Below are 72089 nucleotides of genomic sequence, written 5' to 3'. Positions count from 1 at the left end.
TCTCTCTTTTTTCTTTTCCTTTTTCTCTATCTCTTTATCTTTGCCGTTCGCCACGGGTCTTATGATAGTGGATTGGAGTTCTCCAAAATTACTTGTGCTCTGATCGAACTTGTCGGTGGATTTTAGTGGTTTGGAAGTGGCACCTTTTGTGTGAGGTGCGTATGTACTCACCTGTGTTTAAATCATCCTCGTCGATGGCATCTCAGAAGAGGGATACGACTAAGGATTTGTAACAGGCGTGACTGTCTTTTGCATTCTTGTGGTATATACAATTGTGTGTCGTCATTTCAGTAGGTTTGATTTTGACTTTTTCTTTACAGACGCACTTAGAAGTGTAGAGTGGGATTGGGTCCTTGGTAGGCGATGTGTTGTTGAGTTTGTCCGGTGCACCGTACTACAATGTAAGGGAAACCACAAGCTTCGTGATCAGCTGTCTTGTGAGTGTTACTTTTGTTGGGATCTCCTTGGGTCTTTTGATCTTGTTGATGAGAGACTCAAAATCTGCGTAGATGACGTAAAGAACTTTGAGTTGGTTTGGTAATTCTGAAGGTGATTGTGTTCTTGTCTTTGTTACACATCTGTACTAGAATGACGCAAGGTCCAATAACTTTTGGCAGTCTGGTTTGCGTTGTTTGAGGTCTTGTCGCTTGTATCATTGTAGACAGCGTTCGCAGAAGAATGTACGGTGATCGTGTTCGCTTTGATCGTTGGGTATATACGTAGGCGGTTAAGGTTTTTGATTCAAGTGTATTATTGCTTGAGTCCTTTGCAGATGAGAAGGAGGTTGATCTACTTGGATGACTGAGATTTGGATAACCTGAGTGAAACCTTTGTCCCATTCGAAGACGTTCACTGTGAGTCTGGGATTTGCTTGTTTGCTATATCCATCTGTTTGGTGGGGCTTGGTTCTTGAATACCATCACAACACAGTCCATTGTCTGTAGGATATTTGCTAGTTCGTTGGGGGTTGTGTTTGGCTGGGAACAGTGCCGAACGCAAAGCCCAACGTAGACAGTTGTCCTCTTTGTTTTTGGCGTTGATGACAGCCTTCTTGTTTTGTACCTCTTTTGGAAGTAAGATATATGAGCCGCTGCGTATCGGTTGTAGCGTGCGATACGGAGCTGCAATCTTACGATGTCATTCACCACTTTCTTCGTTGGTAAACCGTTCCAGTCTTTCAACAATTTGTTGATATACTCTATCCAACGCTTCTGGGATATCATCAGCCATAAGAATGGGTTTCATTTTGCTCCTGAGTGATGATTTATTGTCTTCATCGCCTCCTTCTGGTGTCTGTCTTAAGAAGAACATCTATAACCAGTTGGGATTTTACATCTTTCAGTGCTATGATTACCTCGACGTTCTTCTGATTAATTTGCGAACGCGCATTTACAAATAAGGCTTGGGATCGTGTTAACCCTCTGGCACATTCATCTGCCAACCTCGTAGGAACTACCTATATATAGCTTAGGGCATTTCGTTCCACAGATTTGGTGTGTTTACGCGTTGAGCAGCAGTAGGTTCACACGTGGAGTGACGTTCACACATAGAGCAGGGTTGTTTTTCACAAGTGGAACTGGATTAGGCTTCACACGTGGAGCAGGAGTAGGTTTCACACTTGGAGCTGGATTGGGCTGTACACGTGCAGTAAGGGTAGGTTTCACAAGTGGAACTGGATTGGGCTTCACGCGTGGAGCAGGGGTAGGTTGAACACGTAGAGCTGAATTAGGTTTCACACGTAGATTAGGGGTAGGTTTCACACGTGGAGTTGGTAAACCAACTTGACTCTCAGATCGTTGTGCCACAGGTGACTCAATGGCGGCGATACTTTCATCATACAGCTCAAGAGTAATCAAGCCCTTAGCTAAAAGATTCTTGAATCGCTTGATTCACGCTTCCATTGGTCTATATTCATTTGTCTACAGAGTGCAATTTCTTAGCACTCTTGATAGAGATGTCACACAAACGTGCTTATATACTGTTTATAATATTTGTTTAACAGGTTACAATTTGTCAGCGGTCTTGACAGAGAATATCACACAAACGTGATTAGAGCGCACACTTCTATCACGAACGACACAATGACGCTATCTAGGCGGTGCACTGCTTATATAGTTGACCCGTGCACGTGGGATTTCCCCCAAATTTCAGCTTTTCCCAGATTTCCCCATTTCCCCCAGTTTTTCCCAGTTTTCCCAGTTTTCCACGAGAATTCTCCGTTTTTCCCTGATTTCATCATATGCCCTCAAATTCCCACAGGTTTCCCCGGGAATTCTCCCAGTTTTCCCAATTTCCCCAAATTTTCCCAGTTATTTCGAGAATTCCCCCAGTTTTCCCATGTGCGCCCTATTAGACGAATGACCTCGATAGATATAGACTGTATCAGTGTGTATATACCATCAAGCACATATGTCAAATAGGTGTTTGCGTTTCGGGCGCCGAGTGGGGTGAGAGCCCTCGACGAGGGACTAGATAGACAAGATATATACATACATCAGATTCAAGAACTGGAGACAGGGGTGGTGGTGCGAAATAGATATGGTAGAACCATCTCCAACGCAGGGATATACTAACCCAGGGATATATTAACGCAGGAACAATAAACGTTAGCGCAGGGAGAAAAGTGCGCCAGAAACGATTAGTCCAAACATAAACAGTATTGACTTCCTAGGAACCTCACAGGGCGTGCGCCAGAACTCTATATACTACTCTTGGTATCAAGCTCAGAGTTTGGGGGCTCAAACTTCTTTTGGCTTAACAAGCCCGTCCTCCTGAAACTATCTGACCCCTCTAGAAGATTGCTATGAGACATTCTGAGTAGCGCACAGAAGCCCAGTTGTTAGCTGGGGAGTGACCAAGAAATTGACAACTCCTGAGGTTTAGGGTTGTCAGTTAAATGTGTGTGTGTGTGTGTGTGTGTGTGTGTGTGTGTGTGTGTGTGTGTGCGCGCGCGTGTGCGTGCGTGCGTGCGTGCATGCGTGCGTGAGAGCGGGGGAGGAAACGGAGCGACCAGCCGGACGTGTGTGTCTTACTTAAATATGTTTTGCCTTTGACAGAGCCAAACAACGGTACCTCAAATTTCTGAGAATCGTGGTGAAGATGTTGCAGGTGCAATCGATCAATTTGAGGTTACCTGTGTGCGTGCGTGCGTGCGTATGTTTTACTAAGATGTTTTTTGCCTTTAGCAGGGAGAAACAGCGGCACCTCAAATTGCTGAGAATCATAGTGAAGGGGATGCTGTAGATGCAATCAAGCAATTTGAGGTTACTGTTTATGCGTAGGTCTGTGTGTGAGTGAATGTCTGTGTCTATGTTTTAGTATAAATATGGCTAGTAACTATGTTAATACGATTAATATTATTGATGTGGTAATATTATTTAGGTTAGTACATCAACTTCATCATCAATATATATGTCATCTTTACCTAGCAACAGTAAGTCATAACGTAGACATACGCAGTGTAGGCTGTACAGTTTACTGCTTTTTAGTATCAGCTGGTAAATGGAAATCTACAGAAGAAATTTTGACAGCTCCAGACACAGCAGCTCAAAAAGCGACACAGGTTTTTTCAGAAAGCATTGACTTCAAAAGACAAGTTGCGCCATTCGAAAACGTTCCAATGTGTAAACCTGAAGAAGCAGTTAGTTTGCCTACGACATTCCACATTCCAGCAGATTTGGATAAACAAGGGACGTCACCAATTAAGGAAATGCACATTTACTTGCCTGCTGCATCACAGAATGGCAATGTTTTCAACTGCGGGGTTCCGCCGAATAGAACTAAAGGCAAGTGTTTAGCGTTGACCAATTAATAGCACTCTTTCAACATCAAAACAGAGAATTCGAGTCACAGCTATAGCACCTATTCGTTATGTCTACATTTTAGATGACGAGATCGCACATGACAAAGTACCTGATGATATTTCACAGTATGCTGAAGAAGTGTAGGTTACTATGATTAATGTATACACTCCTTCTAAACATAATTTAGTCTCTGCCTTCGCGTGTCACTGAGTCTATGCTTGCGTACTTGTTGACTACTTGCACTCTGTCTGTGCGCGTGTATGTGTGTGTATGTTGGTGTGTGGCTGTGTTTGTGTGCGCGTGCGTGTGTGTGTGTGTGTGTGTGTGTGTGTGTGTGTGTGTGTGTGTGTGTGTGTGTGTTTGTGTCTATGTCTGTGCGTGCGTGTGTGTGTGTGTGTGTGTGTGTGTGTGTGTGTGTGTGTGTGTGTGTGTTTGTGTCTATGTCTGTGCGTGCGTGTGTGTGTGTGTGTGTGTGTGTGTGTGTGTGTGTGTGTGTGTTTGTGTCTATGTCTGTGCGTGCGTGTGTGTGTGTGTGTGTGTGTGTGTGTGTGTGTATGCGCGCGCGCGCGCATGTGTGTGCATGTATGTTTGCGTGCATGCGTTTGTGTGAGGGTTTGTGTGTATGTGACTGTGTATTTAGCATGTACATCAATATATATGCATGTATACGTATTCTTGAATTATTGTTTTTGTTGGAGTACTAGAAACTACATTTTAAGTGATTTCCGTTTTAGTCATAATCAGAGCTTGACTTTTACAGTAGATTTTTGTCATTGATGGAGATCAATATTAATTAAATTTTACTAATGTCACACCTTTCTGATGTTTTAGGAAAACGGAAAGCGATAAGTTAGGAGGCTTCTGGCGCGGGTGGGCTGATATTCCTGTTCATATCATTAGTGATGTCAGCCATCTGCTTACAAGCCCTGATTACAAACATCAGCTGGCCAAGTCGCTTTTAGGCCCTGATTTGAATGAAAAACATTCTGAAGAAATGGTCAAGGCAAAAGAGGATGTGTTTTTAACAATCGATTTTTGGATTAGAAATCATGGAGATAACGCAACGTTAGATAGTCTATTTCGATTTATGGATAGTGTTGACTTGCTTGAAGCTTTGAAAGACCGACTGAATCAGCGCTTGAAGTCGCAGACATCTCAGAAAGGTGGATGTTTCATTTGAGCATACTTATTCATATTTTACAGTGATCTTCCTTTGTGTTCCTTTTGCTTAGTGGGCATAGCTCGATTTCAGCCTAGTCAACTGTTTGGTGTTGTTAATGATAACACATCGACTTATTGGATGCCATTAGGTATGGATATTGGATTTACGTATGACCAAGTGATCAGCACGGCAGATAGTTTTACGAATTCCCTCAAACTTAATGCTATTTACCAGAGAAAATGCAGCGAAGTTGGAGAATATAGAGCAGTTGCTCGCTTGATAACAGCTGTGCAGGCAGGGAATAGGATGGGAGCAGTGGAAGATAGTCTACCAGGAGGTATAAAGAGTATAGGAAGTTTCTCTCTGCTTTACTGTATTACTTTGGTTGTGTTGCAGTCACCGCTGCTTTGGCGGAATCATGCTCCTACAATGGTCAGTGATTTTTTAAGCAGTGATGGTTGTTATGTCTGTCTGTACATGCTTAGAAGCAGAGCTGTTGGCCACCGCAGACACAGCACAGACTCCAGGTGACTGTGAGACTGCTATGGAAGAACATATCGAAACTGCAAATGAAACTGTAAATGAACTAGAAGTCATAGCTAACAAAGAGGTTATACCTGAAGATGTTACAAGTGAAGGAAATGCCTTTGTTGCCGCAAACATGCAAAATGACGAGAACCAAAATGATTGTGAAGGTTAGACAATGTTTCGCTACAACGGTTGTGAAGATTTTCTTTAATTTCTTTCATTATGCTTTAGATCTTGAATTATCGGAAGACAACAGAAGTGGTCTGCTTGCCAATAAGACGTCAAGTAAGTGAGCCTATTTCATTTTAACTCGAGGTTTGCGTGCCTTAGAGTTACAGTAGTGTGGTCTGTGGTCAACTAACGAACGAACGGAAAAGACAACTCGAATGAAACGCGTGCATGCTTTCCTTGTTATGTCTTGTTTTAATTGGCGTTTCTAACGCATTATATTGGGTCTAAGTAACTAGATTCAATTTGAGGTGAATGTCAGCTAAGAGAGTTATAACACTTTAGTGCTATTTTTATGCAGAGTTTTAGTGTCAAGCCTGATTTAAATATATGTGACTCTAACCGTGATGTTGAATCTGACGATGACGCTAAAAAAATGAATCCAACTCCAGTGTTAGCGTCGGTAATCGTCAAAGGATGCTGTCTCAGTGGAGCTAGGCAGTCTTTTTGAAGTTTGATGTTTATCTGGGCGCTCTGTTGTAAACCAGGCTTTACTGTCACGATCTGCATGAATGGAAATTAGATAATTAAGCAGACAGGCAGAAGCTGACACAAGTTATAGTTGTAATAATGAGCGCTAGCCTCTTCGATTTCTGTTGCTCCTACACTTGCACTGTACTTTAGACTCACAGATGCAAAGTTGAAGCATGCTTTAACTTTTGCATTAGTTGAAGAATGATTTTTATTTTTCATAAAGTCACTTAGTTCTTGTTGGCAACAGGAATGGTAAGAGAAGCTCATGGTACAATGTAAATTGATTACCGAGTAATAGATTTCAGGAATTAGTCATGTAATGTAGTTCTAGTTATATTGGCGTCATCGTGCTATTTGTGTTGTGTTAATCGTGGTGTTGATTATATTTTAGTGATGTGCATGCACATATTGTGTGTACTTACGTACACATGCAATGTGTCAGGGTCTTTTATACCAAAATGTTCATTTGTTTATGGAGACAAAAGGACACAAACACACTCGTAGGTACCCACGTAAACGTGTACGCGCTACATTGCTTGTATCACATCGTGATATTACAATAAAAGGTGATCAGTAGTGGATAATTTTCTCATGACGACCGAGACATCCAATGCCGAACACAAGACTGAACTCTATTTAGAAATGCACACTTACATACAGGTAATCGTACGCATGCCCATCCCTCATCACACTCCCTTCTAACAATTAGTGTACAACCGTTAGTGTTCTAATTACCCACACAACTTATTAATCATCGTCCAGGTCTTCACTTCTATACTCCACTTCTTGATATCGTTTCTACTGAGGATCAGGGCTCAAATGTCTTGGGCGTTTCCTCATACTCCTTGATGCTCTCACCTCCCTAAGCACCTGAACATTTGATTTCTCCATTGAATCATTTGTCATCATTGCTGTACTTTTATCTAAATCTTGATCTTCTACAGTTGTACTTGATACAACGTCCTCCTGTCCTGGATGCTGCTTTCACGACAGGGCTGCCTTTGGTGCGGCTTCCAATTCATTATAATGTTGTTGATAGATCCTGCAGTTAGCTGTCTGCAGTAGTTGACATCAATAGGTGCATTCCTTTCTGTCAATTACCCGATACCATGAACTTTGGTAGGGAGCCATGTTGACTAATTTCCGCCTCTCTGAAGGTTGCAATTTTCTGCGTACAAACTGGCCAATCTCAAACGGCCTCAATGGTTCTGTCTCTCTCTGTTTCCGCTTTTCCTGATAATATTCAATGCATTTCTTTACTTTTCTGTAAATCCCATTCACAAGCTGTCAACTCTTTTGTACTCGATTCTTTGCTTTGACGGATATTTGTCTTCGTTCCCCGCATCTCATGTGCTAGTTATCCGCACTCTTCCTATCTTTTTACTAGTAGAGAATCTGGTCTTCTTGGCTTTTGGTTATACAGGAGTTAATTGGGTGAGTATCCAGTCGTTCCATTGACCGCTGTATTGTCACTTAGTTGTATAGCTAGCTGTCACTGCCCTAGGCTACGAAATTGAATTGTTTTCTGTTGCACCTCGTACATTGTCTAGCAACTGATTTTGTCTCTACACTTGGCCTTAATTAAGAACGAGGGTGATTGGGAGAACTGAGTCTGTGCGCCACCCCAAGCTGCCTGCACATTTCTTCAAAAACCTCCGCTATAAAGTGTGGACCTTGATTGGACTGCATAGCCAGGGCTACTCCAATTGACACACTCAGCGATCACTACTTGAACTGCTGTTTCTTCCTTACAGGCACAAGGAGACAAAACCTAGTAAATCCATCTTGCATAGCTAACAGATATATTTTAGTTTTATAGACGTCTGCAATAGGCCGAAAAATATGAATCTGTACCTTAGCCAGTAGATGAGCTGGAATATCCGTATTCAACAATGGTGCCCGTTTAGGGTGCTGGGGTCTGTTGTGTAATTGACACTCAATGCAACCCCTCACATAGTCCTGCGCATCTCGCTTCAAACCCTGCCACCAAACACTCTGCCTTGCCCGTTGCCATGTCATCTCTTGACCCATATATCCAGAAACTTGTACATTATATATGACATGGAGAAATCTCCGACGTAAGATTTGGCAGTACTACCAACCATTCCTCGTTTGCACTCAACGGTTTCTTTGATGACGAGTGTTCTTTATAGTTCACATATTGAAGTACACCATCCATGCCTACCCTTAGTCGGCTATGTTTGATTGCATGTTTCAATATGTCATATCTTTTCTCTCTGATCCCTCCTCCAAAAGCCTCCTCACTATCTCTAATTTTTTCTCTTTTTGTTTGTGTCGAATTAATTCCAAATCAAATACTGGACCTGTTTCCTGTCCTAAACACCTCTCATTCGTTTGCGCATGCAGAGTTGCCACCAAGTGACCATCTGCTCCAAGTCGTCACAAATAATCTGCCATTGCCATCGTATCACTCTTCCCAGCTTTGCGTATAGCATTGATCTCATACTGCTGAAAGAATTTAAGCCAATGGTCTCTTCTTTCTTTTCTCATCCGCCGTATTCGAAAACAACCATTGGAGTGATTTATGATCTGTAATATGATCAAAAGGCGTTCCTAAATACACTCTGAATTTCTTAATAGCAAGAACCACTGTAATTTCTTTTCAGGTGTCCCATACCGTCTCTCTGCCTATGTCAATGCATGTTGGTAAGTGCGATGGGCTTCAACTGTGCACCTGGTTGTTCCCGTATTGCTAACATCGCCCCTACTCCTTGATCGCTGGCATCCGTGACCAACTCAGATTTCTTACTAAATTCAGGAATATTTAGTGCCACCGCATTTGCTACACTTTGCTTCAAATTCTCAAATTATCTAATCATTTCCCTTGTGACGTCTTGTCCATATCAGTCTTTGGCCATCTCCGTTATCCCTCGTAACGGTATCTGTACATAAGAAAATTCGCTCAGTCCTGGTCTAAGTTCTCATATAGTTTTTGTTGTTTCAGACTTCTCAATTGCTGTACGCGATCTTCTCTTATCCTGACTTGACCTTCTCTATGACATAGCTTAGACATTTAATCCGTCGTGCTCCAAAAACACATTTGCTGGTTGGCAAAACTAATGTGGCCACCCTGAGTTTTTCCAACATTCTGCTTAATTTACTCATATGTTCACTTCAATCTCGTCCCCACACAATAATATCATCAAGATAACACATAAGAGCTTTTTGAAACTAACAATCTCCTAATATAACTGACATCATACGTTGGAAAGAAGAGGGTGCGCCAGAAAGCACAAAAGGACATCCTCGTTTTTACTGGAATTGCCCCCAAGGAACTATTCAAAGCTATCATTTTTCTGTCTTTCTTCCTGAGTGGTATTTGATGGTATCCAGACTTCCAATCCATCGTCGAAAATATTCGTGCGTACCCCAGTATATCCAACAGATCATCCATATGTGGAATCCGGAGCAACGTAGTAGGTAATGATTGTGCATTAAGGGCACAAAAGTCAAACGCCAAACAAAGTTTGCCGTTCTTCCTTCTTGCTCCATCAACTGGAGCTGCCCATGGGCTGTTCGACGTTTTAATTAATTCTTGCTGAAGGAGATTTTCTATATCTTTGCCCACTTGTTCCATTTCCTTTTCAAAGAAGCTTCGTGGTTTACTCGCTTTTGGTAGAGACCCTGGTTAAGGGTTATCGAATGCTTTACAACAACATTCACTACTGGTAATTTCTTTCCAGTTGTTCACATAACTTCCTTACATTCTTGTAACAAATTCTTCAGTTCTACCTTCTGTTGGTTTGATACGTCAGCTCCAATGTTGTGCCTCTCAATTTCATGCTGACTGTTTCTCTACTTGCTCTGTCCAACACACACATCTGGATACAATGTTGCCATGTACTCGCCCTTTTGCAATGTTTCTGGCATAGTATTTGTATTAGCCACTCGAATCCAAACATTATCTGACAATCTTGGCACTACAATCACATGCACTGGTTTAACCATCGCATCCTGACTCCTCAATGGTTTTACTAAATACTCTTGACCAGGTTGTAACCCTTTGACTGTACACGCGAGAAATACGTCACTCATATCTGGCACTGTAATCATCTCTTGAAGCCTGACATGCACTATTGCCAACGTTCCTCTAAACGTTCAATAGGCATGTAACCAAACTATTTTACTTTCCTATCTCACGTAACTGTAACTTTGAAAGATCCTTGATCTTGGCTTGCAAAAAGTTACAACAAAATTTGTGATTTTCTGGTGGAGCACCAAGATAATTTTTCCCTCTTCTAGTGATGTTAATTGTTTACATTCATGCCAAGAAATTTCTTTTTTGCTTATTCTAAACTTTCAGGTTTGACAATAAGCCGAGATTTACAGCCGTTGGGTAAATAACCAAATTTGGGTCCAAGAGAACTCAGATTATTCCACCACTGCCTGAGTGATGCCAGCTTTCCGCCGGCAGCAGCTTCATCCGCGTACAGTGAAACTTGTACTAAGCGACCACCTGTGGGACCCAGGGGTGTTGGTCGCTTAGGACATTTGGTTGCTTAGTAGAGGAAGCCTCGCGCTTCCACACACCTATAGCCCTGCATGCCAGACCACCACGACACGGAACTTACAAAGTGCTAAACGTCTCGTTTCTTGTTTTGTGCAATGTTCATATTTCGTCCATGTGGTTACAGACTGTTCTAATCAAAGCTAGCTACTGTGACAGGGAAAAGAAACTGGATAGAGTTTGCTGCTGCCTGGTTTCCTAACTCTTCTTCTGCATCACACTTTCCAGCTTTGCAACCGAATCCAGCATTTTCTGATCATTTTTGATGAGTGAAAACTGGAATAGGTCGTCCACGAGCTATACGGCTTGTTTGTAAGTTTGCACTCGAATTTGAGGCGGATCATAGCAAGTCTTCTCTCTGATGTTTGTCATGATGTTGAAGTAGAGCCCAAGTTACAGCCCCTTTCTGGTGAGAGTCTACCACAGCGCAGCAACTCGACGGAAGATGAAGCTCGCTTAGATGTGTCTGCATGTGGAGTTTGGGGAAGTCGCTTCAAAAACTTTTATGACGTAAGAATATTCAATCCTAATGCTCCTTGATACAAGTTTTCTGCAATCTCTTTCTGCTACAAACTCCAAGGACAAGAGAAGAAACGTCGCTATGAAGAAAGATTGAAACGAATAGAGCATGCCTCTTTCACTCCCCTGGTGTTTTCTTGTACTGGAGGTGCCAGCACTTCACTTCAGCGTTTTTGAAAAAAGACTACGGTCTTTACTGTCTCTTAAACAAAACATTGTATACAGTACTTCCATCAACTGGATAAGATGTCGCATTGGCTTTGCCTTATTTCGAGCATCCATCATGTGTCTCAGAGGCTGCAGAACAAAAAGAGCACCAATCAACAAAGACATATTCTTGGCTTCGGCTGAAAGCAGACTACCTTGCAGTAGTTAAATTTTAGAATTAAATATGTGTTTAATGTAATTGTTTTGCGTATGTTGCGAACAGTACTTTTGCTTAATTATTAGTCTTTTATGATAGAGTTTGATTTTCAAATACACCAGTTCTCTCACTACGGAGAGAACTGGTGTATTTGAAACTACGGAGAGAACTGGTGTATTTAAAAATCAAACAAATCAAACTACGGAGAGAACTGGTGTATTTGAAAATCAAACTCTATCATACTGTGAGATCTGGTGTATTTGAAAATCAAACTCTATCATACTGTGAGAACTGGTGTATTTGAAATCAAACTCTGTCATACAAGATAAATATTTAAGCAAAAGTACTGTACGCAACATACGCAAAACAATTACATTCAACACGTGTTTAATTCTAAAATTTAACTACTGCAAGGTAGTCTGCTCTCAGCCGAAGCCAAGAGTATGTCTTTGTTGATTGGTACTCTTCGTGATAGTAGTAGTAGTAGTGGTAGTAGTAGTAGTTTTATTCAGCAAAAGCATCCACCGGTCATATCCATACTACAAAAGCTACTACAATGGTACTCAATACAACACTGTATCAATCCGTTTAATTAAACAAACCTACTTAAGTCAACGTCACAATCTACTTAGTGAGGCAAGCCTCACTGTTGATTAAATCCATGTCAGAACATTTTAGAGGCCTGTGCTTGGCTGATCTACTTCCGCGAACGCACAATACAGAAGATCTTATTAGAGAAAAGCTGATCCGACATCTCAGAAGTTCCATCACTGAACTATATTTTTTCAGTTTTGTTGGCAATTAAACTGGCAAGATGTTTGTTTGTAGTGTCGATGGACGCTTGATGACGTTAGCCAACGCTCGTTGTCTGGTTTATTGTTGGCAGTTTGAATCACCGTTGACGAACAGCACTAAGCCTTGTTTTGATTCTATCTGTTTCCGGTATCTATACCTTCTCCTATTATCTCGCCAGTTCACTTTGCTGCGTAACGGTTTGAGGTTTGAAATTGACTACTGCTCTGATCGAGTCTCTTGACAACCAAGTGACGACCTCTTCGTGATGTCTAAATGCTGCTTGTGCAACAGCAGTGGTCGCTGCAAGAGCTGTCGCTGTGCTAAATTGAGCGAAAGGTGCACCAATTGCAATCCTCTCAACCATAGCCGCTGCATGAATTGGAAGGCTCGAGGGGAAATCAACTGAAACACTCAACAACTGTCACTGCGGTGTCTTACAAGAAAAACCCAAGGAAGGCACTTTCTTTTCAAACCATAATTGATCCAACGGCAACACCTCCAGAAACTTTGAAGAAGCCAATCAATCAACGATCTTGTCAAGACAAACCGTTATCTTACAGTTCGGTTGTCAGCGGTTCCAACTGTCACTTTTCTCCTCCACGTCTCAGTAAGTCGCATTCTGTTCAAACCATAATTGATCCAACGGCAACACGTCTAGAAACTTTGAAGAAACCAATCAAGTCAGGTGTTGACTATCAGTCGCCTACGCTAATGGACTTGCCAATCAATCAACGATCTTGTCAAGACAAATCAGTATCTTACAGTTCGGTTGTCAGCGGTTCCAACTGTCACTTTTCTTCTCCACACTTCAGTGAATCGCTTGACATTTCCAACAACCTAAATCAAGCTCAAGTGAAAGCTAACACCAATTCCAATCCTGTGCAAGAACTGATAAACACATGTTCATCAACTGATCCACACCAGGTGACAAATCCATTAGTAGATAAATATAAATCTTTTCAAGGGGAAATTTAACTTAAGTACTATAGATGAATGATGTACAAGTTGCCTACCTACCAAGTAATGACATTACCCAATTCTACTTGGGGTTCTATAGATGGAGGTCATTTTCGTGCGTGTATTGATCAAGCTTATCAAGAAGTTGTTCATTGGAGAAAGAACATGTTTCAGGTGCCTTGGGGTGCATCTGGGAGACAATTCGTGTCTGAACTGGCCAGACTATTTCAATCTCATGCTGTAGCTACTGCTTTGGAATCTGTTGCAATCACAGCTGCAATGGTAATGCCGCATCTTTTGCTGCAAAGGCCTAACATGAAATCGAAGCCCCGAGATCATGCATCTTGTCTCACATGACGACTGGCATCCTGGCTGGAAGGTGATATCCAAGGTCTACTTAGAGAAGCAAGAACAATTCAATTACATCTGGGAAATCGAGCTCATTCCTGTCGTTCAAACATGAAAACGGATTCATCTCGAAAATTTGCAACTTACATGAAAAGAGGTGATGTCAGGGCTGCATGGAGATTTCTCTCAGACGAGGCTGATTGTGGTGTTCTTTGGATGAATGCATTGATGATGGTTCACACTAGCCAGTAAGAGAAATATTGAAGAAAAAACATCCTGATCCTGCACCTTTGGTACCAGATGCAGTGTTGGATCCAGGTCTCCAAGCTCCTCCTGTTCATGTAATCTTGTTTGATCAGCTTGATGGAGTGGTAATCCTCAACATGGCTTTAAGTGCGAGGGGGCTGCTGGTCTTTCTGGTTTGAATGCTGCAGACTGGAAAAGGCTATGCACAAAATTCCAAGGCGCTTCTAGGAACCTCTGCAATTCCCTGGCTTTGCTAGCACGCAGGATCTTAACAGAATTTTTTGATCCAATTGGTGTTACTGGTTTTGTGAGTTGTCGTCTGATTCCACTGGACAAGAAACTCGGAGTTCGACCAATTGGCATCTGTGAAACAGCAAGAAGGATAATGGGCAAAGCCATCCTTAGTATTGCAAAGTCAGACATACTGAATGCTGCTGGACCACTTCAACTTTGTGCAGGCCAATTATCAGGTGTTGAATGTGCCACACATGCAATGCAAGCTCTCCTTGATGATTCGAATACAGAAGCAATCCTACTTGTAGACGCTTCTAACGCTTTCAATAACTTGAACCATCAAGTGGCTTTAACGAATATGTCTGTTAACTGTCCTGCCATCTTACTGGTGCTCGCCAACACCTACCGTCAACCATCTTTCCTGTTTGTTGGAGGTGAAGTTCTAATATCTAAAGAAGGCACGACTCAAGGTGATCCATAGCTATAGTACAAGCATTTTGTGACAAATTTTGAGTCAACCTTAAACTAATTGCAATACAAACTTTTTCAAGTGTTTTGTATACAGAAAAGTGTCCTCTATAACATACTAAAAGTCTTAAGGAATATCTGCAGGGGGAAGTGTCAAAAAAGTGGTCATCTGCTACCATACTCGTTGCCGATTCTACACCATCTTTTATTGTATATATACCAATGTTTTAGTAGGATTGTAAATTAGTTTAAACTTTCTGTGTTTTTCAACTACTTAATTGTAAAGGCTATAGTATAATAAGTAGATAGAAGATTTATGAGATGTAATAGTCACTATAGTCAATAATTATTATGTATTCAATTATTGTTATTGTCTTCTTCTTCATCATCATCATTATGATCATCAACATCAACACCTTCTTCATATGTCAGCCAGTCTGAGTTTATACAGTCAGATTCTCTGCAGTTGCCACAGGCAGGGGAGCATTTCACATTGTGCTTCTTAATGTACTGCAATCAGTCTGACAATTACACCTTATCATACGTAGGAGCTCATCAGGAGCTGGAGGCAAGTCAGTCTGGACTGGCTTAAGTCCTTCTTCACTCTCTCTCCACCCCCATTCTACTGGCGTAAGTACAACATCAGAATCTTTCCATTGTTGTATCTGAAAGTATACACGGAGACTGTGGTACTTTGCTGCAGCTGAAGTAGGTGGCAGAGTCTGTGGTTGAATATGAGATGTTTTAGTAGCCACCTTCTCGCAGAAACGCGTATAACGCAGCGAATCAAGTCTTTCTGCAGGTTTCCCATTGTACAAACAAACCAATGTTTGCTCTCCTGCAACAACAACATCTTCAGGGAAAGCTGACTGTGCATCGAACACCTTAGCTTGCTCTCGAAAGTGTGTACTTGATTTGAACTTCTTAAGGGAAGTTCCTTTTCCAATGCCATACAGGTGGGAGGTTGTATCACATCCAAGGATGGCATGCAGAAAGAGCATGTGAGTGCATATTTCAGGGCCTAGCTGTTCCTTGACAACCTGGATGTTCCACACGCGCGGTTTCTTTGTGCTCTTCTTTGGCTCTGGTCGGAAAAACACTCTGTGAGAGTGCAAGCTTGAGTACAACAGGATAAGAAGGTCTGTGTCATCACCAACCAGGATAGTGGTTGACATTGTGGCAGACTCCACTGATTCTTGTACAATTAGCAAATCAGCATTCCCTGGAGCATGATGCACTTTGCAGTTGTTCATCTCTAGTTGATCTCCGAGCATTTTGATGAACTGCTGCTTGTTGGTCTTGTTGGCCAAAAACTTAGCCTTCGACATTGTAAGCTGCATATTGCTGGTAAATGCTACAGTTACTCCAGCATGCCCTTTTGTTCACCTTTCATGCGTTGTGTCTTTCGTGGATTTGCCACTGTAACCATCAAACACGACAACTGCTTCTCCATACTTTTTTGAGACATACCTTGTGTACACTGAGCATATCTCTTGGTATGTTGCCCCTCGCGTCCATGGGATGCGGTGAATGAGTGCACCGCCATCCAGCACATACTGGACTTCTCCAGTTGTCTCAGAAATGTCTGGTGCCAATAGATTCCAGATGGCATTTGCCAGCACTGGCTTCTGTGGCTCCCGAAGAAGTAGTCATGAGTCAAAGAGGGCTGGTGGATAACTGCATAGCTCATACCTGAAGACATCTTCAAAATTTTCGGTTGCCTTTGCAGCAATTATCGTGAGTCTCTGGAAAAGTTGTGGGTCAATCTGCACTGCAATGCGCCATCAACCTTGACTGCATTCTTCGTGTCTAGAGTGATGACCTGATCTTTCTTCTTGAAATTATATTCTGCAGCAGTCTTCCCCTCCATGCTAATCAGAATTGCATTTCCAACATCTTTTGCTTTGTCAACATTGACGGTGCTGTGTGCATGTATTCCTGTGGAGATGCTTCTTAGACTGGTATCGGAAGTGAAGGGGTTCATATCTCGAAGATACTTGAGAATTTTGTGGGTATCTTTCCAGTCACGAGCTTGTCTAGCCTTGGTTATATCTTTGTTTTGCTCTCCTGTGTTGTAGCTAACCCCAGTCAGCTCTTGCATGGCACAGTTCACGTCAGCACAAGCTGGCTTAGACAACAACCATGTCAAGCGTTGCTGCTCAGTCATCCCTCGTCCTCTTATGAGACCCCCGCTGGTCTTCAGGCTTCTAGGGAGCACCTGCTCGATGATGAGATCCGAGGACAAGCCAGCCCAATAACGATCACTTCGTCTCACCACATGAAGACCTTCTCGAAAATGTTGATACACATCTGGATGATCATTGTGGAGATTAGACATTCGCTGCAGATATATCCATGCAGACTTTGTGTAGTGGTTGTGCCCACATGCGGCCAAGTAAGGGAGCATTTCTGAAACAGTTTGGAGACGCAATTCCCAGTTACCAGTACGCTCTGCTCGGATATACTTGCGAAGTATATCAACCATATCTATGTACTGCAACCAAAGTGTAGCAGTCCTAGACGACTTCACGGATTCGGTTTCTCTTTGAAGAGCATCACCGATTCTGGTTAGGACACCAGACTGGCAAACTTGATCTGCAGACATTAAACCCTGCATCACCTTCTCATAGAGAACAGCAGCTTCATCCAGGTCTGGATGTCTAGCAGACTTCTCGTGTGCTAAAGTTGTAGCTTCTAAAATCTCTTCTGTTTCCACATTCCCAGTTTCTGGGTCATCTGAACTTCTAGAGAAGCCTTGAACAAGTCTCCAGTGAGGTATTTGTTCTTCACTATAGTGTTTCTACAGTATCCAATGCGATATCTGTGTTTCAGAAGAACTGTAAGTTAGACATAGAGAGAGTTTTGGAGGTCACGTGATTTGAACGCTACCAGAGGTGATACGCTCACTTCCCCTCAAAGAATTCACTAAGACTTTTAGTATGTTATAGAGCACACTTTTCTATGTAGGAAACAGTTGAGAGAGTTTGTATTGCAATTTGTTTAAGGTCAAACCATATAATGCCTGTACTACTATGCCAATGTATGCCCTTGCAACAGTTCCTCTTTTGACAAAGGTTAGCACAAAAGAGACAACACAAGTTTGGTATGCTGACGACGCTGCAGCAGGTGGGAAACTTAACTTCTTAAGACAATGGTGGAATAAACTCAACACATTTGGCTCTTCCTTGGGCTACCTGCCTAATGCAAAGAAGTCATGGCTGATAGTTAAAGAAGAAAACATTGATGCAGCAAGAGCTCACTTTGAAAACACAAATATCAACATCACTACGGAAGGTAGGAAATATCTAGGAGCTGCTCTAGGAACAAAGAAATTCTGTGACACTTTTCTCAAGAACAAAGTTGAAAACTGGACTAAGGAAATTGAACGTCTCTCTGTCATCGCCAAGACACAGCCACATGCAGCTTACTCAGCTTTCACTCATGGAGTAAGCAGTAAATGGACCTATATGGCCAGGACCAACAGCAACTTAGCCCAATTTCTGCAACCACTGACTAGAGCAATCTACTCAGACTTAATTCCTGCATTAACGGGTCAATCCGCATCTGGGTAAACGATGAAAAGAATATTTGCTCTTCCAATTCGACGAGGTGGACTTGGAATCATTGATCCTTTGTCCCTACACAGAGAGTTACAGAGCCTCTTACCAAGCTCATTCTTCAGCAGCAAAATCAAATGACTGAGGAGGTTTCACAACAGCAAAGCGTATTGAAGCCAAACGTCAGAAAAATCTTGTCATCAATGTCACTGATGAGGAAATTTCTGCCAACCTCAATACAAATTTCAAACGTGCTGTTGATTTAGCCAAAGAGAAAGGTGCTTCTGTGTGGCTGACAGCTCTACCTATAGAAGAGCATTGTTTTCTTCTGACAAATCTGAGTTTCACGACACACTATGTCTACGCTATGGCTGGCGACCAGCATTTCTACCTGATTTCTGCCCTTGTGGAGACCATTTCTCAGTTGATCACTCACTCTCATGTCCTACCTGTGGATTTCCAACACTGAGGCATAATGAGACCTGAGACATTGTGGCTAACCTATTGGGTGATGTCTGTCATAATGTCCAGAAAGAACCAATTTACGGAAACTGGCTGGAGAGATACTGCCTCAGAAGAGTAACAGCACTGATGATGAGGCCAGGCTGGACATCTCCGCGTGTGGTTTCTGGGGTGGTAGATTTCAGAAAACATACTTTGATGTCAGAATCTTTAATCCTCATGCTCAGTCATATACATCATCAGCAATATCATCTCTGTACAGGAAACAAGAAAAGAAACGTAAATACGAGGCTCGAATCAGAAGAGTCGAACAAGCTTCTTTCACACCACTGATATTCTCTTGCACAGGAGGAGCAAGCAATTTAACATCAACAATCCTGAAACGACTGTCATCTCTCGTCTCAGAAAGCAGGAAATGGCCTACAGTACAACACTGTGCTGGGTCAGATGTCGTCTAAGCTTCGCATTACTTCGATCTGCAGTTATGTGTATCAGAGGTGCAGATCCAAAGCAAAGCGCCCAATTACTAACAACAGTATTCTCTTGGCTTCTGCTGAGAGTGGTTTGTCTTACTGTTAATTAAATATATCATGTCTCTGGGCATGCAGAATGTCGCTACCTAGTTGTTGTGTTTGCCTTACAGTCGTAGTAGTAAACTTTGTGGACACATTAGCTTATGTATATTTTATTCATAGTATATGTACGTAGTACTTTTATTCGAATACGCTATGTCTCTCAGTAGTAGTGGTAGTGGTGGTAGTGGTGGTAGTATATTTCAACGTCAGCAGACATACGTACAATGTAGGAAGACCACATAAGTAAAAGTCTGAAAGACTGACTTACGAGAGTGTCATAGTAGTGCCTTGCAGTTATATTTTAGAATTAAATATGTCTTTAATGTAATTGTTTTTCGTATGTTGCGTACGGTACCTTGCTTATTTATTTATCTTGTGTGATAGAGTTTGATTTTCAAATACACCATTCCTCACTACTAGTAGTGGTAGTAGTAGTAGTAGTCTGCACATAAACTCACTCACGTCATTTATCCACGACTCACCTGCCATTTCTTTTTGGTTCAACCACGCTTCCGGCTCGCCCGGCAGCTGTAACCGCAGCATCATGGCTTGATACTGAACGTACGTCTTCCATCGTCTTATGCCTTTAGCACGATTTACTGTCTCGATTAGCTTCAAATGGCTTTTGAAAACTAACCAGTTTGCTGGCGTCACGTCTTCTCCAAATATCCGCGCTATTTTCACCTCTCTCCCTCTACCGGCATCTCTAACAGGGTCGCCGCTATACTTGCGCCGTATCTCTGTCTTTTTTCCGCAACATGTACTCACACGAAAGGAAACACAACCAATTCCGAGCACATTGCAAGACTGAACTATAGTTATTTACAAGTGCACACTTATGTATAGGTACTTCTACGCATGCGCATCCCTCATCACGTACTAGTTGGTCTAAAACAGCTTTCCTACTGCTTCACTGATCATGAAATTCATATAAGTGGTTGTGTAGCTGTAAAGGCTAAACATGCATGCTTGTACAGTGATAGGTGGTGTTAGAAAAAGCTGAAAATAGTATTTTTAATTAAGTCGCTTTTTACAGGCTTGGAAGCAGAGAGAGTGACAACTGGACATGTAGAACAGTCATCAGAGACTATTACGGGAGGACAGATCAAAGCTGGAATTGAAACTGTCAATGAACTAGAAGTCATGGTTGAAGAAGAGACAGTAATTGAAAAAGCTACAACTGAAGGAGAGGCCGTTAATGTCTCAAATATGCAAGACGACAAGCACAAAAGTAAGTGTACAGTTTTAGGTGATTTCTAGTTTTCACTATATGTAATTGGGAGAGTTTGTGTAAGCTCGATTTTTATGAATTTACACGCACTCAAAAAAACTCGCGTTCATCTACTTGACAGCGCTGCATGTGGTCATATGGTTAGGTATATCATAACAAATTGGAATGAATGGAGGATGATCTCACAAGACGTAATCAGCATAACAAGAAGCTTTACCTCTGTGCTGAATTACATTTGGTTGTGTGTGTGGGTGTTCAGTAAAAACCATGACTTCCTTGATCAGGTTCTTACAGTGCTAAGTGATGTTTGTAAACATCTTAAAAGGGAATTCTCAGTAATTAGGTTTAGATGCAGATCTTGTAACAACTGAAAATATAGAAAAGTGATTAGATTAATTAAGGAGAAGCTAAACGGTGTCTAGAAATTGAAACCTCAAATATGATCATAATAGCATAGAGCTTATACTGAAAGGGAATCTGACGATGAAAGAGATGCCTTTCTTACAGCAAATCTACAAATTGAAAAGAAACAAGGTGACTGTCAAAGTTTAGGTGACTGACGATTGGTTATCCGTATTGATTGAGATTCTCGTAATATTTTTTGCTTTCATTACCTCGACTATATCTGAAGACAACAACAGCAGGTTGATGGAAAGGGAGACGTCAAGTACGTAAGCGCATGCATCTAGACCTAGTTTGTAGATATCTCCAGGCACGCATGCGCTAGGGATGCAGTACTTTGGACAGACCAATCAACCAACCAACAGACGAACGGAAGAACGGACAAACGGACTGACAACTGGCATGTTCTCATTGTGATCGTTGATGTTAATTAGCGTGCCAGTTAAGTGTCTGATGTCATGTATGTGCATGCTATCAAGAGATGTCGAAAACCTGCACTCCAGGCAACGTTGCCAGCTCTTCTCACTGGCTTTTTATATTCAAGATGGATAGCGGCTAAGGGTTTAGTACTTTTAATAGCGATTTTTCATTGTTTAAGTAGAGTTTGTTCTATGGTCTGGATTTCCATAATTAGTTAATTAAGCAGACAAACGGAATATGTTACACGTAATTTGTGTAGAAATGAGTGGTAAAATTTATTTTATTTTAGATGGCTTAGAAGACTTGCATATTACTCTATACGCACACTCAGATGCAAAGTACACATATACACCTAGTTTATATTGATTGATTGTTTGTTCTGGTTTTGTTCGGTATTGAATTACGTTTGGCTGTGTTACAGTGAAGGTCATGTTGTCAGAATCATGCTCTAACACTGGTAATTAACGTTTGTAGACAGCTAAAGATTACATTGTCAAATGTATGCATAATTGTTTCCAGTCTTAGGAGCAGAACTTCTGGCAACCGAACAAGTGAAACAGACCGCAGTTGAAGGAGCGGCTGAAGTGAGCGTAGAAATTAAAGCTGCTGGTGAAATTATGAACGGACTACATGAAGAGGTTAGAATTGAAGAAAACTCTACAACTGAAGAAGAGGACTTTGTTGCAGCAAATATACAAAACAACAAGAAGATTGACTGTACGTTTTAAGTGGTTTACGGTTGCAATTGTACAATTATGGAAAGTCTGTAAATTCTCTGCTCTATGTTTTAGCTCTTGAATCATTTGAAAGCAACAGCAGCGATACGAGAGAAACAGAGACTTCAAGTAATTGAGCACATTTAGTTGTAATTATTGCGTATAGAGTTTATGTTACCTGCTTGATTTTCATGAACAGGCATAACAGTTAAACAGATAAACAGACAGACAAGGTTTAGATGCTAAACGGTTTTATATAAATTGCTCGCCCAGTTGCACTTTTTTTACAAACACATCGTAAGATTGGACATATCGTATTGTGAAGTGGTTTGGTGAGGATTGGTGCTCCGTAGTAACAGGAATTGAGGTAGAAACCGTGCAGTGGTTGACTGTAAATTGATTACTGCCTAGTAGATTTCAAGACTTACTTATTCTCGACTATGTGCGGGTAGTTAGTTTTCAACTGTTCTGCGCGTTTTCTGTAGGCAGTGTTGGTGAGGGTACTATATTGAAGTGGATGCGTATTTTGTAGAGTATTAATTAATGTGCCAGGTTTTATATACCGAAAAAGGTTTTGCAGTAGTACCTCAGTGTTCTTCTGTAGATAGAAGCAACTGCAAACACACGCACGCGCGCGCTACCTTGCAATACAATAATATCAGTGGAGGATTATCTACCAGGTGGTATTGTTGCTCTTGGCCGACAACAGCCATTGGTATATCGACGTTTTGAATACCTTGTTGAAACAATACCATGCCTCTTATCACAGATCTATACGACTAACGCCAGCAAAAGCCAGAAAAACCGAACCCCTCGTTTGGAATTCTTTATATGGAAAAGTCGTATCCGTAAAACATGCAAATTTCACATTCGGTGATCTTTTTCGAATTGCTAAAAAGAAGACGACCTTTGAAAAGGGATACACACTCAATTGGACCGAAGAAGTATTCGAGATCGTTGAAATACAGAACACCAACCCGGTAACGTATGAGATCAAAGACTGGAACGAAGAGGTCATAGAGGGTTCCTTCTACGAGCCGCTGTTACAAAAGAAGTCCCAAAACGTGTTTTACATCCAGAAGGTGATACGAAAAAGGGGCAACGAGCGATGGTCAAATGGAAAAGATATCCCAATGCGTTCAACTGTTGGGTGTCTGTAAACGACTTGTTCACCCTTGGATAAGATCTTCGATAGAGTTGTATAGTTGCTCGTAGCGGTTGGTGCACATCGTTGGACTTGCTCTTTGAGCCCCCATTCGCGTAGATATCTGGGATAGAAGACAATCAAATTTGATGAGTTTTCTTTAGTGGAGCCTATACCCTAGTGTCTTCTTCTATCGAATTCTCATCGCGGCCGTCCTCTTCTCATCCTCGGCAAGTTCGAAGTGTTCCAACTGTTTCTTGAGATTGTATTTGATATTTTATTTGGGGAGTTCTACGTAGAGAGCGTTTGACCCAACTCTCGGGCGTTCTACGTCGTAGATGCTCTATCCAACGCATTCCTATTCCCATTCGTACTTTTTTTGGGATTTTGCACCACACTCACTCTTTAGGTATAGGATCGATCCATTCCAATTTTATCGGTGGTGGGGAGCGCGATACCAAGACTCGTCGTGGTAGTGGACGGTGGTTCTACAATGAGGACACTAGATAACCTCTCGAGGTTCGCAGCAAGTGCCAATTCCGTACCAATCGTCTACTTTGCACGCACACGACATTCTATATTTATAAGTTTTATTTCTGTAATAGGAGCAACATATTTATATAGCCGTTTGAATAGCTCTAGAGCAACTTGAAATCTCTTGCATTTGTACGACGAAAGTGATATCAGTTCGGCGGTGTCGCTCTATAGTGCATTGACCGTTTTGAATCCACCCGCTAAGGGCCTCGTGTACCTGTTACAACTACACGACCAGGAGCATATTGGGTGTACGGCACTCGAATACGCATTGCGCGTTCTGACATCGAAGATGGTGCAATACCTCTTAGAACTATGCGAGCATGATAAAATCGATGATGAGGCTCTCGACTCGACATTTCGTTTCTGAGACCTCTACACAGTGATATGAATGTGGCATCCAAGCAAGAAGAGGAGATCAAAGAGGATCCGTACGACGAACTTTGGTGTATGCCGGGGAAGACATCTTTCATCGACGACTCTAGCAAGAGAGTTAGAAGTGTTTGTGATAGATCTGCTCGATCTGAATAGATAACGGCCCAGATGTAGCACAATTGCACAATGTCTTCGGGATGTCCCTCCTCGGAACATGTTACCATATATATAAGGTAATCATTAGCGAGAATTTCTATTGGTGGTTTACTAAGAAATTGACTGCCCAAAAATGTTGTCAAATTTTATTTTAGCGGTCGAGCATTGTTGTATGATAACTGATATGTCTTACCATAAAAGGTAGATTCACGGCCTTCTGCTGTGGCAATGCCATAGCCAGGTCGACTTTGTGGACGCCCCAATCACGACACAGGCGAACTATGGATTCGCGACTATCACTCGCGGCCCATATTTATCCTTGTCGACGTTACTTGCTCCCATTCGTGACATAGTCGCACTGCATTTTTACGACCGCCGTGTGCTGCCCAGGGCATGGGTAGGTCAGAATCAGTAACACTCCAATTACGACACAGGCTCATGACCTTTTCATGACCGCCACTTATGGCCCATGATATAACCGAGTTGAGATCGGAGACTTCCAATTCTCGACATAAACGGACGACTTTCTCGTGACAGCATTTTACAGCCCATGCCATGACTTCTTCGAGATCGACTTTGTCATAGATGTAACACAATCACACGACGTGCGCATGATCGCCGCATATGAAGTCATGTTTTATGGTCTCTTGAACAAGGGTTGTGCCGAGTTGTCGAGCTAGATGTACCAATTGGCATGTATGGCCGCAAGTGGCAGCCGTAGTTATGACTTTATTAGGAGAAACTGTATACTATCCTGTAATGAAATCACTTCTATTGCAATGCATTCGAACACCCAACCAATATAGACTGCTGCACTTTTAGTGTACGCACAGGAAATTTGGCAAAAGCTGAAACGTGACAACGCACCGCTTGAGCAGCAGCAACAATTCGTAGAGATATCGCCATTGTATATACTGTAGATCACATTTGTCTAATAGTGCGCACCTCTTAGAGCCTCTGTAGATTTTGAAATGTCCTAATGATATCGTTTGCGTTTCTCTTGCGCATTTCTCAGCTTCTGGTGCAATTGATATCGCTGAGTCTCTTTGCAAGACGTATGCGACAATGCTCGAACACATGTTGCATCAGCCTTTAATAATGTCGGGACGAATCTCCTCGGTCTAGAGTTTGAAGACCTCCGAGTCACATTACTACTCCAAAGTTGCCAAAATTTGTTGAAACACTCGATCATTTGCTTTTTGTATGTATGACATTGAAGCGGGCCAGGAGCTATATTGCCAATGACATCTTTGTAGATCGCGACAGGTCTTTTCACCATCTCGATATATCTGTCGGTGATATGGATGTTCTCGGCCTCTATTTGTATATTTTGTCTGTGGTGAGGTGTGCTCGTTTACAAAGACTGACATACGGGCATCTAACTACACGAGATGTCCCATAGGCAAAACCTGTCTTTGACCTCTCTGGCCATTCGCTGGGCGATCGTCTTACCGATATCGATGTTTTTACCGTAGATCGACAACCAGCAGTGCCATATAGCAACATCAGCAGGGCTGAAATGTCTCAGTGGACCGACAATGTTCTTCTGACTCAATTCCATATCTTTGATGGTCAAAACTTGAAGCCCGTTATCCAATTTGGGTACATACCTATGATAGAATAGCAGTGGATACCCTAGGATGCTCGCGGGGATACAACATCAAATCATTTTATGTTTAGTCGCGTAAACAACCACCCGGTTAATGCCTCGGACGAGAGGTAGCGAGTCACCAAATACCTGCATAGTTATCGCAGCAAATTCAGCCACAGCTGGCATATTGCGCACAATTCAGTGGCTATATACTGGAGATGCTATTTGTCTACTAGGGCGCCACTTTGAACATAAGGGCACCCATAGGTCGGTGCAACAGAATGTGTTGCTCGAGATCTAGTAGTGTATTGGCGTCAGAAAGAAACCACCTGACGCTCCCCCATATTTTCGCAGACTTGAGGAGACTGAGTAGCCCCGAAAGAAGTGCGAAGACCCGAAGAGGATTCAAAAATATGGGGGAGAGGCAGGTGGTAACATTTTGACGCCAGACACTCTACTCGTAAGTTTTCATTGAGCTCTGGACAATGTATCAGCCAATACAATTCGGCCCTTCCGGTGTTTGATATCTAGATGGTATCGTCGCAAGCGCATTAACATTATTTGTAGCCTTTAGGGGCCAGGTGTATTACCATTGGTTTGTGATTGGTATGGACCATTACTTTCGTGCGGTTTTCTCAATTTGAGCGTATTCTCCTTCAGTTTTGGACAGCGCTCTGCAAAATTGTTGTATTATTTGTCATTGTAGGTATAGTATCTGTCGTTGTAGGTGTACTATCTGTTGTAGGTGCACTCTCCTTTGCGATCCATAGCTCCATACCATTGTAGTATTGATAGATACTACGAGCTAGAGTATAGTCTCCCACTTTCATGTCTTTTCTACTTCAACACATATAGGTATCTACATATATGTATATGCTGGTGTGCTGGTGTTTCTGCTAGTATGCCTCTGCTTGGTAGAGCGATGAGACAGATTCAAGATATTTGCCATACACACTGTACCAAACTCGCTTTTGGATATGCATTCTTTGTCTTCTAGTGTTCGAACAATGGCCACTAGCTCTTTGTCTTTTCTGTAAAGCAAATATCGCTAGTATTGCTAACACATATTCGCCCCAATCTACCAATGGTTTTGTCTACAGGCTCGCAGTATCTACCATCACCGGCAATCTTGATCGACAAAGTCTTGCAGCATTGTGCTACCCTCCCAATTCTTTGCCTATACAACAGTGCATCGACTCTGTTTCTAGCTTGTAGAGACGCAGTGGGATTTCCACTTGTAGATTTTTTACCAAGCTTTTGTATATGCTATCCAACCCTTTGTAGAGCATTGTCGAGACTAGCTATATCTAGACCTATTAGACTATGCGGGGGTAGATAGCCTTAGTTTTCTATAGCCGATATATCGACTCCTGTGTCTAGCATGTCTTGCAGACTAGGGATTGGTTCTGGACGTGCCGCCGGTATCTCCTCGTCGGCCACCATTTGTTTAGAGGACTTAGGGATAGGTATTGGACGTCTACTGTACACAGGCATCTCGTCGTCAGACACAGTTTGTGTATTTTCTGTAGAGGACCTAGGATAGGTATGGGACGTCCCCCAACATCCCATCGTCGCCCGCTACTTGTGTATTTGCTACTATCGCGTCTCCAGAATACGTTTTCAAGTTACACTTTCCGAAATAGAAGTAGGCTATATACACGACTACATATTTTGTAGCTTGCAGGCCTGCCCTGTCTCTGCTTGTAGGGCGAACAGACTTTTTTCTATATTTTGTGGTCTGCCTATTGTGTGTTGGTGTGTCTCTGCCAGTCTGCCTCTGCTAGTGTGCCTCTGCTTGTAGGGCAGACACTTCTCTATATTTTGTTGTTTGTCCGATCCAAATAAATTCTATCAAATTTAATCTACCCTTGTATATAGTCATGTGTAAATGAAATTCCTCGATAGCAAGATATGTGTTTTTGTTGACCAACTTAGTTCTCACCGCCAGCGCTCGGAGGAATGGTCTCGACTGCGACGACATACTGTGCGAGGATCCGAAATGGCTGCTCTACTGGGTTAGAATTTCTGTGGCTCTTTTCGACAATTGCTTTGAGGCAAGAGCGGTGTCAAACCGAGACCTCCCGTGGGCATCGCTTGTTGGTGAAGAACGGTCTTCGAACTCGTGTCGGAGCGATTGGTCGAAATAGATTGTGCAACCGTGTGTATGGGTAGGAAGATCTGTGTTCGAGCGGGGAATGTTGGCTATAGCCCCGACGGGTACTGTGTCGTATCGTCGACGAAATGTGGCAAAGGTAGACGCATTTATACGACACAGGAGGACCCACCATCCTAGACTTTCCGAGATATTGTCATGCTCGAATACAAGGCTTTATATCGAAGACACCCCAAGGGGTGTATCCCTCGATACTGCAAAACACCAAACCTAGATAAGATTATCTCTCCCCCATTGCGAACTTGGGTCTGTATGTGGAAGTCGTCTATCGTCTGTGCACTCTGGACTAACTCGGCCCGACACCGTACTACAGTACGACCTACCACGGAGATGCGAACCACGGTTGGGCCTCCCCAGTAGCCTGGAGTCTATGGTGGTGGTAGGAGATTTTCCAGACTTGGCACCTGTGGAGTTTGGAGATGTCGCAGACAATGTGTTCTACACCACCATGGAATGTACCGTCCGTGGTTTTTGCAACGTCAAGTATCTGGAGCCTTGGTTTGGCCACGGTATAGGAAACGCGACGCCTCTCAGGGAGGCTCTCGCCGCCATAGATTGTGGCAAATCCATGGCGGGATACATTACTTGGAAGACTATGGAACTACATTATTTACCTACCAAACGCAAACAACGTTTTCTCCAAGAGTGCAAACCGAAGATCGAAAACCAATGGGAGACGGTTGGTGCGATTCAAGAAGCTGCTAATCCACGTCTGGAATGGTACATGTTTGTCCACAAGGATGGGTACACTTGCGGAGATGTGTATGGACATATCCCGTAAACGCGTTGGTAGTATGCACATCCAAAAACATTTTTGGTCGGGTAGCTGTCTGTATACCTGTTTGAATTCTTTTATGGTTTCTGTTTGTATACCGTTCTGTATCTACCTCGTTTTTTTGCGTCTATGTAGGACTGTTTTAGCGTCTTTTGACTACATCCACTGTAGTGTTTTGTATTTCTGCTTGTGTTTCTGTGTTCGTCTAATTTTATTTTCCGTATATCTGTCTTGTCGACCACATCCCCCTCTTTTGTATCTATGTCGGCTTGTCGATGTTGGTCTGTCTCCGCAACAGTGCGACATCCTCTGTGGGTATTTGTCTGTGTGGATGGGGTCTAGGAGATTTGTGGTCGCCTACGGTGCTGTGTGGAGCAAGTACACGTGGTGGTATTTTCCAGCAACGTAGCATCGTATCTCTAGCTCTATAGAGCTCTGAATTGGGGTGGATCTTCTTATATCTTGTTTTCTACGCATCTGTTGGATTTGTAGAGACCCCCTCAAATTTTGAAAACATACTTCCAACAACCAAATTGTTTGCATCTATGGTAGGCTTCGATACGAAACTTAGTGTTGGTGGGGAGTGCATCGAGGTCGGAAGAATACCCGATTCTAGAATCTGGCAGAAGTCACATCTGTTTTCTGCGGTCGCTCTCCATGTTTCTTTCGTCGTCCACCTCCTCCTCGGTTTTCTCGTCGTCTGTAGAGGCATACGCTTAGTCGTCTGTAGGTTCGAGTGCAACGCGCATAGCTTTGTGTCGGGTTTTGGTTGCCCCTATATGTAGGATGCACAATACCATGGGCTGCTCGAGCAAGGATAAATCGCTCTGTATTTGTTCTTCGACGAACTCTGAAGGAATACAGACATCTTTCAATCTCGAGAGCAAAGTTTTAGGTGCCGCGATATATGTATTAGCCATATACTTCTACATGGAACTCGCTGTTGGGAGGTAGGGTCTCTAGCTTGCCACAGTCCTTGATATTGGGTGCTTGGAGGATTCGCATTCTCTGTCCGACTGCAGCTTCTACGATGTCTAGTTGGAAGGTGTTTCCTCTATGGTGTTCTCTGTAGGAACTTCTATGGGTAGAGGTTCGAGTCGGACGCGCATGGTTTTGTGTCGGGATTTTGTCGCTCCAATGTGTAGGGTGCACAACACCATGGGCTGCTCAAGCAAGGATGGATCGCTCTGTAGCTGTTGTTCGACAAACTTGTTGGAAGAATACAGGCATACTTCGATCTCGAGGGCAAACGTTTGGCACCACGATATGTGTATTAGCCATAGGCTTCTACGCAAAACTTGCTGTTGAGGTAGGGTCTCCAGCTTGCCACAGTTCTTGCTCTTGGGGGGGGGGGTGGAATCATTTGCATGTTTTGTTCGACTGGAGCTTTTGCAATGTATTTGGGAGGTGGGTTCCTCTGTTGGTGCCTCTGTCCCATTCTTTGGTGAGGAAATAACCGTGGCTGTATTTCTTCTCTAGAAGAACTAGAAATAGGTATTGCACATCCCACTGGCGTATTTGCTACTCTAGAGGACCTAGGTATTTTACGCTCCCAACATTCCATCTTCGGCCCCTACTTGAGTATTTGCTACCGCTTTTCCAGAAATTTTCAATTTGCACTCTTCGAAATAGAAGTAGGCTATATGCAAGGTTACATAGTTGTAGTCTGTAGGACTGCCGTGTCTCTTGTTTGTATAGCGAACACACTTTTTCAATATTTTGTTGTCTGTCTATGCCCGTGTGTTGGTGTGTCTCTGCTAGTGTGTCCCTGCTATTATGGCTCTACCGAGATGCAAACGCGCGTGCGCGAGATTTGCCGGTATTTGGCGCGCAGAAAATATAGAAAACTCCCCCAAATATACTCGCTGCCGGTATTTGCGGAAAAAAGCCGTCTTGTATTGCAGAGATTCAAAAAAACACCCTACCAGCCTTTTTTAGACGCAATGCAAAGGCGCGTGTACGAAAAGTGGTCCGAATGTGCATTGAAAACGGTATTGTAAACCCCCAAAATATATTCGCTGCCGGTATTTGCCGAAGGAAGAATTGCCGTTTTGTATTGCAGAGATCCAGCAAAAGACCTCCACCACCCTTCTGTAGACATGATGAAAACGGTCTTGTACGAGCCGAAAAGATAGGAAACTTGCCGAAATAAAGAAAAGTCGCCGAAAATAAAAAAGTCGCCGAAATATATGCTCGCCCAAGCAAGAGAGGGGAGGTTTTCTGGAGCTCTGCAATATAAACGGCTGTTTATCAACTACGTTTATTTGCATGCAATCCCAAGCGAAAGAGAGGGGCGTTTTATAGATCTCCGCAATACAAATAGCTATTTTTCAAAACTGTATTTGAGAACTCCTACCTCCATTATTCGTGTCCACCCCAGTCTATGAAAAAGTACTCATTTATGCTCTGGAGTCGAGAGAAGCAGTTGCGTCTAAGTTTCTTGGTTAAATACTGCCATAACGCGCCATCATTGTGACTTGAACCTGCCACCCTGCAAGGTCCACGATGTTTCTTTTATTTTTCAAATGCATTGTCTAACCAATTGACCTACAGCACCACAAACTCACACGCGCATGCACACACACACACGCGCGTGCACACGCACGCACACACAATGACGCACACACACACACACACACACACACACACACACACACACACACACACACACACACACACACACACACACACACACACACACACACAATGACGCGCACACACACACACACACACACACACACACACACACACACACACACACACACACACACACACACACACACACACACACACACACACACACACACACACACACACAAACAAACACACACACACACACACAAACAAACAAACACACACACACACACACACTACATCGCTACAGCTCAATGAAATGGTGTTAGTAATCTTAATGCAGCACAAGAAGTTAGTTTCTTACTATTTACAGAATGGCATTTGTTTATATGTGGCATCGAATGTAAAGCTTTGGCTTTACTGAAATCAACTGAAAAACATTCTGATGTGGGTTTGACAGGCTTAGAAACAGATCCGGTGACAGCTGGACATTCAGGACAGACCGCTGCTAGATCAGAAGCCTCAGTGGGAGGAGAAATCGACGCTGCAAGTAAAACCGTAAATGAACCAGAAGTCACTGCTCAAGAAGAGGCCATAACTGAAGAAGCTACTACCAAAGGAGACGCTCTTGTTGTATCGAGTATATGGAAGGACAGAAACCATGGTGACTGCAACATTTTCAATGATCTAATAAAATTGTAATTGCAACCATAATAGTTATGAATATTTTGTGTTGAACTTTAGCACACGAATCTTCTGAAGACAGCAACAGTATGATAGACAAAGAAACGTCAAGTGAGTAAGCGTATCTACTTGTAGTTCTATTTTCGGTACAGTTTATTGTTTTGACTTGCACAAATATGCCATACGTGATATATTTGGTAATGATTGCTAAACGTTTTGATTTGTATTGCATACATGGTACTTACACTTTCAACATACATACAAATGTAAAGTTGAAGTAAAGTAAAATACAAATATTATGTGAAGTTAGTTCGTTCTTGTTGGTTGTACGTAGTAATTAACAACAGTGGGCAGAAAAGTTAGTCAGGCTTTTGTACTGAAATTTTAGATTAGTGGAGAAGTTTTAGAATTGTAAGGTAACGGCTATTTTTGTATTGATATTAACTGGAATGAAAGCCAGATACAGGTTTGGAGCTATTGAGAGCTTATGACAAATGTAAGATTTTATTGCACTCCATGCAACTTTCGATTTGGTGGAAGTTGTCACACTTATTCTTCAAATTAGTAGTAATGATGCTGAATGAAAATCCTTCAAAAAGAATCCTAGAACGGAAAAGTGATGACATGGAAAATGAACTGAAGTGTCAAGTCAGGCAAAAGAGGGCGCTTGCAGAAGACAACAAGAAATAGAATAAGTCAGTATGTAGAAATAAGCAATGATTGTCAAAGACGTACATTCAATCTGCAGGAAAAATGAAAAGCTTTGAATTTGCTGGGACAAAATTTGAAGAAATGGCAGTCCTTCTCTCACCTAATCAAATTTATATTACAAGCGATTTGTCTATGTATGGAAGGTTTTCCTGCTGTTCTAAATTTAAGCACTATTCACATGTAAAATTCTTGCCGGTACAGATAACATCGAAAGAAAATCCAATTAGTTAAGACTAGACTTGGCAATTGAGGATATCAATTGATAGTCCCAAAGTAGCCATTTTTGATGACAGTAGCTATTAAATAGAATGATGTTAATGACATGCTTGCTACTAAAGCCAGAAAACTAAAATTGTGGAGGTTACGTAGTCTATCTTATCACACTCGTAGATGACCAAGCAGTGACATGATATTGGCCGTGTTTACACTAGGGTTAGAAAACCCGGGTGTGCCAGTAATCTTAATGCAGCACAAGAAGCTAGTTTGTTACTGTTTACAGAATGGCATTTGTTGATATGTGGCATCGAATGTAAATCTTTGGCTGAATCATGACATTACAGTTGCAAGTGATGTTTGTTAACAACTGAAAAACATTCTGATGTGGGTTTGACAGGCTTAGAAACAGATCCTGTGACAGCTGGACATTCAGGACAGACCGCTGCTAGATCAGAAGCCTCAATGGGAGGAGAAATCGACGCTGCAAGTAAAATTGTAAATGAACCAGAACTCACTGCTCAAGAAGAGGCCATAACTGAAGAAGCTACTACCGTAGGAGACGCTCTTGTTGTATCAACTATGCGGAACGACAGAAACCATGGTGACTTTCAGTGATCTAATAAAATTATAATTGCAACCATAATAGTTATGACTATTTTGTGTCGAATTTTAGCACACGAATCTTCTGAAGACAGCAACAGTATGATAGACGAAGAAACGTCAAGTGAGTAGGCGTATCTACTTGTAGTTCTATGTTCGGTATAGTTTATTGTTTCGACTTGCACAAATATGCCATACGTGATATATTTGGTAGTGATTGCTAAACGTTTTGATTTGTATTGCATACATGGTACTTACACTTCCAACATACATACAAATGTAAAGTTGAAGTAAAGCAAAATACAAATATTATGTGAATTTAGTTCGTTCTTGTTGGTTGTACGTAGTAATTAACAACAGTGGACAGAAAAGTCAGTCAGGCTTTTGTACTAGAATTTAGATTAGTGAAGAATTTTTAAAATTGTAAGGTAGCGGCTATTTTTGTATTGATATTAACCGGAAAAGATGCTAGATACAGGTCAGCGGCGTCGCTTAATAGGGGTTAGAAGGGGCTAAAGCCCCACCACTTTTCGGGGGCGTTTTCAAAAAATTTTGGTATCAAAGACCGGAGCCAAAATCTCGGCAGCGAGTCAGCCCCACCACTTTTTGCGCCCATGTGACGCGGCTGTACAGGTTCAGAGCTACTGAGAGCTTACGACAAAAGTAAGATTCTATTGCACACCTTGCAACTTTCGATTTGATGGAAGTTGCCCCACTTATTCTTCAAATTAGTAGTAATGATGGTGAATGAAAATCCTTCAGAAAGAGTCCTAGCACGGAAACGTGATGACATGGAAAATGAACTGAAGTGTCAAGTCAGGCAATAGAGGACGCCAGCAGAAGAAAACAAGAAATAGAATAGGTTAATATGTAGAAATAAGCAATGATTGTCAAAGACGTACATTCAATCTGCAGGAAACTTGAAAAGTTTTGAATTTGTTGGGACAAAATTTGAAGAAATGGCAGTACAGTTAAACTTCTCTCACCTAATTGAAGTTATATTGTCAATATGTATGGAAGGTTTTCCTGCTGTTCTAAATTTAAGTACTATTTACATGTAAAAGCCTTGCCTGACCGATAACGTCGAAAGATATTTTAGCAAATTCCAATTAGTTAAGACTAGACTTGGCAATTGAGGATATCAATTGATAGTCCCAAAGTAGCCATTTTTGATGACAGTAGCTATTAAATAGAATGATGTTAATGACATGCTTGCTACTAAAGCCAGAAAACTAAAATTGTAGAGGTTACGTAGTCTATCTTATCACACTCATAGATGACCAAGCAGTGACATGATATTGGCCGTGTTCACACTAGGGTTAGAAAACCCGGGTTTGCCAGTAATCTTAATGCAGCACAAGAAGCTAGTTTGTTACTGTTTACAGAATGGCATTTGTTTATATGTGGCATCGAATGTAAAGCTTTGGCTGAATCATGACATTACAGTTGCAAGTGATGTTTGTTAACAACTGAAAAACATTCTGGTGTGGGTTTGACAGGCTTAGAAACAGATCCGGTGACAGCTGGACATTCAGGACAGACCGCTGCTAGATCAGAAGCCTCAATGGGAGGAGAAATCGACGCTGCAAGTAAAATTGTAAATGAACCAGAACTCACTGCTCAAGAAGAGGCCATAACTGAAGAAGCTACTACCGTAGGAGACGCTCTTGTTGTATCAACTATGCGGAACGACAGAAACCATGGTGACTTTCAGTGATCTAATAAAATTATAATTGCAACCATAATAGTTATGAATATTTTGTGTCGAATTTTAGCACACGAATCTTCTGAAGACAGCAACAGTATGATAGACGAAGAAACGTCAAGTGAGTAGGCGTATCTACTTGTAGTTCTATTTTCGATATATTTTATTGTTTCGACTTGCACAAATATGCCATACGTGATATATTTGGCAATGATTGCTAAACGTTTTGATTTGTATTGCATACATGGTACTTACACTTCCAACATACATACAAATGTAAAGTTGAAGTAAAGTAAAATACAAATATTATGTGTAGTTAGTTCGTTCTTGTTGGTTGTACGTAGTAATTAACAACAGTGGACAGAAAAGTCAGTTAGGCTTTTGTACTAGAATTTAGATTAGTGAAGAATTTTTAAAATTGTAAGGTAGCGGCTATTTTTGTATTGATATTAACCGGAAAAGATGCCAGATACAGGTCAGCGGCGTCGCTTAATAGGGGTTAGAAGGGGCTAAAGCCCCACCACTTTTCGGGGGCGTTTCAAATTTTTTAATATCAAAGACCGGAGCCAAAGTCTCAGCAGCGAGTTAGCCCCACCCCTTTTTGCGCCCACGCGCCGCCGCTGTATAGGTTTGGAGCCACGGAGAACTTACCACAAAAGTATGATTTTATTGCACACCTTGCAACTTTCGATTTGATGGAAGTTGTCACACTTATTCTTCAAATTAGTAGTAATGATGGTGAATGAAAATTCTTCAGAAAGAATCCTAGCACGGAAACGTGATGACATGGAAAATGAACTGCAGTGTCAAGTCAGGCAAAAGAGGACGCCGGCAGAGGAAAACAAGAAATAGAATAAGTCAGTATGTAGAAATAAGCAGTAATTGTCAAAGACATACATTCAATTTGCAGAAAACTTAAGATTTTGAATTTGCTGGGACAAAATGTGAAGAAATGGCAGTACAGTTAAACTTCTCTTACATAATCTAAGTTTGATTCCTTACCTTTGTCGGATCTTCATAGTCTTATATATCACCAGGTAACTTCGCCGTCAGATACCTTCACCGTACGTACTTCGCCAGACTTGCCGGAGGGAAAGTCTGGCCCCGGCGCAAAGATCGGAGCCCAGGTATGCGCATGCGTGAACCGTACCGTGCTGCAGGAGACGGTCATCAGACCGGGACTCCGACCCCCGGCCTTTCACGTTGGAATACCAACGGAGATATGGGTGGGAGGGCGAGGGACAACAAATTCTTCTGAAGCGTTGACGCTTGCAATTGCTACAATGACCGCAACACGCCTGCAGTGCCAAGTATATAGTACTTCGCGCGGATAACTCCGCCCTTAGCTACAACCCGCGCTACGGTACCGCTAGCGCGCACGACTCCGGGGTGGAATCAACTCTGTCTAACGTTGTTAAACAACATTTGATTCCTTACCTTCGTCGGATCTTCATAGTCTTATATATCACCAGGTAACTTCGCCGTCAGATACCTTCACCGGACGAACTTCGCCAGACTTGCCGGAGGGAAAGTCTGGACTCGGTGCGAGGATCGGAGCCCAGGTATGCGCATGCGTGAACCGTACCGTGCTGCAGGAGACGGTCATCAGACCAGGACTCCGACCCATGCGGGGATTTTCTTAAAATGACCAGCCCAAGCACGGTACACTGTACCAACTATCATCTCCTACCTGACGATGTGTGGCATTTCCAAGCACCGTACGTAAGAGGCTGATGCGGGCGAAACAGCTGCCGTTTATGTTGCGTTTATTCTAAAGTTGAGTTAACCATTTACTAGGTTAGTAGTGCACACACCGACCGTTAATTACGTGAGTGACTGCGAAAATTCTACTAAACTGCTGCCAGGGATTCTTATGTACGACTCAAACGCTGTACTCTTCCACCTTCCAAGGGCTTTGATTGCGGAATCGTCCAACTCTCTTGCCTTCGCTGTCGTCGCTGCGCCAATGCGGAAGCTGTGGCCTGTAAAGCCTGTGCAGTCACGTCCGGCTTCTGTGAGCGCTTGTTGAACTTCTCGGACCAGCCTATTGCGCGAGAGTGACGTGCCATCGTCGTAGAGAAATAAAGGGCCTTGCGCATTGCCTCGGAGCGCCATGTAGCTCAGCAGAGCAGCCACTGGGCAATTTTCTTGTTTCGATCGACCCAAAAAGATGTTTACACCTTGACGGAACAGGTCTGTTTTCGATTGCTTTGGTGAATGCGCACCACAGACGGAATGACATGTGAGTCGATGCTGACGTCTTGTGGAACCAGGTGAAAGAGGCGTCGGAGTTTACGGTAAACTCTCCCGCTCGCATAAAGCCAAAGAAAGCCGTGCAGACTGCAGCCCATATCATTGCGGCGTCGTAAAATGGTGATCTTTTTGCCCACACATCTTTCAAAATTCCATTCTGCCGGTGTAATGGGCACGCGCTTGTCGACCTTCAGACGCGGTCCCTGCTGACATCGAATTCCTTTCAAGACATAAGCTAGTGGTGGGAGAGTAGCGGTGAATGGGTCGCCCAAACCTGACTGGATCTGTAGGTGGCGCACTGCTGACAGGTAGCTTTTGATAGTTTTGTGATAGAGACCTTCTTCGGCTAGGTGTGAGACAAACAAACATAGGCGGTGCTCGGATGTGGAAAGAGGGATGTAGAAAAAAACGATTGCAGAATTTTAGATACCACGCTTGACCGGACGCGTATGCTTTCCTGGTAGAATCAGCTAAGCCTGACGCAAAGAAACGGCAAGCCGACGTCTCCAAGTATGGGGAGACAACAGCAGCTCCAGAAACTGTAGTGGAAGGGCCGCTGGCTGCTCGTTGAGCTGCAACGACAGACATTGATTCTTAGGCATACTGTCTCGTGACAGGGCGTCAGCCGCTACGGTAGAGACACCCGGTATGTGCGTCGAGACCCAGGTAAAAGAGTAAAAGGCTGCTAGAAAGTGCAACACCCTTAGCAATTGCATGACGATCTTATCTCGGCTAGACGATTTAGCAAGAGCCGACACCACAATCTGATTGTCACATCGAAACAGCACTATTTTGCAGCACCAATCATTTCCCCATGTAGCGCTTGCTAGTAGAATTGGTAGCAGTTCTTTGGGTGCGATGCTGATTTTCTCCCATTCACGTGACCATTTCCATTGAAGCCAGTTGCACCGCCTAATGGCTCCGCATCCCCACGATCCTGATGCGTCCGAGGTAAGCTGGATCACTGGTGGCCGTGATACCAAAGTGTTGATAATGCTTTTTCCGTTCCAGCTTTCAAGAAATGCGTCCCACCACCGAAGATTTGCCCGCGCCTCGCTGTTAATACGCCCCCAGTAATGCAATTGCTTAACGGTACCTGCAAGGTCGATTAGCCGACGCAGAAACGCTCGACCTGCTTTCACCACTGAAGTTGCGTGGTGCAGCGTACCAATCAAAGAGAGCAGCTGGCGCTTCGTGCAAGCGCGGCGCGTTAGCCATTCCGCAATTGTGGATTTTACTTTCTGCAGCTTAACGGCTGGTAAGCTGATGATCCCATCCTGCGAGTCGAGCTGCAAACCCAAACATGTCAAGCACGTTGTGGGCCCCTCGAGCTTGTTTGTAGCTACTGGCACGCCTAGCTCGTTGCATATGCAGGGTTCTCATCGCATTCCGATGCTTGCGGACGTCCGAAAAATAGGAAATCGTCCAAATAATGTATGCCGGCTGTTATGCCTCGGCAAGCCACATTAGCGCGTCTGCTGCAGCAGAAAATATCTTGGGAGCCGAGCGCAAGCCAAAAGGTAAAGCTCGGTCGAGGTACACCTTGTCTTTTTACGGTATTCCCAAGAGATGACGATCGTCTGGGTGAACGGGGATATGTCGATATGCGCTCTGTATGTCAAACTTTGCCATCATAGCCCCTGTTCCCAGCTCTCCTATTTTCCGTGCCATCACGTCTATACTAACGTATGAAAGGGAGCACAAGTTAGGTGCAATGCCATCGTTGACGCTCGCTGCGCGAGAGGATGACAAATCTACGATAAGGCGCCATCGACCTGGTGGTGAGCTTTTGGTATTACCTCCATAGGACTGATGTGAGCCTCCGCTGCTCTACGCTCGTCAGGACACGAGATACGTGCTGCCGCGCACTCTTCTTGCAAGTAACTGTCGATAACCGCGGCGTTTGCTTTTGCCGTTTTCATGTTCCTGCGGGATCGTCTTGCTTTTGCTTTGCTGTAATCGTAACCAATCTGGAATCCCCGAGACAAACCACTTACGATTTAGCTAGCGAAAACTGTATCCGGGTGGCTCGCCAGCGCTTGACGCCACGCGTCTACCATTAACGGGGACGTCCGAACCGTGTCCAGATGACGAGATGGCACCGTCGGGCGGCAGCTGTCCAAGGCTAGCAGGTCTTCGGTGTAACGGTAGCGCGATCCTTGTACATTGCCCCACTCTTGGGTATTTCGCAATCGACGATAAGTGTCGAAAGAGGAGCCTGCCAAACAATGCGCTAGTCAGACCGAAGAACGCTTATTGTACGAGTTACACACTTATAGTTGCCAAGGGCCCATGAGGCTTACGTATAAGGGGCTATTACACGCTCCAACTCAAAAACAGAACACACACACCACAACAATATCCTGCAAGTAAGCAATCCAATCAGCAATTACAAGCGCAAATACTAAGCGCAACAATATATTGTTGGCTTATTGCCTTCCGCTGTCCTGTCCTCTGCTGGACGCTGTTGGCTTTCCAGAGGCTGTCGGTGTAGCTGTGCGTTGCTCTGGGCACTCGCGCATCCTGTGGTTGCTTTGACAGCGCAAGCAAATATGCCGAAACGTGCAGTCGGGATAGCCGGCACAACTACTAAAATTATAATTACGGCAAATTGGCTTTGGACCATCCCATTGCCTGTCACGTCGGTATCTTGATCTGTCTCCCGACAGCGTTCTCGAGGCTGGTCCGGCTTCACGCAGAATTTGCTGTGGAGCGTCGTTTGGTTCTAACACGCAAGAACCGGGAGCATGATCTGCTTCTAGGCAGTGAAAGCACCTCGCCGTTGGCGCTTGGTCCATTGCCAAGATTGTCGCAGCAAAGAGAGGCGCGTGCAACTGGCTCCAAGAAAGACTGCAGTTGGAAGCCGACAACTGCCGAAAGCGCACGTCGTATAACAGCCAGCCTGTCCCGCTGTGGCACGACGCTTCGTGCGCTACAAGCCGCAAGTACGCCATCACTTCCTGCGCCCGGGCAGTGTGCTTCCGCAGAAGAATCCCAGCGTATGTAGCAAAACACTGCACCCACGTGGGCAGTGTCGTGATCTGACGCAGGCGACGACGATTGGCTTGTTCCACTGTAGCTTGCATGCGCCGCAGTAGGTCCAAGTTATCTGGAAGAAGCTCCGCAAAGTCCACGTACTCCTGTGCCTGGATTAGTCGAACCAGACGAGCGGGTATTGGCGTGGTTCTTTCTCCCACAATGCAAGCTTCCGCGCTAGAGCTGAGCGCTGTTACTGTCGGCGCCACCGCATCGACGCTGACAGACGTGGATAGGCTTGGCCCTAACGATGGCACAGTCGATGGCTGCATTAAAGAAACACTGTGAATTGCGGATGCTGCTGGTAGCGCTCCGAGCGTCTGTTCTGCAACAGCGCACGACGAAACATTTTATATGACTACGTTCAGCACTACAGCATGGACGAGTATAAACAAGCGAAGCATGCTTTAACTACTTTTTTTGGCATACCAGACTACGTGATTACGACCCAACGGAGCCGTAGCCGATTTACCAACTATAGACCTATGCTAATTACTCACCGACCACAGTGGATGTAGCGGACTTGCCCGCCGGACGTAGTTATTTACCACCATTCTTCCGCTGTAGTCACTTGATCCGCCGTGCAGCTATAGTCGAAGCTAATTGCCGTTTTGCGGAACTACCCAGCTCCAGCTGTTAGACAGACATTGACTAAGTTACGTCCGCGCCGCTAGAGCCGACTCGGACCGACTGTTGCCGACCCTAGCTGAATAAGCGACGCCGCGTTATTAACTAAGTTAAGTCTTGCGGCGCTGCTAGAGCCGACCTGCTCGCCTTTTCTGAATGCCGACACGTGCATCTGACTGCAATATAGTATAACCTCGAGTTTATAGCCTTGACTGTCTGTCTCTGGTTATAAGCGTCGAACCGCCTCCGGCGCATTGCTGCTCGCTGCGTGGCTATACCTAAACCGGTGCATATGTAACTGCAAGCACATGCATGCTGTCACGATAACTTATTCTTATGTCCTGCGCTGCTACGCTGCCCGGCGTTGGTGCCTATAGTAGGCTGCAGTTTATGTATTATTCCCCTAGCTCCGAACGTATCTGAGGCAGCTTGAGATTGAGAGGCGAGTTTCTCTTGATCTTCTTTCAGAGCAGCCCGAGCAGCCTCTTTGGGCGTCTCTGCCATCAGGCCCTTAAGTTCAGCCAAGGACATGGTCACCGACGGGCTATCCTGGTCTTCCATCACAATATTTTTTGGAGCGCTGACAACAAATTCTTCTGAAGCGTTGACGCTTGCAATTGCTACAATGACCGCAACACGCCTGCAGTGCCAAGTATATAGTACTTCGCGCGGAAAACTCCGCCCTTAGCTACAACGCGCGCTACGGCACCGCTAGCGCGTATGACTCCGGGGTGGAATCAAGTCTGTCTAACGTTGTTAAACAACATTATATTACACACGATTTGTCTATGTATGGAAGGTTTTCTTGCTGTTCTAAATTTAAGTACTATTTACATGTAGAAGCCTTGTCTGTACAGATAACGTCGAAAGATATTTTAGCCAAATCAAATTAGTTAATTAAGACTAGACTTCGCAATTGAGAATATCAATTGATAGTCCCAAAGTAGCCATTTTTGATGACAGTAGCTATTAAATAGAATGATGTTAATGACATGCTTGCTACTAAAGCCAGAAAACTAAAATTGTGGAGGTTACTTAGTCTATCTTATCACACTCGTTGATGACCAGCAGTGACATGATATTGACCGTGTTCACACTAGGGTTAAAATACCCGGGTTTGCCAGTAATCTTAATGCAGCACAAGAAGCTAGTTTGTTACTGTTTACAGAATGGCATTTGTTTATATGTGGCATCGAATGTAAAGCTTTGGCTGAATCATGACATTACAGTTGCAAGTGATGTTTGTTAACAACTGAAAAACATTCTGATGTGGGTTTGACAGGCTTAGAAACAGATCCGGTGACAGCTGGACATTCAGTACAGACCGCTGCTAGACCAGAAGCCTCAATGGGAGGAGAAATCGACGCTGCAAGTAAAATTGTAAATGAACCAGAACTCACTGCTCAAGAAGAGGCCATAACTGAAGAAGCTACTACCGTAGGAGACGCTCTTGTTGTATCAACTATGCGGAACGACAGAAACCATGGTGACTTTCAGTGATCTAATAAAATTATAATTGCAACCATAATAGTTATGACTATTTTGTGTCGAATTTTAGCACACGAATCTTCTGAAGACAGCAACAGTATGATAGACGAAGAAACGTCAAGTGAGTAGGCGTATCTACTTGTAGTTCTATTTTCGATATATTTTATTGTTTCGACTTGCACAAATATGCCATACGTGATATATTTGGTAATGATTGCTAAACGTTTTGATTTGTATTGCATACATGGTACTTATACTTCCAGCATACATACAAATGTAAAGTTGAAGTAAAGTAAAATACAAATATTATGTGAAGTTAGTTCGTTCTTGTTGGTTTTACGTAGTAATTAACAACAGTGGACAGAAAATTCAGTCAGGCTTTTGTACTAGAATTTAGATTAGTGAAGAATTTTTAATAATGTAAGGTAACGACTACTTTTTGTATTGATATTAATTGTTCGGAGCTACTGAGAGCCTAGGACAAAAGTAAGATTTTATTGCATACCATGCAACTTTCGATTTGACGGAAGTTGTCACACTTATTCTTCAAATTATTCGAAATGATGCTGATGAAAATCCTTCAAAAAGAATCCCAGCACGGAAACGTGATGACATGGAAATGAACTGAAGTGTCAAGTCAGGCAAAAGAGGACGCCGGCAGAAGAAAACGAAGAAATAGAATAAATATGTAGAAATAATCAATGATTGTCAAAGACGTACATTCAATCTGCAGAAAACTTGAAAATTTTGAATTTGTTGGGACAAAATTTGAAGAAATGGCAGTACAGTTAAACTTCTCTTACCTAATCGAAGTTATATTACAAGCGATTTGTCTATGTCCGTAATGTTTTCGTGCTGTTTTAAATTTAAGTCCTATTTACATGTTAAAAGTATTGCCTGTACAGATAACGTCGAAAGACATTTTAGCAAATCAAATTAGTTAAGACTAGACTTCGCAATTGAGAATATCAATTGATAGTCCCAAAGTAGCCATTTTTGATGACAGTAGCTATTAAATAAAATGACGTTAATGACATGCTTGCTACTAAAGCCAGAAAACTAAAATTGTAGAGGTTGCGTAGTGTATCTTGTCACACTCGTAGATGACCAGCAGTGACATGATATTGGCCGTGTTCATACTAGCGTTAGAAAACCCGGGTTTGCGCTATTTAATCATAACACCCTGCTGTGCTGTCATGCGCAAGGTGTGTTCTCACATGTTGAGCTTGTCCAGTTGCCTCTAATTAGTCATAATAGGCTGTGTGAACTCTATCAGACTGCAACTGAGTGTATCATGTACGTGTACGGTACTCAGTTTTCGCGCAAGAATTGAAACGTTTTCCCACCGCTTTCCGTCTTCAAGTGCCTTCTCCAGATGTAGGGACCACATGTGTGTGATAGAACAGCAACAGTTACCTGAATTTGCGGATGCGACAACGTCTTTCGCTACAGAATTCTGCAAGCCGTGCTGAGGATTCCATTTGCTGAAGAAAAAACTGCCAGACCAAGGGCACTATTCTTTGATTCATTGCTGCGATACGCTATTAATATGAATAAACTGGAATGTTTTGACAAGCGGTAAACCCAGCGCAATTACCCTACTTTACAACAGGGCTAAACTTTTTAGGCTAGCCATGCTCTAACCCACGTACATTCCTGTTGTAAATTGGCCCGATTATTCGAATTGGCTGTGCAAAACCAGTTCTAAACCCTAGTGTGAACACGGCAGTTGTCTACTTTCTCTATCTCACCTAGCATGCTATCTAGCAGTATTATTGCTATTGACGTAGCTCAATGGCGTAGGAAGATGCTAACGAGCGGGGGGATGTACCGTAGATGTCATCAAAAAGCACTTCGCTTGCCAGACCTTAAACAAAAGTCAGTAGCACAGAAAATTTCAATTCCTACAGTGAGCAAGTGAAGCCCCCAGCCCCCTCGGTTCGTACGCCGGTGACGTTCTTAGTAACGTACGAGTTGTTGTAGTTCAAATCTTGGAAGTAAAATTTCATACCAAATGATGCCTGTCTAAATTCCCGGCATTTGTTGAATATAGCTTGATTAGCTTGCGAATCTGAAGACTTAATTAATAGTTTGATTACGTAGTTAGTCCGTTAACATTACGATGTGCTTTGTGTTGGTCGTGTACGTATATTTATTGTCATGACCGTATTATAGTATCGTGGATGTACATATTTTCGCAATCGTTTTGATAATAACACATTTCAGCGTTGTTGCTGTGGCAACAGAGCTAAACTTGGATCCAGAAAGTCCTCAATTGTCTTCAAGAGAGCCCAAGACTTTAGTACTTTGATGTACCACACTGATGTACCACACACAATGCAACACCGACATGCAGGTCTACTTGGGAAGACAGCCTCCTGACTTGCAATTTCATGAGATTTATTATTAGTTTAGGCTATTATAAAACTTTGTATTTTTGTTTTAAATACACTCAAACTCCCCTTATCCGGACGCCCCATATCCGGGCACGTCCGTCTACCGGACACCCCCGTATTGCACAATTGCATCACGTGTATTGCGCGTGGTCCACGTGCACGAGGTCGAGGCAAAGGTCGTGTAATCAAAAGTCCAGTACTAGTCCAGTTTCTTGTCGACAGATAGCCATACTTAGGTGCTAGTTTCTTATTTACAGCTTGTAAGACTTACCTGAAGATGTCTGAGACTAGACCAACGCAGACGCCTGCCCCGCAGAAGCGAAAGAGGTCTGTGATGACGCTCGAGACAAAGATCAGTGTACAGTGTACATGTACATCTATTATGTACGTATGTGCATTCACTTACATGTAGGGATGCAAAATTGAATGTTAATCATACAGGTGTACATATTGAGCAAAATGTGGGGGTGTTCCCAGATGTGGCCGTTTCTGAGTTATGGGCAGTGTCCGGTCCCAAGCTGCCCGGATAAGGGGAGTTTGAGTGTATGTCTGATACACATTGATATTTTTCTTGGCTTATATTGCAGGTAGTTGACGAACAGGAATGTTGACTGTTGCATCTCATTTTAGCTTCTGAAAATGTGTTTGTCAAATAGAGATAGCCCAAAAATGTCGCAATTTAACGTGACACTTCAATGCCAGTCATATTAGCAGATCGAATAATATTACTGTTTGCATTCCTTGGCTATATTTCTTAGAAGTGACATTGAAAATTTTGTTTATTAGATTCATCATCACAAGACAGAAGTATTGGTCAAACCAGACAGCTGCAATCCTTATCGGATCGATGTCTCGGTTTCTTTGTGATAGGATTTATTTTGGGAGCTTTAATTAATAACTATTTCACTTACTGGGACAAGATAATTTGGGGGCTTGTCCTATTATGGTACTTTTATGTTAAATTGCTCTAGCTTAACATTGTCAGATTGTGACGTAGCAGCAGATTATGAGTAATTTAGTATGCTACTCAAAGTTTGTGAAAAATCTTTCCACATATTAAAATTCAATGTTATGAAAATGTTCAATTTTCGAACGTTTTGTTTTTGGACTCTATAGCTGTTAACCATAAGCGACTAGGATTGTTTACTATTTTAGCTGTTGAAATAGGAGAAGGTGAGAGTTAGTTTCTTGCACAGCCCCTCTTAAAGGGTAACTGACATGAAAAAAATCGAAAATTATTTTATTGCATTTTTCGTTTGTTTTTAATGTTCTTATGCCCCAAAAATTAAAACTTTAATTTTTGAAGCTACATTCGTGAAGATATCGAGGCGTAAGCGTACCCGCCGTGACGTCACAAGAGGAACGAAGTGGCTAGAGCGCATGCTGGCAATAGAAAATGTCTGACGAGATAGTACTCCTCTGGTTGCCTGCTGGCTGCAGTAATGTGCTCAGAAAGAAAGCATGGCTTTGATTTGCTTCTCCAGTAATACCAAGATGTCAAAGAAATGAGCAGCGCAAGGAAGCAGGGGCGCATTTCTTTATTCTCCACCGACTAATCCGGTTGAGGTGGTGGACCTCCACCGGATTAGCCGTATGTATTCCGGTGGAGGCGGATTAGTGTGGAATAAAGAAACATGCCGGTGGAGGTGAGCATGCGCATTCGGATAATATTGCGAAATGGATCGTTCTTGCCCTACGTGCATGGCTATTGTTGCATTTGCAGCTTCCCTAGATTACAGACTAGATTACAGTCTGCAAGAGACTCTACATTGAACGTCTGTCTTCTTTCCGCCATTCTTTGTAGCAGTGAGCATGCGCAGTGATCTACCTCCACCGGACCTCCACCAGCGCAACCAGCGAAAGGCTGGTGGAGCTGGTCGGTGGAGCTAAAAGAAACGCGCAGGAACTCCACCACCTAATCCGGATTAGACGGTGGATGCTAAAGAAACGCGCCCCAGGCGAGAAATCGGTGGGATGGGCCAAGCGCACGTCTAGTGCGTATTCTCAGCCGGAATGTTTTGAAAGGGAGGATAACGTTAGTGAGTCACTTACTGTGAGGCTTTGCGCTATTGTCCAAGGTAAAAGGAGACTGAGGCCTGAAGCATCAAGCTGCGCTGGTGATTTGTGTGCTAGGAAGCCATTGAGAGGATTGCAGAGAAAGTCAACAAATACAGAAGGGGAGAAAAGGCTGAAAGAAAGCGTGAGAAATGAAGTGGAAGTCATGTAGAAATCATCAACTCACAAGACTCCGTGTGCTGGAAGTGGGTTGGAGAGAACATGAGTTGTACTGTCATCCATACTCACTAATTAATTGAATCATGAATTGATATCAGAAATCCAGATCTAACTGGCTTCTTCTCACCTTTTTCATTTTAAACAAACGAATATTTGAGAATTAGTCAATCACGCATGGTCAAAGCAAACAAGATTATGAAATCTAATTTATGAGGATGTTGGAAACTGCTGTAAAAGGATGGGTGGAAGGATTGTTGATAATTGATTACAATCTTCAGAAGTTTCAATCAACTCTCACAACCTACAAACAAAAATAACACCATTCACTGGTAGTTCCAGTGACAATTATGTTTCACATGAAAAAACCTAACCATATAATTATTGATGGCTTTCTTTTACTTGAGATACTCTATAATGTCTCATAGTGCCTTCTGACGTTTAAATTGTGACCTCATGGAATTTCCATTTTATACAAAGCAGCCTACAACAATCTGTAAAAACAACATTACTTTTATTGATATTGTATTGCATGTGTGCTAGCATTTCTATATAACAAAGCTACTGTGTGAAGTACAACAGAAAATAAAAAGAGCCATTTTGGCAAGACATTGTAAGTACATAGACAGTAATTCTAAACAACCAGACACACACCACCACTACCAACAACAATAACAACAACAACAACAATTGGCATTGCAACCAACAGTAAGGAATGAAAAAAACTGTGCACTCATATACCTGCGAATGCTACGTACTGGAGTCCAGGACTAACACCAGGACACTGATCAGATTCTTCAGCGTTGTCGACGTAATCCACATCAACATCAAGAGAAGCTCATCTTTTCGGTTCAAACTTACTTTCACGCTCTAGCAGTAGGTAGAAATTAGTCACAAGCAACTCTATCGATCGTAGAATTTTACAAAACTTACCCTTCATTTCTTATTCTTTCTTTCAGCCTTTCTCTTTTTGACGTTCTCACATTGTCACGTTGCAATGGCTTCGTCCAGTATAAATCGCCAGCGCAGCTTGCTGCTTCAGGCTTCAGTCTTCTTTTACCTTGGGGTAAAGCCCAAAGCCTCCTACTAACGTAATCCTCCGTTTAGAAACATTCCGGCTAAGAATACGCACTAGACGGGTCTGAACGTGTGGTTGGCCCATCCCACCGATTTCGCTTGTTACACTCGCGTTGCCCATTACTTTCACATCTTGGCATTGTCGGAGAAGCGAATCAAAGCCACACTTCCTTTCTGAGCGCATTGCTGCAGCCAGCAGACATGTCAGTTACTCTTTAACGCGCTCGAGAAGAGTGGAGAGGGGGCCATGCCCGCTGGTTGTTAGTATTATATTACAGTTTTGATTGGGGTTAAATTTGTAGGTAAGAAAGTAAACAGTCGTTGCATATTGAAGTTATTGATCTAGAGACACAACTGTTAAAACATTCAAATCATGTTTTCGTACCATTTGGTTTTGTGGTATTTAAAATTTAGCAAATTCTTATTTACACACACACGCACGCACACACACACACACACACACACACACACACACACACACACACACACACACACACACACACACACGCTCACGCTCACACAACCATCCACCAATCCAAGTTCTGCCTTCACTTGAGTAAGTGGTGTAGGCCACATTGTTGGGTCACTTCGCAGGACTTTATTGCCGCCAAAGTAATCTCTGGACTCTGTTCGTATTGTGATTGCAGAACGTCGCATGATTTCTATAACCTTGCTGTTCAAAGTTTTGGTGGCAGTGACAACAAAAGAGGAATGCTTGAACTGCTGCTCCATGTTTCTGCCTTTGGTGATTGACAAGACCTGCCTTATTTTGGGCTGTAAAAGTGCAACCAGGTTGAGTAGACTAAAGTTAGATTTGATCTAATTCGAGCACCGCTTTATAAGCGGAAGCAAGTACTCGTCCAGATCTCGAGTCCTTATTTTATGCTCTCTAATCTTGTTCATATTACTGGCATCGTTGGGAAGATACTCGATGTATTCGAATCGATTCGTCCTCGATAGAACTCTAAACACTCGAAAGTAAGGTGATACTATCTTGGTCGTTTCCATCACTATATTAAATGTTACATAAAAATTCACCTCAATCGTTTAACCCCCAGCTACTTTTCCACTACCTGCAATAATATTTCTCAAGATGGTAAGAGATTGGTCGTCGACGAGTTTCTTGGAGCACTCTTGCAATACTTTCTTAACCTGTGGACTAGAGGCCAACGTGTTGATCATCTCTTTATAGGAGGTAAAGCAATAAGCTGGAGAATGAGTGCCAAGACTTTGTTGCGAGCGATCTGTTTCAATTTGGCGGCTGCAAGATCTTGGGCCATATAAATCGCTTTCTGAGGTGCTTCCAGCCCTTGTCGATCACTTTTGTGTCGAATCTTCTCCCTTGCTAATAGCCAAATCTAGTCTTTACCTTAGTTACTAGATCTTCTCCTAGAGTCAAATATTTTGGTGCCTAATTTGAATAATCTTTGTCTGTGTTCAGGACCATCTTGGATCCCGTTTTCACGATGTTTTTGGCAGCATCCCATAGATTACACAAGAGGGATCCACCGATGATCTTCATACGATACGATAGATAGCGCCTATACAACATCATATATTTTATAGGTTGCATAGTTTTGATGTGCAGTAGGAAAGTCGTTTTCTTTCCATTGAAATCGACGTGTCTTCTATCCTGATGGGTAACACGCATAGTGATACTGGGGATTGACTCTGTTTGGCTCATGCGAATGTAGTTCATCTGATTCAGTTTGATAGAGAGCAGTGATTTTGGTGGTCTGTTGGGGGAAAAGCTGTAGATGGCATCGCTGGTGTTGCCGTTCAAGTAGCTAAAGGATATGAAAGAGCATCGTATCAGCACTGAATGGATATTGGTGATGTTGACTTGTCTTTGGCTATCGTGCAATCCATCCTATTCGAAGATCTCTCCATTAAATTCCAATATCTCTCAACCCTTTCTGAATGTGAAATCGACTTTGTAGCCATCAGTGAGAAAGACTCGTGATTTCAAGGTATTGTAATTGCGTTGTATCGTTATACCATCTTCATAATCACCGTTATTTCGTAGTAAATGTTTGATTTCTAAGTTCAAGTCTGTGGGGTTATAAGCACTCGTAGTATGCGAATTCTAATCATCATTGTCCCACCATTCCAGTAGCGGAACACATTGTTTTCTTTCGTGATATTGTACCACGGATACCACATATCACTGGTGATCAACGCCAGTTCATCATCAACATTCTTGTCGAGGACAAGAAGTGGGTTTACCTCCACAGCAAACTCAGAACTCAAACGACTTGTGGCGGCCGCCTCGCTGTCTAATGCTACCGTTTCACCCATGGCACTAAATATAGAATTAGATAAGATTTTCTCTCGTTTCGCGAATATGTTTGCATATATCCAAGTACTCAGCTTGTGTAAACTCTTTCTCCCGATACAATCGAGTCGCATAATCCAGGATGATATCGGTCAAAGTAGCATAGACAGTGCCGGCTCTGGACCACCTCTGTAGGGCTTCTAGGAAGTCACTACAGCTTGCACATCCCACGTCTGTAAGGCTTCTAAGAAGCCAATACTGCTCGCACGAGTGGTCCAGCTTTTTCCCCATTTAGTTACTTGGTCCATTCCCTATCTTCCTTCCGTGAGTCTAACGAATGTATAGATCTTGTCATAGGCGTAGGACGAGGTCCAGCAGGTCCGGCCAATATTCGAAAAGACCACTTTCGCCAGATGCTCAATAGCATCAACTTTCGTTTTACGGGTATAGCCGATCAAACAAGTAATATATTGGTGATTTTGGCGTAACCTCGTGCAGCCAGGCCATTACTTTCCATACTTTGAAGTACTGAACTGCGAGGATAACAGACCCGGATTCGGGAAGTGTGACTTCAACGAAAGTGTGCTGCAGTGATACGTATGGCTTCGTCCGATCTTCCCGACAATCCCCATCCTAGATCTTTCACCTTTCCCAAGCGCTCATTTGAGAAGAAGGCGACAGTTATGAGGTCATTCCGAGCTTCCTGGTTTGACAAATGGACATGGATCCACTACAGCGAGTGTATCGACGCTGCTTTCTGTCATGTTTGCGCGAAGGCAGAACAACAAGAAAAGCTCCAGGGTTTCAAGAAGGATTTGGCATTTATAAGGAATGGATTCAGCAACTGGGAAGATGCTACAGAGGGATTTTGCTGCCACGAGAAGAGTCGGTGCCATCAAGATGCAGTGCAGATGATAATCGTTCTTCCCACACTGTACGTGACGTTGGCGAATCGCTATCCATGGCGCATGCTCAAAGTAAAGTAAAGAACCAGAAGACCCTTGCAGCGCCCGATCCAGGAATTTTTGAAAGAAGGGTTCACCGTTAGCAGTTATTTATAGCATTACTAATTTTCTCTTTCTAATGAAATTATATAAAATTATTGAACCACGCCTATTGGAAAAGAGGGGGTTAAACCCCCTGAACCCCCTCTGGATCCGGCCCTGCCCTTGTCAATATCCTTCAAAACGTAAAGTTCCTGGGCAGACAAGGCCTTGCCTTACGTGGCCACGACGATAGAGAAAGCAACTTTGTGCAGCTCTTTAAACTTAAGGAATTAGACAATCCAGAAATGAGTGGCCGGTTGGAGAAGACAAAGGACAAGTATGTAGGTCCACAAGTCCAGAATGAAATGCTGCAGATGATGTCTTTGAGCATCCTTTGATCCATCACTGCCAATCTTCACTCCTCTGATTGGTTTACTGTCATGGCAGATGAGTGCACTGGCATGTCAAACAAGGAACAACTGGCTATCTGTTATCGTTGGGCTACTACTGACCTTGAAGTTCATGAGGAGTTTGTTGGACTTTACGAGATTGATGACATCTCAGCTACTACGTTGTGCAAATTCTGCAAGACTGCCTAATTCGCATAAATCTGCAATGGAACCGATGTAGAGGGCAATGTTATGATGGTGCCAGCAACAAGGCTGGATCCAGGAATGGTGTTGCAACACACATTCTTACTAGAGAGACCAGAGCTCTGTATACACATTGCTATAGGCATGACCTCAATTTTGCAATGTGTGATATCATTGAACAATGCAAGTTGACCAGAGATGCCATAGATGTTACTCACGAAATCAGCAAGCTGGTGAAGTTTTCGCCAAAGCAAAATGCACAGTTTGACCAACTTACACAGAGTTGTCGCCAGATCTCCCAGGCTTCAGGGTACGTTGTCCCACAAGCTGGACTGTGCGAGCAAAACCTTACAGAGCGTACAGGATAATTATTGTGTGTTTACAAGATCTGGGATTTAGTCCTCGATGGAAATGTTAATCCTGATATCAGAGCACGTGTGACCGGTGTTTGAGCCCAGATGGAATCATTCGACTACTATTTTGGCATTAGTGTTGCTAAATCAGTTCTTGATCATGGCGATAACTTGTCAGGCTCTCCAAGGCACTGCCGTTTCTGCAGCTGGAGGCCAGCGTTTGGCATCTTTGACCGCCAAAACTCTTGCCAAGATGCGCACTGCCGAAAGCTTCACTCTATTTTGGGATTTGTTAAAGAAGACCCAGGGTTCACTTCATGTAAATGAGCCCAGGCTCTCTCGCCGTCGGAGAGCGCCTCAGCGGTTAGACACAGCCAATGGATCAGAATATTTCCCAGTAATGGTAGACGACCACTATCGTCAGATTTATTTTGAAGTCTTAGACTATGCTATCATCAACGCGAGGTTTGATCAACCTGAGTATGCAATGTACCGCCAACTGGAAGACCTCCTCCTCAAAACAGTGCATGCAGAAGATGCCAGCAACAAATTCAGGTCGGTGACAGACTACTATGGCGATGACTTCGCCACAGATCGCCTGACAGTGCAGTTGACATCACTAGCGGACCAATTTGATGGAAGCAAAGAACCGTGTCTCCAGGATATCCTGACTTATGTAAAAGAGTTTCCTTCTGCAGAACGTGTCATCTTTTCAAAAGTGTTGAAGTTCTTAGGCTCAGCTTAGTTAAGCCTTTCACCAACGCCAACAGTGAGCGTTCCTTTTCAGCCATGCGCAGGTTGAAGACATATTTACGTTCTACAATGGGCCAGACTCGACTAAATGCTGTGATGTTGCTTCATGTGCACAAGGAAAAGACAGACCAACTGTCAATTATAGACCTCGCAAACACGTTTGCCAGTAGTAATGAACACAGAAAGATTGTTTTGGCACTTTCTCTGAGAAGGATATGTAAACACTAATTGGTGCCTGTGTGTGTGTGTGTGTGTGTGTGTGTGTGTGTGTGTGTGTGTGTGTGTGTGTGTGTGTGTGTGTGTGTGTGTTGAGACTGCTTGTAAAATACATCTCTAGATGTGACATGGAGTCGACTATCAACGTTCCAGAGAGATCTGAACTATGATATAGTGTTGCCCTACCCATCTACTAGCGCGAGCAACGTTGCCCCACCCATTAGCGTGCGTTAGGCTGGACCCGTCACTTTTTGCTTTCTACGCCTTTGCTTGTCTGTCTGGTGTCTTCCGTCTTTGAGTGCGCGCACCCCCACTTGGCGCCGGAGACTCAAAAGCTCGTGTTGAACGTCCTATTAGACACATTTTATCTATAGTATGGTGTCTAACGTAGTTAGACGAGGTTGATCCCCCCCTGGCCGCGCCTTCGTGCGGTCAGAGTGTAATCATCTAGTACACGTGCGCTATACGCGGCGCGAACTCAGCTCTTGGTTTTCGCGCGGTAGTCACACACCTTGTCCGCTTCTCAAACGCTTCGCAGTTTCCTTTCTATCCTCTGGTTCCTATCTTCTTCGTTGGACCCCTGTTCAGGCTCCAACGTGACAAGGTGCGTGGTTCGGAGTCCGGGTCTTTAACCTTTCCTGCCTATGAACACAAAAACAAATCGAAATTTTGGTGCATGCGCTGAGACTCTGGCTCAACCATCGCCTATCATCCCGGCCTTCGCGACGGCAGGTCCGAGCACTGCCGTTGTGATGGATACCGAGTGCCGACCAACTAGTTGAAAGCTTTGTGAAGGTAAGAAGTCAAATATAGCAGAGCCATTATATCTTTGAGAGTTCTTGCCGCTGTTCAAACGGTGCGTTATTATGGTGAATCTCTTGCCACTCTTCCTAGACATTTTTAGGACGGTTAGGAGTGTTATTAATGGGTATACAAATGCATCCCAATGGGAAGATTGCATTGCAGACCAGTATTCCCTTTTTTCTAATCAAGTCATGGCCATGGCTGCCACTTGCGGTCATACCGTTATGGTGCACCTGGCTCGACTACTCGGCGCCACTGACTTCTAAGAGGCTAAGAACATGGCTGCATACGATGGTTATATACACGTCGTGCGATTGTGTCACAACTATGACAATGTCAATCTCGACAAAGTCATAGTATGGGCAGCAGAAAGTGGTCACGAGGAAGCGTTTGTGTCGAGAATCTGGAGCCACCCATCTCAACTCGGCTATATTAAGGGCCGTAGGTGGTGGTCAAGAAATATTATGAATGAGTCTGTGCCGAGATTAGGATGTTACCTTTTTTGTCAATTCATGGCCTGGCCAGCAGACGCTGGCCATGAAAATATAGTACAGCTATGTCACGAATGGGGAGACACCAACGTCGACAAGGCTATGGTTTTTGCTGCATGCAAGAGTCACAAATTTATAGTTTGCTGAGTCGCGATTGGGAGCCCACGAGATCGACCAGGCTATTGCGTACAGTGGCGGATCCAAAGTTTGTCTAAAGGGAGGCACAAACGCCTAAAGCTGGTATGACGTTATCAACCTCGTGACGTAACACACTGGCAGCGTCACGGACAGGTGTAATTAAGCACCAGTTTTATAGGAAATGTGTTTATATGGGGAAGTCAACACAAATTTTGGGCAAAGAATTTAGCAAATGACATAATCTTATGTTCTAGCTAGACCAGGTTTGGTTCTGGACTATAGAGTCACTAAAGTGCGTACTTGCATGTACTGTTAATGAGTCTGTCATGCTTTCTTGAACGTGAATGTGGTAGATACTGCCTAAAGACAGGAAAACATGCACTGCAGTACATATAGGGAGTATTCAGCAGAAGGGCACTAGGCTACTGGCCTTACTCGCTACTAGATATGGTTCTATCTACTACTTACTAGCTGCATCTATTAAGTAAATCAATGGAGTAATAATGATAATTAGATTTATCTCGGATGTGGTAATTCCCAGGACTTACTGGTCTTCGCATAGAAACTGATTGCTCTCTAGCAGATATTATGGTCGAACCAGCCTATACGAAAGCTACGACGCGACGCTCTGCTTATGTTTTAGTATCCCTGCAAAGGCTCTGCTGCTATGGCAGACGGAAATATTATACAGAGCACCTAATTGTCAGATTGAGGGCGGCTCCGAAGGTGGAACGTGTCCTCAATGCCCCCATCTAAATCCGCCACTGGCGTATGCCGCAAAGAAAGGCCATAAATTTATCATGCGACTATGTCGTGATTTGGGAGCACCGACGTCAACCTGGCTATAGTGATTGCTGCATGCAGCGGTTACAAATATATAATGCGCCTGTGTCACGATTGGGGTGCTGAAGCATTCAACGCCGCCATGCCTCACGCCGCCATGTATGGTCACATTAGGATCGTGATTCTGTACCATAGATAGGGCGCACCCGACCTCGAATGGGCCATGACATATGCCGAAGAGGAGGGTCACAAAAATTGTGCAATTTGTGTTATATCTGGGCCGCTATCGATTCAGATTGAGCAGACTTATCCACATCATTACCATCAATCCTATAGAAAGGATATCTTTTTAAAATGTCTTGGTTTCTCGGGTATCGGTTCATAGGCCTTTTGTGGAAACCTGGCATACACCAAGGCTCGTGGTACAACTTATCTTTGGTGACATCCTCGTCCAAGTCCTTTGATGGTTTCTCTATATCAATAATTTCTATGGAAGATCTCAGCGCAAGCAACCCCGAGTCGAGGGCTTCATCACTGATCATCTTTTCTTCTTGCAACTGTAGAACGTATACTAGCGCTTTTATCCACAGGGTCCGCAGGGCACACTCGAGCGCCGTACCACAGACTTGATCTTGATTGAATAACTCCAATAGATACTTGAGCTCCTTAGTGGGTGGATCTAAAACGTGTAATTCACTAACAAGTGCCACCGCACTGATATCACTTTATTCGTACAAGTTCAAGATGTATTCGAGTGTCTCCATGGTTATATAAACGGTTATATAAAAATGCTGCACCCTTTTAGAGCTATATAAATCTATAGATATAAGATGTTGTGTACGTGAAAAGCAAACGATCGGTACGGCATCGGCACTTGCCGCTAACCTCGAGAGGTTATGCCGCTAACCTCGAGAGGTTAGCCAATGTATTCATTGTAGGACCACCATCCACTACAGCGACGAGTCTTGGTATTGAGCCCTGCATCCTCTAAAAAATTCGAATTGATTGATCCCATACCTAAAAAATGTTATTGTGGTGCGAAATATAGAAAGGTGTGCGAATGGGAATACGAATGCGTCAGATGTGGTAGCATCTACGACGTAGAACACCCGACAGCGGGGGTCAAACAGCCACTACCTCCAAAGATTCATATACAACATCAAATATAATCTCAAAAACAATTGAAACGATTAGATTATGCCGAGGCTGAGACAAGAATGGTTGCGATAAAAATTCGAAAGGTAGAGAGAACATGGCATAGTCTCCACCAAAGAAAACTCATCAAACTGGATTATATTCTATTCAAGACATTCACGCAAATGGAGCTTCTGAGCAAACTCGACGATGTGCACCCACCGCCCATAAGACTCTAATCATCTATTAGAAACTATGGAAAACTATCGAAGATCTCATCCAAGAGTGGTGAGGTCGTCTATGGGCACCAATTATTGAAAGGATAGGCATATCCTTTCCATTTCACCAACGTCCGTCGACCCTCTTTCCGGACGCCTTTGGTAACTCTGGGTTCGTAGAATGAACCCTCTATAGTCCCTCAGTTCCGGTCTTTGATCTTTGTAGGTCACCGGGTTGGTGTTCTGTATTTCGACGACTTTGAACACTTCTTCGGTCCAATTGAGAGTGTATACTTTTTCAAAGAGTCTTTTTTAGCGGTTCAAATCCAATCACCTATTTTGAATTTTGATTGTTTTACCGGTACTTCATCACCATACAGAAAATTTCAAAGGAGGGGTTTGGTTTTTCTGGGTTTTGTGGGCGTCATTCGTATAGATCTGTGATAGGAAGTATTGTACTGTTTCAACAGGGCATTCAAAACGTCGATATATCTATAGGTTATGTTGGCCGTGAAATACATCCACATTCTCGTTTTCAGAGTCCGATTAAATATGTCTACTACCACAGCTTTACCTTCGTTGTACGTCGAATACCTTTAAATAATACTTTTCTTTAACCAACGATCCATGGTTCTATTGTAAAACTCACCGCCACGATCTACCCACAAGTTCCTGGGTTTTGAGATATGATCGTACCCAAAGCTTCTACGATAGCTTTACTCGTTTGTCCCGTAGAGGAATCGACCACGCGTACTTGCTGAACACGTAGATGACGTTGAGAAGATACTTGACTCCGTCGTTGTATTTCGAGAAAGACTTCATGTCGACGAGATCCGCAGACCACATGTCATCCACACCTCCCACCCTGACACCTCTCGTCGAAAACCGCCGTTTTGCGGGTTTATGGAGTTCTTCAGCGATTCGGTCCGTCCACAATACCTTTTTACCTAAACCCATCGTGCCAGATAGACTCAATCCTTTTACGACTCCACTACCAAATATATATATATATATATCCCTTTAAGTAGTGGCCCGATAAGTGGTATATGAGATATAATTACACACAATCCGCGACTGTCGATTTCTTTCCTCGACATAAATCGTAATTTATTTGTTCCAAACACCGGGCACATCAATGTCATTCATGATTGCTATTCTACCGTTCTTTGTCTGCATAAGAGACGGATTCAATTCCGCAGTCTTTCTTTTACACCTCACACAGTACGACACTATGGTGATATATATATATATATATATATATATATATATATACACACATATACATATATATATATATACATATATATATATATATATATATATATATATATATATATATATATATACGGTTATATTAAAACTCTTCTACCACACGGTGATCATTTTCAAACGACGGCACTTGGGTGAAATAAATAAGAATATCTTGCATAGAGCGCTCTTGCCACCGACGATGATGAAAAGTATTACAGGCAATAGTAGCCGCACAACATGCTATTTATATCTTGTAGCATACGCGAATTGTAGGCGATGCCTATTTTCATCTTTTGCACATACTAGTAGACGTTCTTCGGAGGGCGCATTCCGAAACTATCAAAATACTCCACATCTCGGCCCCCATCGTTGTAGATGGCCACCCAATGGGTGCTATCACCAAAGTAATCTTCGATGTTGATGATTAGAGACTCATTGGCTTTCGGCTAGTGGGGTAAAGGGTTTTTATCTGTACGTTCCTCTATAGTTATCTACCCCACGATTCTCGAGTATCTCATCAATCTGTAAATTGGTTAGAGATTTCCACGCCTTTTCTTTTACCACCACCCACTGAGCCGGATAACAGTAACCCTTTGCCTGCTTTGCCGGCTCCACCGCCGATACCCAACGCACTCGCTATGAGAGGTGCCTCCAGGCCGGTCAACAATGTGCCTGGTATGGGCACTTCTGACAGCTTTCTTGGTGGTACCGGCCTTTCTCCTTTTCTTGGGTTTTGCGCCATCACCACCGGTAGCTTTCTTGGTAGCCCCATAGATAGCACCCGATGATGCGGCAAGACATAGAATGCCGAGCACCGCGGGGGCAATTTTGAGGATTTTAGATGCAAATTGAGCTATTATCTAGACGATCGATCCACCGGTTTTAGCGATCTACGACTTAGAGAGTTTTAAATCAATTTTCCGTCGCTGGGACTTTGTCTTTGGGATCTTGTTGTATTGAGTCCTGGTTATATTTAAAACATCACCTCCCAATAAATGAGAGTGAGATAATCGTAGGGTGTAGCCCGTGTGTTTCTAAAGGGTATTTCGTAACGCTTCTTTCTGACTGTCCGTCAGAGTGAACCCAAACTTGACGTAACTCATGTCTATATCTATAAGTTACATTAAACGATTACATTCATCTTACCGCTCACCCATCCAACGTGATGTATCGATCACTCAATACCACGCAGTAGACGTGATACGCCGAATCGTCGTCGTTTGCCAGGTTTCCAAAATTGCTTGCCAGCTGCCATCGTATTTCGAGGTCGACGGTGCCAAATTTGAAACTTTCTCCGTGCTTGGACAAGTCGACGTGTATGATCGGGTAGATTTCTGTAAAGTCTTCGGAAACTAGGCTTCCCGAATCTGTGTAAGAATATTTCTTGACGGTTTTCCGGAACAACATGTACGTCCTAGAGTAATTTCTAAAGGCTTCGGCAAAGTTTGTCTCAATCTCTCTGCCTGGGTACTGTCTGCTATTGACGCGCACGCTCAACCGTGTCAGCTTGGCGTTGCGAAGACTTGAATGTTCTGGATTTTTCTCCCATCCAGCCCGACGCATGCAAACGCAACAAAGACGTGTTGAGGTAATTGCTCTCTGGCAAAACTGGTGAATCTCCAAGTGCGATCTAATTGGGCTGCTCCGAACTGATGTCTGTACACTCTGACTTGCTCAAAGTATTGACTACGCGGAGCACCTGCCACCAACAAAGCCTTCAAATGCATCTGCAGGGATATTGACTGTCGAACCTTGGGCATCCATACGGACAAATGTTCGATGTTGAATTTACCCGCAGCCGCAGAGACAGCTCTATGGATATAGTTGTCGGGCGAACTTCTTTCTAAGATGTAGGCGTGCATCACTCTCAACATAACCGTGACGATATCGCGATGGGAGCCCAACACGGCATTTAAGGGTAGGAATATGGTAACGGATTTTGCATCCATCGTGATTTCCTGCCTACTGCAAAATTCCAAGTTGTACTTAAGATTTCTGAGCCTGTTGACAAAGTCTAGATCGCGAATTTGAGCTCCGGTTGGATTGGCACCTTTAGCCACGTTGCCCGATGGTAAAATACATGCTCCCGAAACACCAAACTCGATGGATTGAGCACCACCCTTGGCGGTATCGCAATACCACAGCATATTGGTCGCCGTTTCTCTACCGTAGGCGTCCGAGAATTGGACCAAATTCATTATCGTGCTGGCTTGAGGTTGGTACTGACTGACGCCTTCACTAAGTGGCCATCGATTTGGTTTTGGATAGATTGAAAGAGCGACCATTCGTTTTCACGAGAGGGACGACCTCTGTAGCGGCGTAATCGCTACTATCGGCCGCTTTGATGAGTTTGCCTTGGACGTCGAGTACCGTATGAGGAAGCAGGTATTCGTCCAGATCTCGGATCTCTATCTTGTGTTCTCCGAGCTTGTTCGTGTTGCTGAAATTGTTGGGAAGATATTCAATGTATTCAAACTCGTTGATCGACTCGTCCTCAACGGGAGGCTCAAACACGTGTAATTAAGGCGATACGATCTTCGAAGTTTCGATCGCTATATCATAGATTACCTAAAAATACCTCAATCGTTTGACACCACTACCCGCGATTATATTACTCAAGATAGCAGGAGACTGTCTGTCGTCGAGATCTCTGTCACCATTTTGCAAAACTTTCTGGACCTGTAGATTAGAAGTCAGTGTTTTGATCTTTGATGAGAGAGAGGGGCTATCTTTCCCACTCTTGTGGCCACGAGTTCCTGAGCCTTAGATCGCTTTCTGCGTCACATCCTTGCCCGTGTCAATCGCTAATTGTTTACCCGTGCTCAGGAGTTGTCTCCCCGTGTCCAAAGCTTTTTGGATACCCAATTTGGCTAGATATTTTCCTATGTCCAGAACCCAGTCTCAGAAAATTCTTGCCTTTGTCCAACACTACTTTAGACTTCGTTTTCAATACGTTTTGGCAACATCCAACACGTTGCCCAGGAGAGATCACCCGATAATTTTTCTACGATACAAGAGATTGACTGTACAACATGTTTGCCACTATACGTATAGGTTACCTTGATTTGATTTGGAGCAAGAACGTCGTTCTCTGGTTTTTGAATTTGATTGGGTTTCCATCCGGGTCGGTCACGTGCATGGTGATGTTGGATAGTTGTGCTTCTTTACTCATTACACTGTAGATCAAACTAATCGGTTTAATGGAGAGAAGAGATCCGGTGGTTTGTCTCGAGAGAAGCGGTAGAAGAAATCACTGGGACTACCGTTCAAGTAGGTAGACGATACGAGAGGGCATCGTATCAACAACAAGTGGATATCGGCGATGTTGAATTGCCTATCGCTATATTACACTTTATTCTTTCCCAAGACCTCTACATCAAATCCCAATAGATCGCTCAACCCATTTTTGAGTGCTAAATTGACTTTGTAACCATTAGCGCAAATTATTTGTGATTTTACGGTATTGCAATTGGGTTGCATGGTAATACCGTCTTCGTTGTCACCGCTCTTTCTTATGAACCGTTTGATTGCTACGTTCAAGTCGGTGATGTTGTAAGCACCCGGTGGTATCCAAACAGTCTCCCACCTTGAACCGTTGTGGTACTTGAACAGATTGTTGTCCGTCGTGATATTTTATCACGAATACCATATATCATTATAGATCAGCGCCAATTTATAATGCACATTGTTGTCGAGACTAAGAGGTGGATGTAGTTCTACGATGAATTCGAAACTCGGACCTCTCGCACGAGCTCTGTCTGACGAAATCACCGTTCATCTATGGCACTCTATATACAGAATTAGATAATATTTCCTCTCGTATCGCGAATAGGTTTGCATATATCCAAGTACTCGGCTCGTGTAAACTCTTTCTCCCGATACAATCGAGTTGCATAATCCAAGATGATATCGGACAACACTCTCGTTCTTTTCTCGAATAGCAATCACGACTTTTAGAATGACAAGTTTGAATTCCATACGCATCGTTTTCATATGTATTTCAAGTTGATTGTAGACCTTACTAGTAGTCATACCCCGGCTCGATTGTGTTTGACCCATGACTATACCATTACTCTATAATTACTGTGAATCTTTTCGGTAAAGATACCGTCCTTCAAACCCTCTCGATGATCTCAACGACCTCTTTGTCCAGAGCGATGCTCTTGTTACCGGCATCTTTTCTGGCGATGAGAACTTCCAAGTGACGACAGAGTTATAATACTCAATTTCGGGGGCTCGTTGCCGGTACTTCTTGGATCGTTTGTTGACGGGAAGGCCAGACAGTTCGACCAGGTTGTTCTACGTCTTGAGGGATTCACCGCTGTACGTCTTTTTCGTTTTGAATCGTTTGTTCAACAGCTCCGACATCTCAGTACTTATCTTTCTCAACATGACCTTCTTAGCAACCTTGTAGGCTTCAAGTCTCATCTTTGTCAGTTGAATGGGATCGATGTACAGTTTGCCAAAGGTGAATTCGAATGCGAGTTTGTAGGGGTGTTTGGTGAGTGTTCTTTACCCATTTTGGCTGTCTTAGTGGTTTTATACTTTTCCTCTTGGTAAGAGTGGAAATATTATAGAAGAATAGTGTCATATACCCTTTAGAGTCTTATTGTAAATTTTTGAGGTCTTCATGGTTCTTTCAATAGATGCTTCTATTTCTGGCGTTTTACCGTTTTTACAAGGACCAAGCAATTGTAATTCTCCATGCTGTTGTAACGGATGAATCTGGTATAGGTTACCTTTTACTATCTCGGAGGTAATAGAAGCTAGTTTAGACCTCCAGCACCTTTTGTTCTATTTTTGCATATATATATATATATATATATATATATATATATATATATATATATATATATATATATAAATCTCTGGTATAGCGGCTGCTTCCGGTGGTCGTAATGCTTCTGGCAAGATCTCTGGTAACGCTGGAGCTCCCGGAATGGCTGCGAGAAGTAGTATCTTTGCGATAGCATCGACGATGCTGACCTGTGTTGTTGTCAGACCCTTTTGACCCTCTTGTAATTTTTCAATCAATTTATCTTGTTGTCTGTCCAAGTCTGCTTTGATAGGTCGTTACACTATAAGCTACATCTTCCTGAAAACGCTGTTTGCCAGATTTTTCGTCGATGATACGTTCCTTGAGAATCTCCCTATTCTTGAGAAATTTATCAATCAAATTTTTACTCTCTTTCTCTCTCTTCACTTGTAGGAATGCTATGCTATACCATAGAGTTACATAAAATGTTACTGTAGTTACCCTGGCTAGTTACAGTAACTATTGGTTGTGGTATATAGAATTTATTAAAGCCAGAACGATACGTCTTTGGTATATGTTTGCTCGTCTTGTCGAGAAGCATGAATGAGTGGGGTTCGCGCGTTTCATTCCTATAGATATCGGCAAACTCTTTGTTGCCAATGACATTGCTGTGCTAGCCTGTTATAGCCTGCTATATGTCGGATATCCTTTTTGTCCAGTCCGTGGAAGAGACAGAAGACATTGATATTTTGACGTATATGTTTGGGGACGTCATAATAGCTCCGGGCGAGGTAGATGCAATTGCAGTTACGGTTTTTGGACAGGGAAAGTATTCTCGATGGGTTTCATGTGTCTGCTGTCTATTTAGATATCGTCAAACACCACCACCTTCCTAAGGTCGCCATCCAGTTCCTCAACGGGTATTACTTCTTCCGGTTCGAATATTTGAAATCTTCCATCCACTCCCTCGGCCTCCAGCAAATCATAGAAGTCTTGTAGCAGTTGAGATTTTTCTTGGTCGTGATTGATGTTGTAGAGAATCGACTCGTCGGGATTTATCCACCTCATCAACATGTTACACAACAATATTGTCTTTCCATATCCCGTAAGCCCTACCATGAGGTAATGACCTTCGGCGAGTCTCTCCGCTCGCCTCGATGTCCGTCATCAAAATTGATGAGATCCATTTTATGTAATTTATATATATGTGTAGTGTATATATATATATATAATGTCGATAAACAAGTTTGGAGCGAACAGGGAGCTCGACGACTTGCTGAAAATTATTCGTGGCGTCAAGGCGTTAAAAACTACGTCCGATTGGAGGGCGGAATTTGCGAGAGAAATAGACAGTTGATAATAGGTGACCCTTAGAATATCAATAAACTGACGACAATAGACCCGATTACAACAAGATTGAGTACTGTGGAAGGTAACCATAACAATATAGATAAAATTTTGACGACAACGAATGCTGTCGAAAACAATTTGGTTAAGGTTGAAAAAATGTGGTTAAAATTCAGAATGATTTGAATACAATTATTCTTTTTGTAAACGATGTGAAAACCAAATTAGACAGTCTTACTACAACAATCAACCCAGCAATTCAAAGAGCTACCAGCAACACTCATTTGCTTCCAGTTCTTGGCAACCAGCTAAAAGATATTAAGAAATACTTGGATGAGTTGAAAAAGTCGTAACATATCTGACCCTAGTATACATAGATCGTTCCAGAGCTCAATGTCAATCACATCCACGACGATCTGTCGGAGAGTAGCATCCGTATGCCCACCCGCTGTACTTTACTTACCACCATCAATGTTGGTGTTATAAAAAATGTTTAGGTGTTTTAAACGCAAAGACATGGCGCTCCACCTGACATTGGCCGGGGTGGGAGCCCCCATGGGTGTCTTTGTGAATGCCATCGCCCTCAATGTGGTCGGTTTTGGTGCGGTTATACACGCAGTGACCATGAAGAAGAATTATCTCAACAAGGTGGAGCCCTATCGATTTGCCTACACCGGCTACCAGAAAAAGTTGAACACACTGAAAGGATGTCTTCGAGGAAAAGAGTTCCACGAGGATATTCTGCTCTTCGAACTCAACCGATTAAACGATTTCGTCACTGATATGTGTCCTCATATTCCGGATAAGTTAAGGAAAAAGAATTATGAAAAGTTCAAAGTCGACTTTCCAGGATCTTGTTTGGATGTGGCACCACTACCTGTTGTGCGTGAGACTTGAATATAAGTTTTTATATAAAACCCATACATACTAGTCATGACCAGGTCACCATACAAGGCGCTGCGACCCTTGGTCTGGAGGACCGCCGCTTGGGTGATGGTAGACTTACTTCGGTCGTGGCAGATGGATTTCGGTGGTTGCAGTAATCTAGAATTGTTTCTAGATGAAATGTATCCACAGATACACGATAAACTTACCAAAGAGTTGTCCGAATTAGATGCATTGTCTTTCAAACTCACGGTCAAACTACAAATGCGAATGGACCACAACGCTATTCATCTGTCTCTATGTCACAGACGGATGATCATCTTGGATGTTCACGATATTGAGAAGACCTACATGAAATTTTTATTCAACCTCAACACAATCTTATGAAACGAATTCGTAGAGATGGTTCGTCGAGTGTATCAAATATCTTTGTCTTGATATTGGTTAGACCATATCTGAGTGTCTATAGGCTAGAGTGTGGATCCCATCATTGCAAATATGTCGTTTGGTATCCAGAAGAGACAGTGAAATCTTGTTATGATGCACTCCGTAGATGTGATGGCCCACGTACGCTTCGCAGCATGTTCATACAGTGGTGGAATGTCTTACCGGCAGTGGTTCTTTGTAGTGTTCGTGTCACAGCTGCTTCGTCACCACACAGATTTTCACTCCTTTGGCTTTCTTGATCGAGGTGGTCTCGGCTTCGATCGAGTACATCTTCTGTCGAAGTCCTGCATATTTGACTATGGGAACGCCCGCACATTTATTTTCCGCAATACTTTCCTATTTTTTACGCCGTTGAGTGGGTGATTTTTGGGGTAATTGCTTGTGTCGTAGATATTGGCTTGGTTGCATGACCATGTCTGCGTACACGTCTTCGGTCTGAATTTCAAGTAGCAGACCGTTTGTGTTTGTGTAGAACAACTCGCATCGATCTCCGTACTCCTTCTTCAGTTAGTTGTAGTAGAAGTCGTACATTAATTGTTTCAAGGGTTTAAGGACGTTCATACCAACGTAGACGGGTCGGTTCAACATCCATTTTTTGTTCATGTGGAGTGCGGCGAGCCGATCGTCAAAGATAACGCTGCATTCGATGGATGGGTCGGCGATCAGCTTGCGCAATCTGTTCTCCTCACACTATCGTTCGAGTTTGACGTTTTGAAGTTTTGTTAGCCTTTCCATTGTCTTGCCAAAGACGGAGTTGTTGAGGAGTTTGAAAAGATCTTTCTTAAAGTCGCAGATGACCAGTTTGCGAAGCTCGGTGTTCTTGTGGATGCAGGAGGCCATCCAAGAAGACTGATCGAATTGAAGCACACGGTCGATCTTGGTCAGCTTCATATCTAGAGACTAGTACAGCTGTAGGTTACTATAGTAAAGGACGTAACTGGTCTTGTTTAAGAAATTGGGTACAAACTTCTCTACTTTATTCGATTCACCCCAAAAATACCCTGAAGTAGGTTTCGTTGGTAGTCTGACATCCATTCTTTAGGAACCTCCAGACGTTTACGCGCTAGCGAATCAGCGTTGTGTTCGTAGTGTATATTTGATGGATATTTTAGATCGACTTCTAGCATGTATCGCTTGTCGGTTTTGTCTGGGTGATCTAGTATCGTTTGTATTCTTAGTAGATCCACCCACTCAAATCCTCTCGTGGGTAGAGGTTGTGACATCGCCTATCTGTATGAGTTGTTCGTATCTAGATACTAGATGAAGATTGTGGACTTGTCGGGATTGTGGCCTTTGATGTGAGGATTTTTGGCATTGCCGTATCGTCGAGAGACCATCGATATAACACTTTGCATACCTTTTCCCCTGAATAGATGCATGTCGTAAGCGATCAAGAGTTCGAGCTCTACTCCCGAATTCTTCAACGAAGCATCCCACGAAAGCCCTGGACTTGTGTAGTAGTGATCTTTATTGAGTCTGTAGGTCTCTATACAGGTCTTTCTAAAGTTCTCGAAGACGTCGGCCAATATTAGTACATCCGTACGCAAATACAAATCGTGATAGTAGCCCGTTGTCTTACATCTGAAGGTCGAAAATACCTTCTGCTCGTGGTAGTAATCTCTATCGGTGATCCCTTCATCGTTCAATGATCTGTAGAAGGCATCTCGAGGTAGTAGTTTGGGTTCGTGGAATCGTGCCCAATCATACATGTGCTCGTAAGGATAGACGCCTTTCCCAAGATTAGTTTGCGCTTTTCTTCGTCGGGCTGGTATTCTCCGGTTATGTGCATAGTGGAGGAATCTTGCGTTTTGACGAATTTGTCGAGTAAGGTCATACAGGAACTGAACGCTGTCGAGAGAGTGTGAGATATTCCTTAGTGTTGTTGGGAATGAAGCTGACGTTGCCTTGCACCTTAGAGATAGCTTACATCAATAGATGCCTGTCGTATCCACGAAGACTGTAGAAGACCACGAGAAGGGTTGTAGACAGTCGAAAATTGAGATTGCATTGGTTGTGGCTGCACCTCGGTATCGTCATGTGATGTAAAAATGGTCTTTGACACAATCATGATAGTTTCTTTTGAGGAGCGACTTGTTGCAGGTGCGACAGAACTTCCCTCTTTTTCCCTTTTTCCTTTCTCCTTTTCTCTACCTCTTCTTTATATTCCCCTTTCCCTTTGCGTTTTACCAGGGGTCTTATAATGCTGGATTTAAACTTTCCAAACTTACACGAGCTCTCTTTCGAACTTGTTGCTAGATTTTTTGATTTTTTGGAAGTGACACCTTTGTGTGAGTTGCCTACGAACTCACCCTTTTTGGATCATACTCGTCGATGGCATTTCGAAAGAGTGGTACGACTAGCGGTTTGTCGCAGATGTGGCAGCATTTTTATTCTTTTCGTCTATCCAGTATTGTGTCGTCATCTCGATAGGTGTAATATCTTTGATGGTATTTTTGATTTTGACCTCTTCTCTTCCCAGACACTCTAGCAAATGTTGAGTGGCATTGGATCCTCGGTAGACGACGGGTGGTTAAATTTGTTGGTCGCGCCGTACGACGATGTAAGAGAAACCTCAAGCTTCGTGATGAGCTGTCTTCTGGGCGTTACTTTTGTTGGGATCACTTGTGAGTCGTCGATCTTGTGATGAGAGACTCTAATTCTGCATAGATGACGTAATTAAGGGACTTTGAGTTGGTTTTGGTAATTCTGGAATGTGAGTTTGTTCTTGCCTTTTTCAGGCATCTCTACTCCAATTGCGCGATGTCTGATATCTCGGCAGTCGGGTTTCTGTTGTTCGAGAAGGTCTTGTCGCTTGTATCCGTGTAGACATTGCTTGCAGAAGAATATACAATGCTTTGATCGTTGAGTAGACGGTTGAGGTTATTGATCCAAGTGTAGTTTTGCTTGAGTCCTTTGCTGATAAGAAGGAAGTTGATCCTGATAAATGAATCTTTAATGATCTGAGTGGATAGAGACACCTTTGTCCCATCCGAAGACGTTTATAGCGAGTCTGGATTTTTGCTTCTCCACGAGATCGGTCTGTTGATGGGAGTCAGTTATTGAATACCGTTCCAACACAGTCCATCATCTGTCGCGTATTTGCTGGGTCGATTGGTGTAGTCGCGTGCGGGGAAGAGTGCCGAACGCAGAGCCAATAGTAAACAGTTGTCGTCTTTGTTTTTAACGTTGATAACGTCCTTTTTGATTGTACTTCTTTTGGGAGTAGGATATATATATATATATATATATATATATATATATATATATATATATATATATATATATATGACCTGCCGTAGATCGGTTGGTATCGTGCAATGTGGAGTTGAAATCGTGTGATGCCGTCCACTTTCCAACCGCTTTCTTTGTTTGTAAAAAGTTCCAGTGTTTTCAGCATGTGCTGCAATTCTCTGCCCAACGATTCTGAGATCCCGTCGGCTGTAAGAAGAGGTTCCATTTTCCTTCTGAGTGTGGGTTCATTCCATTTGCCGAGTCCTTCGGTTGTCTGTATGTAAAGACGAACTTCCATAAGCAGTTGGTATTTCACACCGATTAGTGATAGGATCTCTTCGACAAGCTTGTGATGAATATGCGAACGCACGCTTGCCAGAAAGGATTGAGAGTCATGTCGATGCTCTGGCACGTCCATCTGCCAACGTCGGAAGACATTACCTACAGCGTGAGACATGCGTTTCCAAGCAGTTGGTGTACGTTTTATACACACGGAGTAAGTCTCACACGTGTAGCAAGGGTGTGTTTTACACGTGGAGCTGTATTGGGCTTCACACGTAGAGCGGGGGTTGGTTTCACCCTTGAGCTGCACTGGGCTTGACACGTGGAGTGGTTATAACCACTGGTAGAGTTGTCTCTTTCGTGGAGGGGATAGCATTGATATGTGTTTCCAAGGATACATGTCCTTGTTGAAACAAACTTGCCAGCTTTGAAATAACACGATGCATCGTTGCGCTATATTATAGAATAGTTATTTCTCTAATAAGGCGCAATTTCTTAACACTTCAAGAGATTGCCACACAAACGTGCTTATATATAGGTTATATTGTTCGTTTAATAGAGTACAATTTGTTAGAGGTCCTGACAGAGAATGTCACACAAACGTGCTCAGAGCGCACACTTTTATCACCAGAGACAGGATGCCGCTATCTGCGCGTGCACTGCTTTTATATGACTCACGCACGTGATGAGCACGTGGAGTTTCCTCTAAATTTCCCAGTTTCCCCCAGATTCCCCGGGAATTCTCATGACCAATTTTGACCGGATTTAACCGGTTTTGACCGGATTACGGATGTGCGCTCTATTAGACAAAATGAATTCCATAGATATAGACTGTATCAGTGTGCTCTAGACTATAAATCACATGTGTCTAATAGAACGTTCAACACGAGCTTAGGCGTCTCGGGCGCCGATTTGGGGTGCGCGCCCTCGACGAGGGAAAAAGCGGATAGACAAATGTAAACCATACCTTAGACTCACGGACGGGAGACATGGGGTGGAGGAGTAAAATAGATGATGTAAGATGAAAATAATTGCTATTTGTATTGGAAAGATACTAGTAAAATACTAGACCACACATAATAGGCATTTGTATTGGAGTGATCAAAGTGTAATACTAGGCCACAAAAAATAGGCACTTGTATTGGAAAGATCCAAGTGGTCCAGAACCGGCACTCTATATATTACTTGTCAACACGCTATCGCTATTTTCTCGGATAGCCATCACCAGTTGCAGAATAACAAGTTTAAATTCCATTATATGTATTTCAATCTGATCATTTGAGCTGATGTGTAGTCATACCCTGGCTCGATTGCGCTTGACTCATGTCTATACTACTACTCTACATAATTGGGAATATTTTTGTAGGCTTTTTCGATGATACTACCATCCACCAATAACCTATTTATGATCTCGACGGTGTTGTTGTGCTGACCAGTGCTATGGTTACCGGAATTTTTGCTGGCAACGAGAACTTCCAAGCGATGACAGAGTTCGTCTGGGGATCTGTAATATCTTATTTCGGGGCTAGCAGCCGCTCCTTCTTGGATCGTTTGCTGACGAAAGGCCATACAGTTCGGCCAGTTTGTTTCAGGTCTTGAGGGATTCACCGCTGTACGACTTGTTCGTTTCGAATCGTTTGCTCAACAACTCCAACAGGTCTGTATCAATCTTTCTTGACCGACATGGTCTTCTTATCACACTTGTTGGCTTTGAATCTTATCTCCAAAAATTTAATGAAATCGATGAACAGGTCGTCAAAGGTGGATTCGGATGTTAGTTTGTAGCGTTGTTTTGGTGTATGCCCTTTGCCCCTTTTGGCTGTCTTGCTGATGGTCTTCTTTCCCTTGGAGGTCTTCTTTCTTTGGCGATATTGTTGATATAATGCATATAATCCCGCAGAGCATCGATGTCCGCATTAGCGGCGTCTTTTGTAGCTTGATCGGCACTTCTCGTGTTACAACTAGCCTTTGTAAAATTGTTTGAGCCTTGCCTTTAATTGAATTAATTTCCATGGTATTAAATTTCTTTAAGTCGTCAGCTGGAATAAGTCGATATTTCTTTACTATACAGCTGGACTAACGGGCATCTTTACTATTGGTCCATGCTTGATTTTTTTCGTCGATGAAGCGCTTCTTGAGAATGGCTCTATTCTTTTGAAATTTATCGATCAAAGCTTTACGATCTTTATGCTCTTCACTTGCGCAAATTCCATACTATACTATAGAGTTAGATAATATTGTTATGACAGTAACTGTTATTGTAATGACAGTAACTAGTTATTGTCGTGATAGAAACTAGTTATTGAAGCGATAGTAACTACCTAGGTAGTTATAGCAGTAGATAGAACTTATCAAAACCACAATGGTATATCTCTGGTATATGTTTGGTCGTCTTGTAGAGAAGCATAAATAAAAAGGTTTCACACTGAGAATGTAACGTAACATGACGTATTTTATCAACCTAGAGCGATGTATACGTAACGTAACGTAACGAAACATGCCATCTTTAGAGCGTTCACATTGATGTCCTCGCATACGTTCATCGTCCCGTATACGTGACGTCACGTATGGAGACTTTCGTCACATTTAACCCTAGGAAACGTCGTCTTACTGTTTCTTCTTATTTATCGAAGACAAAAGATTGAGAAAAGTACACGAAACGAAAATGCGGATTAGATAGACTTTCCAATGCAGGCACGCTTTAAGGGAATACGACGCCCTAGTCAATAAAATGAGCATAACCGACCACGTCGTACAAACACGGATACTCGCATGCAAAGTC

At 43.0% G+C, this 72089-nt stretch overlaps 3 protein-coding genes and 1 long non-coding RNA gene across 4 annotated transcripts in view; 3 read left to right on the top strand and 1 right to left on the bottom strand.

Annotated features, from left to right (window-relative positions):
• Positions 1-11291, top strand: part of LOC134189212 (uncharacterized) — an 18505-nt gene extending 7214 nt beyond the window's left edge. Inside the window, exons 6-16 of the mRNA XM_062657453.1 lie at positions 3057-3128; positions 3186-3263; positions 3382-3433; positions 3489-3785; positions 3886-3943; positions 4635-4966; positions 5036-5302; positions 5362-5397; positions 5451-5660; positions 5725-5778; positions 10851-11291. Coding sequence (XP_062513437.1) covers positions 3057-3128; positions 3186-3263; positions 3382-3433; positions 3489-3785; positions 3886-3943; positions 4635-4966; positions 5036-5302; positions 5362-5397; positions 5451-5660; positions 5725-5778; positions 10851-10870 — 1476 coding nt within the window. The 3' untranslated portion in view covers positions 10871-11291. The remainder of the gene's footprint in view (positions 1-3056; positions 3129-3185; positions 3264-3381; positions 3434-3488; positions 3786-3885; positions 3944-4634; positions 4967-5035; positions 5303-5361; positions 5398-5450; positions 5661-5724; positions 5779-10850) is intronic.
• Positions 11292-17686: 6395 nt separating this feature from the next.
• Positions 17687-46113, top strand: LOC134189210 (uncharacterized). Its single transcript, XM_062657452.1, has 16 exons — positions 17687-18107; positions 18743-19098; positions 19169-19235; positions 20285-20479; positions 21723-21758; positions 21821-22018; positions 22093-22146; positions 31800-32003; positions 32084-32134; positions 33348-33551; positions 33624-33674; positions 35050-35253; positions 35326-35376; positions 42454-42657; positions 42730-42780; positions 45842-46113. Exons 1-16 carry the CDS (start codon positions 17687-17689, stop codon positions 46024-46026), a joined length of 2532 nt encoding a protein of 843 aa, XP_062513436.1. The 3' UTR covers positions 46027-46113.
• A 1408-nt stretch (positions 46114-47521) lies between these two features.
• On the bottom strand, positions 47522-48088 carry LOC134188472 (uncharacterized). The gene is made up of 3 exons (XR_009971365.1): positions 48029-48088; positions 47662-47781; positions 47522-47591 (listed from the first exon to the last, which is right to left on the bottom strand). It is a non-coding gene; the product is annotated as an uncharacterized LOC134188472 (long non-coding RNA).
• A 3150-nt stretch (positions 48089-51238) lies between these two features.
• On the top strand, positions 51239-51625 carry LOC134189209 (uncharacterized). Its single transcript, XM_062657451.1, has one exon. The coding sequence runs from the start codon at positions 51239-51241 to the stop codon at positions 51623-51625; it is 387 nt and encodes a 128-aa protein (XP_062513435.1).
• Positions 51626-72089: the final 20464 nt, after the last annotated feature.

The sequence above is a fragment of the Corticium candelabrum genome, chromosome 13 (genome assembly GCF_963422355.1).
Source record: "Corticium candelabrum chromosome 13, ooCorCand1.1, whole genome shotgun sequence".
Lineage (NCBI taxonomy): Eukaryota > Metazoa > Porifera > Homoscleromorpha > Homosclerophorida > Plakinidae > Corticium > Corticium candelabrum.
The sequence above is the reverse complement of the archived record's forward strand: the minus strand, read 5'-3'. Positions and strand labels throughout refer to the sequence as shown.

Coding starts and splice junctions, on each gene's coding strand:
- LOC134189209 (XM_062657451.1), top strand. CDS start 51,239: ATGGCTTCGTCCGATCTTCCCGACAATCCCCATCCTAGATCTTTCACC.
- LOC134189210 (XM_062657452.1), top strand. CDS start 17,687: ATGCCAATGTATGCCCTTGCAACAGTTCCTCTTTTGACAAAGGTTAGC. Junction 33,552..33,623: donor GCGGAACGACAGAAACCATG/GTGACTTTCAGT, acceptor GTCGAATTTTAG/CACACGAATCTTCTGAAGAC. Junction 35,254..35,325: donor GCGGAACGACAGAAACCATG/GTGACTTTCAGT, acceptor GTCGAATTTTAG/CACACGAATCTTCTGAAGAC.